General features: G+C 42.8%; 1 protein-coding gene across 1 annotated transcript; it reads right to left on the minus strand.

The window, feature by feature from the left end:
* Window positions 1-1,190: 1,190 nt before the first annotated feature.
* On the minus strand, window positions 1,191-53,399 carry LOC308285918 (solute carrier family 25 member 36-A-like). The gene is made up of 7 exons (XM_080726835.1): window positions 53,040-53,399; window positions 45,688-45,855; window positions 26,576-26,653; window positions 22,346-22,446; window positions 6,068-6,134; window positions 4,156-4,442; window positions 1,191-1,768 (listed from the first exon to the last, which is right to left on the minus strand). The coding sequence occupies exons 1-7, from the start codon at window positions 53,078-53,080 to the stop codon at window positions 1,575-1,577; spliced, it is 936 nt and encodes a 311-aa protein (XP_080582961.1). The 5' UTR covers window positions 53,081-53,399; the 3' UTR covers window positions 1,191-1,574.
* Window positions 53,400-72,089: the final 18,690 nt, after the last annotated feature.

Consider the following 72,089-nt stretch of genomic DNA (forward strand, 5'->3'; position numbering starts at 1 on the left):
CACTGTTCGTCGCATGCAGTAATGACGTAGGCAATGCATTTTGCCTGGTCGGGCCCATTTAAAATGGCGGTGTAAACAAGTTTTAGATGTTGAATTAATCACTTACAGGCACAGCAAAACATCCTACTTGATATGAACAGAACAGAAAAGCACCACACTACTAACTACAGTTAATCTGAGCTTCAAGACAATGTTTTAAATATTGTAAAGAGAACGTTGTTTTGACGTTCCATATTAACCCTATGGGCCCGACCAGGCAAAATGCATTGCCTACGTCATTACTGCATGCGACGAACAGTGCAATGGCTCCCCCCAGGGGTTGAACATGTCACTTTTTTTCTCTCAAAGGAATATATTCCAAGTGTTTTAAAAGGTATATTTCGGTTAAAGAGGGTTATTATAACATATTAAGGCCTACATGGCTTACAAATCAGGGATCACTTTAAATGCTGCGTGTACTCAAATACTGACCGCAAAATAAAAACATGTCGCATCGTGATTGGTGGATCAGCTATTCTCACAACCGTGGCTGTTTATAACTACTGTTGTACTGTGAAGCAGGGCATTATAATAAAAAGAAGAATTTGTGAAATCATTCAAAAGGACTTCCCAGGCTTATTTCTTTAACGAGAAAAAACACTAAAACCCAGAACCTTCTTCCGATGCCAGCACAGCTAGGCATCATGGTCTACGGTATATACGAGCAGCGAATCACAACAGAGCGAGGCGGGCTGTAGTTCTCGGACTCTTTTTTTTTTTAAGGCCACTGCATTGTTCTTTGTTTTAAAGTGGTTCTTCCACACATACAGTACCTCTGTTTAACAGAATCTGTAAAAAGAACAAACTCTTCTCCTTCTGCTCTCTCTCTCCCTGAAGCCTCATCCCAATACTCAAACCTCCTTCCTCGGGCCTCCTCCGCTCGCGTCCTTCCCTCGCACCGCAACACCGCCTCTCAGTAAGGAGTCGAGGAGGAGGAGAGGCGTGGGAGGAGAAATACGATTGGGGTTTGCTTTAAACCAGTGCTTCTCAAACGTTTTCACGTCAAGGACGGAAAGGGTTACATCTCCACACTGGCCTGGGAACGCCTCGGTATACTCCTGGGGGGAGTGGAGTGGAGGAGGTTGCTCAGGATGGGGAACTCTGGAAATCTCAGTTGGAACCGTTACCCCCTGCGACCCGATTCCGGATAAGCGGTTGAAGATGGATGGATGGATGGACACCCAAATTAAAAAAAGTATTTGGCCGCATTTTGAAGACATTCAAAACGTTTCAATTTGTTTCCCCCAATTTGTTTAAAACAACATTTGGGACGCGAAGGATTTCCGGGATTTTCCGGACGTGAGTATTGGGTTTTGGCTAAACGTCCCTCAATGTTTTCTAGTCCTCTACTCCGTCATATTTTCATTCCCTTTGGTCTTCATTTGCATTCATCTTCTTCTTCCCCCACGCCGTCGGTAGCCGTCCGTCAAGTCCTTCAGCCACTTCCCCCGCTTCCCTTCTCCCAACCGGGAAGTGCGGGGGCGGGGGTGGGGGGTTGCGGGTGGAGGTGGGGGTTGGGTGGGGGTCCCTCTCTCTCAGCGGTGCAGCAGGTAGACCACCAGTTCGTAGGTGGACATCATGATGGCGGTGTTGGGTATCTGTCTCACCAGGTGCGTGGTGAGGCCGCGGTACAGCGCCCCGTAGCCCTCCTCCCGCGCCACCGTCAGCAGCGTCCGCCAGAAGGAGCGGTAGCGGCTGCCCTCCTCCCGTAGCCGCGTGCGGATCACCTCTGTTAAAGGGGGGGAGAGAGATGGTTAGTACAAGGTTAAGTGGTTATTACATTTTATGTCTTGTTCACCTCTTTAGACTCCACCTCAGCCCGTAGCACTTCCCCAAGCCTTAACGACCTAGCAGGCTAATGCAAAGACTAAAATGTAATTTAGGAAGTATGTTATGTAGACAAATTTCAATTAGGGCTGGCACTTTTAGTGCCAGGATATAATTTAATTATTTAGATACCGTGTGCCGCCATTGACTGTATTTTGAAGACTTAAAAAACTGACTCATTGATTCACTCATATACCAAAATGTCTTTTAGCCTACTTGGTAAAAAAAAAAGGCTATGGAAGTGGCGGCAGGTCTGTTTACCGTGTGGGTAGGCTATAGAGCAGGGGTTCCCAAACTTTTTTGTCTCAGGGCACCCCATAAATATTTGTTTAATCCGAGGCACCCCTACATTATAATTTTCACTCCCAGCACCTTATATTTATAGCATATCAGCGTTGTCCAAAACCGTTTTGTATTTATCATCTATAAAATGTACTAAAACTAGTGAAAACAGTTGTGTGCTTGTAGATCGGCTGTTTTCACTAGTATTGTGCGACGGTCTTGTATGATGAAGCAAGGCTTTGCTTTACCAAAAGACGTACACATTTGAAACTTGGAGATACAAGGTTTCTGCCCGAGAGTGACGATATTTTGGTGATTATGTTGCGAGGAAAACGTTGAGATAATAGCCATTTTGGTTAGAACTGACTGAAAATAACTTTGTACTTCATGTTGATACTAAATATTTTTTCAAGTGTCCTAATAAATTCCAAAATATTTTGCGGCACCCCTGGACTGCCGTCGCGGCACCCCAGGGTGCCCAGTCACCCACTTTGAAAACCCCTGCTATAGAGGTAGGTATATTTACCAAGTGGGTAGGCTATGGAGGTAGTATTTACCGTGTGGGTAGGCTATGGAGGTATATTTACCGTGTGGGTAGGCTATGGAGGTATATTTACCGTGTGGGTAGGCTATAGAGGTAGTATTTACCGTGTGGGTAGGCTATGGAGGTAGTATTTACCGTGTGGGTAGGCTATAGAGGTAGGTATATTTACCGTGTGGGTAGGCTATGGCGGTAGTATTTACCGTGTGGGTAGGCTATGGAGGTAGGTATGTTTACCGTGTGGGTAGGCTATGGAGGTAGGTCTATTTACTGTGCGGGTAGGCTATGGCAGTGTTTCTCAACCACTGTGCCTGGGGACCTTTGGTGTGCCTGAGAAGGGTCAAGTGTGCCCCTTGAAACTGCTTGAAAGCCAGTATTGTATTTATCATTTTAAAAACGATTTAAACTAGTGAAAACAGCCGATCTACAAGCACACAACGCCTCGCACCTGCTTGTAGATCTGCTGTTTTCACTACTTTTGTGCGACAGCCTTGTATGATGAAGCAGGGCTTTACTTTGCGAAGAAACATACAAATTTGAAACTTGGAGATACAAGGTTTCTTCCCGACAGTGACGATATTTACACCCCCGTATTATGTTGGTGTGCCCATGGATTCTTGGGACATGAAAAGTGTGCCCATGCAGAAAAAAGGTTGAGAAACACTGGGCTATAGTGGTAGGTGTATTTACCGTGTGGGTAGGCTATGGAGGTAGTATTTACATTGTGGGTAGGCTATGGCGGTATATTTACCGTGTGGGTAGGCTATGGAGGTATATTTACCGTGTGGGTAGGCTATGGAGGTAGTATTTACCGTGTGGGTAGGCTATGGAGGTATATTTACCGTGTGGGTAGGCTATGGAGGTATATTTACCGTGTGGGTAGGCTATGGAGGTATATTTACCGTGTGGGTAGGCTATGGAGGTATTTACTGTGTGGGTAGGCTATAGAGGTAGTGGTACATGTATTTACCGTGTGGGTAGGCTATGGAGGTATATTTACCGTGTGGGTAGGCTATGGAGGTAGGTGTGTTTACCGTGTGGGTAGGCTATGGAGGTATTTACCGTGTGGGTAGGCTATAGAGGTAGTGGTACATGTATTTACCGTGTGGGTAGGCTATAGAGGTAGCGGTACATGTATTTACTGTGTGGGTAGGCTATGGAGGTAGGTGTGTTTACCGTGTGGGTAGGCTATGGAGGTATTTACCGTGTGGGTAGGCTATAGAGGTAGTGGTACATGTATTTACCGTGTGGGTAGGCTATAGAGGTAGCGGTACATGTATTTACTGTGTGGGTAGGCTATGGAGGTAGGTGTGTTTACCGTGTGGGTAGGCTATGGAGGTATTTACCGTGTGGGTAGGCTATAGAGGTAGTGGTACATGTATTTACCGTGTGGGTAGGCTATAGAGGTAGTGGTACATGTATTTACCGTGTGGGTAGGCTATAGAGGTAGCGGTACATGTATTTACCGTGTGGGTAGGCTATAGAGGTGGCACAGGTCTTGGAGGTGGCGGCGGCCAGCATCATGCCCACGAAGTCCGTGGCGTCCTTGACCGCCTCGTCCTCCTGCTCCACCATGGGCGCCTTGGCCTCCCGCAGCCGCCGCTTGATGCCCTCGTAGATGACGAAGTGGATGACCGTCTCCGAGATGCCGGCGTACGACGCCGACATGCCGCGGTAGAAGCCGCGCACGCCGTCCGCCCGGTACACCCGCTGCACGCACTCCAGCGCGTTCATGCGCCGCTCGCCACGGTTCCTGCGCAGAGGAGCGAAGGGGGGAAGACAGTGGTTAGCGGTTAGCGGCGTTTTAGCGGTTTGGTTTTGCCGGCTAGTTCTCATGGTGGGGGTCCCGGGGACCACCAGTGTTAGTGTTAGCTGAAAATGTCCCGCCTGAAAATGCTTTTTCTGTTTACTAAAGCTCAATCACTGAACAATATCACAATGTAGAGCTATTTAAATTTCAAGATAACTTTTAAAGATAATACAGTAAATAAATATAAAACTTATAAACCATAACATATTATTTCTAGTATGTGTGAAACGTAATTTCTTTATATTATATTAGTATTTATTTTGAGTTTGTCTTTTGTATTGTTTGTTTTTACATATCGATGTTATTGTTTCTCATTTAATTAAGACAAAAAGGTAGGCACTATAAGCTACAGCTTTAGCCCACACCTTTTTCGGTCCAAGTACAGTTTTGTTTTTATTTTTAAATTGTTTTGTTGCAATGTGTTAACTGTAGATGGCTTAAGACCCAAATAAAAACTATTCATTCATTCCAGGCTGCAGGACCATATTTCACCAGCAGGTGTCAGGCTCTTGCATGTTATATCAAGCCCTGCTGCACAGCACCAAGATGTGTTTGTGTTTCTGACATGAAGCACAATGGATGTCCTGCTGGCTTCCTGTCCATGCAGGAAGTTGAATGTCAGGGTAGCCGTGTGACCGCGGTCAACTCGTTCTTAAGATAAACACTCCCACGTATCTCTGACAGGATGAAATGATGCTCTAATGGTATCCGAGGACAGGACAACCTTTTCAGGCCACGACCCCCAAATAATCATATTTTAGTAGTTCTCATGATGCTAGGGTTCAAGTGCTTAATATAAAAAAAGGAGAAAAAAGGGTTTCTATCACCCCCTCTAGAAACTCTGAGGACACCCTAGGGGTCCCGGACCCCCTGTTGAAGACCCCTGGCCTACACCTTTTCCTTTCAAGTATTGTTTTTGTAATGTCTATTGTGGCTAACTCTATACTTGCCTTAAAACCGAAACAAACTATTCATCCATTGATACAACTCAAACGGAGTTGTGGCAAAGCTGCCCTGCATAATATGGGGGCGGGGCAGACGTGCCCCCCCCCCCCCACCGGGCCAATGAGGCACCAGTGGCGTCAGCAAAAGCTAAGGTATGGCATGACTGGTGTCTTAAAAACAGGCATGGAATTTATTGTACCCATGCCATACCCAATTCACCCTTTGTTAGCCTCCTGATTGGTCCCTGACTGACCAACCATCAGGCTCTATCTGCCTTGTCCCGCCCTGGTTCCGTTTTTTTTTATGTTGAATTTGCTAAAACATAATTTTTGGAGAAATAAAAACATTTAAAAACATGCTGAGTCACTATACTGCCACTGAGCAGCTCCATTTCACTGAAACCAAGAATGAGAATTGAATACACAGAATAACAATACGAAGCAACTGAATTACAATGGTAGTGGATGGAGTATCCCACCAAATGTCCCACCAAGACACATCAACCAATGGGTGTGAAGAGGGGCGGGAAAACGGGCGGGACTTGACAAAGGGTGAATTGATGCTTCTGGCGTCAACCTATTTGTCTCAGGGTTTGCAGCCAACATGGCCGACATGCTCCTCACCTGGCGTCCAGTTGGAGGCGGGTCTTGATCAGCCAGATGGGATTGGTGGCGGTGATGGCAGTGAACCCTGGGAAATGGAGTTCAGAGGGTCAGAGACAAGCCAGTAGGATACAGTCATAGCCAGCTTACACTCTATCATCTACAGTGGTGTAAAGTAACATGTGGTGTAAAGTAACTTGAGTACATGTACTCAAGTGCTACACTTTAAGTTCAATTGTTCAGGTACTTTTACTATAATTGAGTATTTCTGATTTCCGATTACTTCTACTCCACTACATCTGCAGAGACAAATATTGTACTTTTACTCCACTACAATTATTTGAAAACTGTAGTTACAGTATTAGTTACTTTGTAGATTTGTATTATTATTACAAAATCCACTTCACCCTATTTAAACTTTGGCTATTTGAAAATAGCCGATCTACAAGCTCACAACACGCCACGATGCGACACGTTGTGAGCTTGTAGATTTGACTTTTTTTAAAGACTTGTATACGTTTTAAAAGTATGGTAACTTTTGAACTTGAACTTTTGGTACTCTAGGTATATTTTGAGGCCCATATTTGTATATACCTGTACTTTTGCATAAGTCATTTTGATTCTACATTAAGTACAACATTTGAGTACTTTTTCCACCACTGTGTAAAACAAAACAAATAGGAGGGCAGCATCAAACCAGTGACATTCACATGAATACTTGATTACATGATTACAAGTTTACAACCAGTGCTGAATGATAGTGGAAGACAACACTGCAGTATTGTAAATAGATTCTATTCTAAACAGCAGTCATGCCACCTCGCTCCATTCTATTCTTCACCAGCAGGGGTCTCCCTAGAGTTAGTGAAAGCAGCTAAGCTGATGGCAGTGTGGAATGTGCTGGTGTCTTTAACTTCAGTGTATTGTGTGATAGTTGGACAGTAGGCTGTCTCTTTATTGCTTTATGACATTTTTTAAAATCATGTCCAGTGATAGATTATGCAAACATGTCAAACCTGAAGAAACTACATTATGGCAGACAAACGTAGTCTAATACATAACCAACATTCAATTATTTAAAACAATATATAAGAGTGCATTGTTCATAAGCTTGTAGATCTTTTCTGCAATTTCTACAATTAAATATCTTGGTAATTTCTTTGTTTAACGTTGTCATATCTGACCTGTGCGTACACAGTATCTATGCTGATGACAAGTCATGTCATCGACATGGATCAGTCCCATTTCCCATATTCCCTCCTGATTCGCTACGATTACCTTCTAAAGTTTGTGTATGCGACCTGACGGTCGCTTATCTCCCAATTAGGGAGTCTTACTGGTTCATGTTCAATGCCAAAGAATATTAGTAAACAGTTATGTATATGACAATTAGTCATCAAACTAAATGCAATGGTGACAGCCCTAGCTAAATAACCCCATTGATTTCCCAACGAGGACAGCTCAAATCTAGTTACTGTAATTGTGCCACCTCCTCTGTGGGCCTAACAGATTACTATACGGTAAAAACATGGCGAGTGTTAATTGAATTGTGAGAGTGTACACATGGAGCCTTCCTGGTGCGGTTGTATGTTGGACATTCAGCCTTCCCAAGTGTACACGTAATATTGTATTAACACATGTGTAGACAATGTTAGAGAGGCAGGGCCTGACACTTCTAAAAGGGCCTTTTGGTAGAAATACCCAAAATAGCCGACCTCCAAGCTCACAACTCGTCGCAGCGTGAGCATTTTGAGCTTAGAGGTCGGCTATATCGGTGCTTGATACCACACTGACATAAGCATAATCAAGTCAATACTAGAGATGTGGCGTAACGGCATGGATTTCTACACAAAGAGGGCAATTCTTTCAGCATAAGATGCTGCATTCAAGTTCAGGAGAGTTTGGACAGGTATGGCATGGAAAGAGGGCATTTGCATTTCTTTCACCATAGTAAAAACTGCATTCATGGTCTGGAGAGGGCACTATTTACATAAAATGTCAGGGGCTCAAGCCCCCTTTGATGTCTATGTGTGCATGTGCCAGGTATTAACATACTCTACCATAGGGCATTAACCAAAACATCAACAAATCGACTCAATGGACTTGATTACATAAGTCGACTCTCATCAGGGAAAGTCGAAAGTTGAAGGAAAAAAGAGAGGAAAAAGAGACATTTTACACTGCATGGTGCATGCCTAGGTGCCTGTTTCATGTAATCAATACCCCAACTGTGTTATTCTGGGGACCGCTCAGTCTCAGCGCATGTTTCAGTTCATTCCTACCTCTTCTTTGTTGGCTGGTGACGTGTGAGAGGTGTGGTACGCTCCTAGCGTTCCACACGTCGTGGGACGGAGAATACATTACTTAGGCTTGATCATGGGCTGCAGCTGCTGTGATCATAGATGCGTTGCAGCGCGACACGCTGTAAGCTATAGGGCTAAAGGTAGGCCTACTATGTTTTATAATATAATAATTTACTATCAACACCTCCACCGGCTGTCAGTCCCTCCGTCACGTCACACGTCACACTTTTCCCCAACTCATATCTCCGCCACCGTTGCCCCGATCCATGCCAAACTTTGCACACACACTCCTTGGCCACCAAACCATTTCATGCAAGACACATTTTTGGACACTGCTTCTACAGATGTTGCCCTAAAATCACGCAAAGCGGTACACAGTATCTCTAAAGTCATGTCATCAACATGGATCTGTCCCATTTCCCATATTCCCTCCTGATTGGCTACCATTTCCTCCCAAAGTTTGTGTATGCGACCTGACGGTTGCTTATCTCCCGATTTAGGGAGTCTTACTGGTTTATATTGAATGTCAGTTGTTAAGACAGTAAAGACACATATCTTTAATACAAGTTGCTCAAGCTGAACAGCAGTGTGTCAGTGTGGTTTCTCCGCCCGACCCGTCCGACCCGTCCGACAATATGATGACGTCATAAAATTACGTATTGATTCAACTTCCACTTTACTGTAAGTCAAGTCGACTTGAAAAAAAAGCTTGAGTCATTAATGCCCTACTCAACCTGTGGGTTGGGACCGCCAGGGGGGTCCCCAGATGATTAACTTAATGTGCAAAGTTGTTTCCTCACTCAACAGTAGACAAACCAACATGAAGTTTAAGTGTATAGTGGGTAACTGCACACTTTTAAAGTGACAATTTAAGGACTTTTTAATATCTCTAAAATGACAAATTAAACATTGGCCAAATTGTCAAATATTAGAGGCAGAAATTGTGAAAATAGCCGATCTACATACTCAGGCGTTGTGAGCATGTAGATCTGCTATTTTCACAACAGAACCGTGTTATACAATATGTAATCCCTCCTCAACTCTTAGCGCTCGTCAGGGTGGGGGGGTCCCCAGTTGGAATATGATTGTTTTGGGGGTCGCGGCCTGAAAAGGTTGAGAGCCACTACTCTACCATACATATTGGACAAAATTACATTTTATTCATGAAAATAAGTTGGCATAGTGCCGCTTTAAGTTCCTAACCCCGACCCATTATCCACTCCGTGATCGTAAATGTCATTCCCATCTCACGTATTCTTCTCCATTTGTGTCCCCAATCCCCCTCTCCATCAGTCCACAGTTAACATCTGGGTCACACAGACGACCCAAACCCAAACACAGCTGCAGTGGTGTAAAGTAACTAAGTAGAAGTACTTAAGTACTGTACTTAAGTACAATTTGGAGGAGTTTGTACTTTACTTGAGTATTTCCAATTTCCAATACTTTTACTCCACTACATCTCAGATCCAAATATTGTACTTTTACTAATTTTATTTGAAAACTTTAGTTATTATAGTTATATGTTACTTTGCAGATGTAAATTATAATATTATAAAGCATACATAAAACACTTTAGCCCTATTTTATATTTTTATACCTTGGCCATTAGAAAATAGCAGATCTACAAGTTCACAACGTGTCGCATTGTGACACATTGTGAGCTTGTAGATCTGCGATTTAAAAAAAAAAATGTACTTTTACTTTTGTTACTTTAAGTACATCTTGATGCAAAGACTTTCATACTTTTACTCAAGTACATTTTGAATTCCGGACGTTTACTTGTAAGGGTGCCCTCAGACCAAAATATGGTCGGCAGTGGATAAACTCTTCTGGTGCGCGGCTGGCAAAAAACGCAGAGAGCATATTCCGTCCCAAAGCCAGTGACGCCCCTGTCACTCACTTCCCGCACCGCCCTCCCTCCCTGTAGCCTGTTAGACTAGCGTAGCGATCCTCATCATATTTTACGTGTCAACTCTATAATGGACAGGCGAAGGGTACTCGCCCTTGCTTTATTGGAAGGGGAGATGCAACAAGCTAAAAAGAGAAGAGTTTGGGTGCATGAGACTCTTCATGCATCAGTCCCTTCCTGATTCTCGGAATGTTACGCCTTCGACTCACCCGATTGGACAGAGGGGGGAAACCAGAATCTGCGTGGAGAATTTCTTTGCTCCAGCATAAACACAAGGTCTGCGCAGAGCGCAGATATCCTCCACTGACATGAAACCGCCCCCTTCTCATTGAAATGCATTGGCGGAACGTGGATTCCACTCTCATAGGTATTTTGGTCTGAGGGCAGCCTAACAGAGTATTTCCACATTGCAGTATTGATACTTTTACTTGAGTACAAAATGTGATTACTTTTCCACCACTGCACAGCTGCTAAAACCTGGCAACCGTCTCACAAGTGAAAATTCAAAACGCGGGCCAAAATAAACGTGTAGATTCTAAATGTAGCCCAGAGTAAATGTCTACGTTCAACATGTAGGTCAAAAGTACGTCTGACCAGATTTCAGATGTAGGGCAGAACAAAACACGGACAATTCTGAATCTAGGCTAAAAATGGACAAAAAGACAAGAGAGGTGATGATTGCAGCGTTCATAATAAAAAGAGGATATGTCACGTCGATGTATCATTTTGCAAAACGACAAAAGAGGCAAATTAAATGGAAGAGGATATACGTAGTCACAGGGGGCCAAGAGGGATAGCGTAATTATGTGAACGAAGCCTGAAGGGAAATGTTAACCGTGACCTTCTGCACTGCAGCTATCAAAGTAACGGGCACATGGGATGAAATACGGATACAGAAGACACTGGATGAAGTAAAGCAAATAATCCTACATAATCCTACATCAGGGGTCTTCAACGTTTTCAGGCCAAGGACCCCCTTAGTTGAGGGAGAGATGAAGCAGGGACCCCCACAAGCTGTTCATAGATTCCATATAGTTTAATCGTTTGACAGCACAATCATCAGTGTATTTTGGATTCATGTCAATGTGTGTTTTCAGATATTTAACAACTTGAACTGTCAATACTTAATAAACTTGACCTTTTACTCTGTACTTAGTCTACTCTTTTTCCCCTTTACACCAAATCTCTGCCAAAAATAGCCGATCTACAAGATCTACAAGCTTATACTGTATAACTGCTATTTTTGGCTAAAGTTCTCTGAATAAAGACACTAGGGCAGGGGTCTTCAACGTTTTCAGGCCATGGACCCCTTAGGTGAGAGAGAGATGAAGCAGGGACCCCCACAACCTGTTCATAGATTCCATATAGTTTCATCATTTGACAGCACAATCATGTGGATATATGGATATGTTATATGATATAAAAAAGGAGGAAAAATGAATATCTATAGGCACAGTTATGCAATACAAGTGCTCACATTTTAATACATACAATAACAACCTTTAACTGCCAAGTGGATCAAAGCAGCAACCCATTAACCTACTTCAGAAGTGCGTCGCAGGCCACAGCTCTGTTCAGCGTAGCAAGCTGTGGTTGCCATGTCTGATTATTATAAGCCAGTTTGGGCGGGAACCCTTTTTGGGGCTCTTGTTGCTACAGGGTTCCCACACATTTTTACCAATGAATTTACAAAACCTTTCCAGAATATTTAACTCAACTTCCAGGACTATACAACAATCATTCAGCACAATAACAAGTCTCTTACTCCTATGTGCAATGCAAAATGTGTGCACGCTGCGAACGGACCGTGGCGTGCACGTGGATCGTGCACGATGGACGCGCACGTGCCCACGCCAAAAGGTAAGAAAACTGTGGCAGGGAACTCTCAAAGTCCATTTATGGTGGCAGTTAACAAAATCAATAACCCAAAACAATCCCTAGACCCTTTTTCCAGGAATTTCCTTGACCCTTGATGAATTCCAAAACTTTTCCAGTACTGGAAATTTCAAAATATTTCCAGGAATTTCATGGCCGTGCTATGTACAGTATATTAGCAGCATAATGTTTTTTAATTAATTGTTTGAATAAATATTTGAAGTTTTTCAGAAATTTTGGGTCATGATTTAGAAGGCGTTTTTTTTCTTTTTTTTTTTTAGAAAGGGCCTCAGTCCTAAATGAGATAAGCGAATTTGGGCTTGTTTTTCAGGTAAATAAATATTGTAAATACATATTGTTTAGTAGTTGCTTATTTAGGCTTCCTTCCCTAAATAAGCAACGTGAGCTTGTAGAACTGCTATGTTCAACTAGGGTTAGGAGGGTACAAACACGTTGCTTCTTTTTTTGGGTTCTTTTTTTTTTTTACATAGACCCGGCCCGCTTGTTCTCTCTCTCTCTCTCCAAGACCTGGCAACCACGGTAGCGAGCGTCCGCTGCACGCTGAAAACGTGAGTGAGGGCCGATCCTCATGCAGAACATAAAGATAAGTCCCCATGCAGGAGTTAAAAGCAGAGCCTGGCCTACTTTAAGACCGGCTGCTGTTCTCCTAAACATGACCTCTGAATGCAAACAGGCCTGTATGTCTGGCTGGCTGAATGAATGGGACTGGGATCATTTTGGGGGTCCTTCACATGAAAAGGTTTGAGCACCACTGACATAGAAACAGGTTTTTCAAAAAACCTTAGGAGTGGAAATATTCAAAGACTTGCACAAATGTTCCAATATTTTTCAAAAATAGCAGATCTACAAGCTCGCATCGCAGCACTCGGTGCCACGCTGTGAGCTTGTACATCTGCTATTTTTCAGTAGTTAAAGGAGTAGTTCACCCCCAAAATGACTTTTTTTCTATTGATTAGTCACGCCATGGAGACTTGAGTTCAATAATATTTTTAGTTTTTTGTCACATTCCTAAGACAAAAATGTGATAACAATAAATTTACCCCCATTCGTTCGAATCAATGGGGGTAAATTTACTCGAATAACATTTTTGTCTTTTTGACTCTCCATGGCATCAGTAATCAATAGAAAAAAAGTCCTTTTGGGGGTGAACTACTCCTTTAAAGCACATAATAATGCGTAGTCATGCGCTCCCAGTCTATGAAGAACATTCATGGGGTGAACGCACATCCGCGTCACGTTAGATTTTAAACGCTTTAACCATTAATGTGTTGCTTCATCTATTGAAAAATAGCAGATCTACAAGCTCACAGCGCAGCACCGAGACCGAGTGCCGTGCTGCAAGCTTGTAGATATGCTATTCTTGAAAGATTGTGATTTTATAAATGTCTTCTTCTCTATCAGTGGTTCTCAAACGTTTTCATGTCAAGGACCCCCCCCATGTATTTGGCCCGCGGACCCCCATCTCAAAATATCATTGTTCAAGGGACCCCCCAGAAGCAAAATATTTGAGTTACAAATGTTTGATATATTCAAAGATTTGCACACATCAAAAATAGCAGATCTACACGCTCATATAGCGGGGCACTCGGTGCCGCGCTGTGAGCTTGTATATCTGCTATTTTTCAATAGAATAATTCCAGGTCTAACTGAGTTAAGTACAGTACTTGGGTAAATGTACTTAAGTTACTTTCCACCACTGCCTAGCTGGGGTGGGCAACTTTGATGATGGAGAGGGCCACTATATTTTCACACTCCCTCCAGAGGGCCACAATGCATATACAGTCACAAATAGCCAAAATAGCCGATCTACAAGCTCAAAACGTGTCACAGTGCGACAAGTTTTGAGCTTGTAGATCTGCTATTTTTGCTATTTAAAAAAAATATATATATATTCTTGAATTGGAATCCTGAAAAGTAACATTTTTTTATTACTGTAAATTCAACAGCATGTATACGTTCTTATGTTAACTTTATGAACTTAAATACAAATACATTGGACATAAAAAAAGACTAGCACTAAGTCATTAAGCTACTAGTATAGACTTTACGTAATTAAAGTGGGTCATGTTTGCATGTTTGGAATTGTAACAGCTGAAATCAATAATATATTATTACAGTATTCCGATATTAACCTGAGGGCCCCGTTAAGTGAAGGTGGGGGCCGCATGTGGCCCTCGGGCCACCAGTTGCCCATGCATGGCCTATATGTATGCATGTGTGCCTGCCTGCATGCGGGGCAGCTGCTCTGAGGGCATAAGGCAGACAGCTATAGGAGTCATACGGTCCATTATGTACAGTACTTGGGTGTACCTGCCTGCATGTGGGGCAGCTGCTCTGAGGGCATAAGGCCTCTAGCTATAGGAGTCATACGGTCCATTATTTGAGTGGGCTTGAAGCCAGGAGTTTTCCACAGGAGCAGTCAGTGGAGGCAGAATGCTGCCACCCAGGGAAGTAGGCCATGTCAATCTGAGGTTTGACCCAAAATACATTTTACTATACTATTACACACCTGCAAGGGGGGAGGGGGGCTTTTGGAACAACCTCGTGGAACCATGAGGGTCCCTGGACCACACTTTGAGACCCACTGGGGTAGCAGAGTGTTACCAGTGAGCAAACATGCAACAATATCAGCACCCTGACTCTGTTTGAGCAGAATGGAACAGAGCCTTCATTAGTATCACTGGTAACACTGACTCTGTTTGAGCAGAATGGAACAGAGCCTTCATTAGTATCACTGGTAACAGCACCCTGACTCTGTTTGAGCAGAATGGAACAGAGCCTTCATTAGTATCACTGGTAACACTGACTCTCTGTTTGAGCAGAATGGAACAGAGCCTTCATTAGTATCACTGGTAACACTGACTCTGTTTGAGCAGAATGGAACAGAGCCTTCATTAGTGTCACTGGTAACACTGACTCTGTTTGAGCAGAATGGAACAGAGCCTTCATTAGTATCACTGGTAACACTGACTCTGTTTGAGCAGAATGGAACAGAGCCTTCATCAGTATCATTGGTGAAGACCACATTTCTTTCAATTTACAATTTAGTCAATTAGCAGACACTCTTAATCCAAAGCGATTTACAATAATAAGTGACTTTTCGATATGGATGGTGTGCATATAAAGACCATCATATGAAAGGTTGAACATGAGTGAGGAGGTTGAACATGAGTGAGGAGTTTGTCCTTTAAGTACACTTAGTAACAAAGTATTTTTATATCGTGGTGTCGCTATTCTTACTGAAGTCCAAAATACTTCTTCCACCACAGATATATATAGTTATACATTGGGTTTTCTGGGCTTGGAGCCAAGCTTCTTGACAGAGCAGTTGTTGCATGTACGTGATGACAGACAGAGCTGTGTGTGCACACACTCACACACACACACACACACACTCACACACACTCACACACACACTCACACTCACACACACACTCACACACACACACTCACATGAATACCTAAGCCTACATTCTATTTCGCGTTTTTTTCTTTCCACTGCAGTTTGACCTACATTTCTACAGCCAGGGAAATGTGTGTTTGATTAGCCTTCTTTTCTTCTTTTTTTTGGAAGGGGAGCCGGTTAGAGTCAGCTGGTGGGATTCCCCCCCCCCCCCCCCACCTCTCCAGAACAAGGAGTTTATGCATTAACAGATTGAAGGGCAAACTGCAGGCTGACTCGGCAAAAAGAAAAGACGAATGAGCTGGCAATGCATTCAGAGCTCATTCAGGCCAGTGGCGTCAGTTCAGAAAAAAATAAGGTATGGCAGCAAGACACCAGTCATGTTGCCATACCTTAGCAACAGGCACGATACATTTATTTTAAGAAGTACGTTCTATTTTTTTCCCCACAAAATATCTATGGTTTCTTGGGCTGGATATGGCAGTCTGGAACAGTTGTTCAAGTGCGGCTATAAACTTGGCATAATATAGTAAACGTGCCACAATTAACGATAATGAATTGCACCTGTGCAGCTGACCAGCGGAACCAGGGAATATAGCCTACTATTCTGTCAAGATGGGGAGATTAAAAGTGTGGAGAATATAATTATAATACCTTCTTGTTAAATTTTGCATTTGTAGTTATTTTACTGTAATTTAACAGCATAATAACCAGCACAGATAGACAAAGAGACATTCATGGATTTATATTTTAAAGTAACTTGTATTCTCCCCCCTGGACCCAGGGTATGGCAGCTGCATACCCCTGCCATACCCAATTGACGCCCCTGATTCAGGCTTTTAATTTCCAGTGGTGTGAGAGTTTTTTTTATATTTTGGGGGAAAAATGTAAAAGAAATCCATAATAGAAATAAAAACAAATCAATTAAAAAAAAGTTATAGAAACGATACGCCCCCTCGCATATTAGGAGTGCAGTATGAGTCACCAGAAGCAAGTCGTTGGGTGGTTTTGAGGAATCTATCTGGTTAAAATAAAATGGAGTTTGAAGTTACAATGGGTTTGTATGGAAAAAATAGCAGATCTACAAGCTTGTAAATCTGCTATTTTTCAATAGTTAAAGCATAAAATGATGATACACAAAAATGTGTACCCGTTCTAGTGAAATATCCCTTTAACTCTTTGCGTGCCAGCGCCCTCTAGGGGCCAAAGAATGCCAGCGCATCTCTCATAGGCGAGCGCTTTAGCTTCCAGGACTTCAGCTTCCAGGACCTGACGTGCTCACGTTGATGCACGGCATGGAAATGTCCCGGATGAAGATGCTAACAGAATGGCTATTCCCATTTTGTCATCTAAAAGATCATTTTTGGGCGATTTCACCGTAAATAAACCTCGCGCCGCTTTCCTAAAACACAAAAAAGAGATATAAGCCTTTAAAGATGCGGTCTTTCATTGGATTAGGCGGAGATTGGCGATTGCGTTCGCAAATTACGGCCGGCCGGGACGTTGTTAGCTTTCGGCTAGTAGCTACAAAAATCAAGCCAGGCTTCAGAAGGCCTCTTATCATTTTATTCATTTAATTAAATAAAGCCGAACTACCTCGGGATCGGCACACTCGTGTACTCATCGGAAGCAGCGCCGAACATCGGGTGAACATTGGGGAGCTCAAAAATGTATTTTAAACCATTTTTAATGGAATATATCGTCGGACAGAGTAGAACGGCTAGCTGGCTAGCGGCTAGCGAGCCAGGACCACCCACGACTCTACAAGCAGCTCGGGGTAAGTGAATTAATAAAAAAAAGATTGTATTGGATTGAAATAAAGCCGAACTAGTTCGGGATCGGCACCAGATGAGTTAATGCAGCATTATGTAACCTTCCTTTTCTAACCAATGGCTGAAGAGACTCTATCAGCTCCTGTGTCTAGGTGAGACCTGACCTTTGACCCCATCTGAATGTCTCAACAGACGAGCAGGGAGACCCAATACAACCACCCTGATGGTATCAGTCATACTGCTGCTTGGAGTAGATTAGTTCATTTAGTTTTTAGAAATATAGAAATATCGTACTTTTGGTTCTGGGAAAAGTTACTCTTTGGGGCCCAAACGTACAAGAAATATATTTGTGAATGAAACATTTCAAATATAGTATAGTTGAATCTCACCCCAGACTATGACATACTACAATAATTAAAAAACTGAAAACAGTAACTAATAAAAAACTATCCCAGCACTAACCCTAAAGGGTCATTCACAGTGGGCACTAGAACTATATAAAATATCGTTTTTAAATCGTTCTAATCCAAGAGGATGGTAGTGTTCACACCAAGTAGGACAAAAGAAAAAATACAATATTGAAAGATAAAGTTATAGTTATCTTATTAATAGTTATTGTGCCCACCCAGTAGGAATGGCGCTTTATCAACTAAACTAGCAAAACCCGCTTTAAACATGAATCAAAACCAAAACTGAAAAAAAAAAAGTGTAATCTAAACTATAGAATAACTGTGGGTTTCCAGTATGTGTGTGTGTGTGTGTGTGTGTGTGTGTGTGTGTGTGTGTGTGTGTGTGTGTGTGTGTGTGGGGGTGAAAGGTAGCGCTAGACTGGGTCAGGGATATAAATAGTCCCACACGTGCGCGTCGTTGCATGAGCGCAGGCATGCAGGGGCCCTATGGGGCCCAGGTCACTGTGTCAGGATCCATAACTCTCTCACCTATCTGCACTGAGAGCATTCTGAGAATACCATGTCATGAACCGCTAACATATACATAAATATAACTTCATGTTCATGAACCACGGCAACCCCGGTGGCCCTGTCTTTGGGGGCGAGTCGTTATAGGCCCCTATAAAGATGGACTTTGGATCACGTTTTCTTTTTCTTGGGATCATCAAAATCTGTTATTAGAGGTCCTAATGGCAAAAAAATAAAATAATGGAGGAGCACGTTGACCGGTACTATAGGAATGTTGAACATAAGGGTACTAAAGACGACAGATTCTATGATTTGGGGTTCATTTTAATAATATTTTGTGTGGAATTACTAAGATTGCTGAAAATGAAGGAGAGATTGGCTGATGTTATAAAATGGCAAAATTGATTTCTATTGAAGTAAAAATGGGAGAAAAAAAATGTCTATAAATCATTTGGAAAGGTTTTGTGAGAGTATATGTTAACTTGTGTTGTTCACACATGTGTTCTGTGCATCAGGGAAGCATTTAATGACAGCCTACATGACCAGCTGTGGACTGCGTCAGTATGCTTGAGGCAGCGAGATCAGTTCTCAAACAGTGCAATGCGACTAGTCACGATTACAACATTTAAGTTGGCGATCAATTGTCATACACATAATTGTGACATTGAATAAAATACCTGTGTGCCTTTCTCAGACATGACAAATAAACCTACGGCAGCAACCTAACATATCCACACTGGGAGCCGGGTGGGGCCCCGATTGGCCTTTAGGGGCCTCTCTCTCTCTCTCTCTCCCACACACACACACACACACACACACACACACACACACACACAATAGAGCAAGCCCCGGGGGGCCGAAACAGCTGGGATGTTGGACCATTTACAAGATGTCGTGAAGAGAAGAGGCCTCGATGGGATGATTAGCAGTGGAGGGACAAAGGTGAGAGGCGACACATACCGCTACTAGCTAACATGGTGCAGGAGAAGGGGCATACAGTGGGAGCCACGGCCCAAAGTATCTTTAAGTACCCCTGTCCTTGACTTGTCTTATGGGCTAGAACTGAAACCCTGTCCTTGACTTGTCTTATGGGCTAGAACTGAAACCCTGTCCTTGACTTGTCTTATGGGCTAGAACTGAAACCCCTGTCCTTGACTTGTTCTTATGGGCTAGAACTGAAACCCTGTCCTTGACTTGTCTTATGGGCTAGAACTGAAACAAACTCAAGACAAAGAAAGCCTCACGGAACATGGCCACCTGCTCACAAGATGTTTACACTGAGATGCTATCAGTAGAGGCACACGTGGCTTCACGGCTGCCTGCAAGCAAGAGTAGGCTCTTTTCTGTATGTTTACATTAGATGCTACACAATACTGTACTGTTTACATTCTCAGACGTCGTCAGCCAAGGAGATAAAACTCTTTGTTTCCCTCTCTCTCTCTCTCTCTTGCTCTCTCTCTCTCTCTCTCTCTCTCTCTGTCCTCTCTCTCTCTCGCTCTCTCTCTCTCTCTCTCTCTCTGTCTCTCTGTCTCTCTGTCTCTCTCTCTCTCTCTCTCTCTTCTCTCTCTCTCTCTCTCTCTCTCTCTCTCTCCTCTCTCTCTCTCTCTCTCTCTCTCTCTTTGTGCAACGGTGCACAATGCCGTTGCCTGATGAAGGTTGAATGAACAGAAACCAGCGCTCCCCAAAACAACCCCAGACAGCACAGTGACATAACACCGATGCCTGCTCTCCCTCTGTAACAATGTAGGCGCTATGTCGCGTCGGGAGCGTGCGCTCATTGGGAAGATGCATTTGCGACGTCACTGCGCAAGCGAGGAGCTAAATTGGCAAGCGACGTCGCAAATGCATCTTCCCAACGAGCAAACGCTCCCGACGCTACATAGCGCCTACATTGTTACAGAGGTCGCAAATGCATCGCTGTGCTGTTAGGGACAGGTTTGGGGATCTGTTGGGAATTGATCACATGAAACAGTCACCTGTGCATTTAGTCTCAATGTTTGTTAACTAATAATTGGTCAATACGGCAATGAGAAATACTCTAAAAAGTCGTTAAAGTCTGGGAATTACAAATTTACTTGAGTAAAAGTACAAAGGTATTGTTGTCAAAATGTACTTAAAGCACCCATATGTAGAAAGTACTTTGTTATGTCCCATTTCACAAGTTTTCGCATTGTGAGCTTGTAGATCGGCTATTTTCAAATTGCCGAAATGTATCTAGGGTTGGAGTGGTTCATGTATATGTCTTTGTAATCTAAATCTAAATCTACAAAGTAACTAAAGTTTTCAAATCATTCAAGTGGAGCAAAAGTACAACATTTGCCTCTGAGATGTAGTGGAGTAGAAGTAAAAGTACTGGACATTGGAAATGCAGTACTTTAGTAATTGTACTCAGTAGGGATGGGACGATAAGTGATATTATCCTTTATCGTGATAAAAAAACACTCACGATAATCGTATCGTGGAGATTTAATTTATCGTGAAATCGTCCTCTGTCATGCACTGGGATCAATTCACCTTTTATTTGCTGGGCTGCATCCGGAACACACACCGGACACGGAGGCGGCGCGGAGGCGGCGCGGAAGCGGCGTGTCAAAACATACAGCCCCATTATTTTCAATGAACTAACCCACACCGGCGGCGTCAGACGTGCGCAGCTGATACGCCGCTGTTCTATTTTTCCAGCGTTGCCGCGCGGTGAAAATGTTCTCCCATGGTTCTCCCCACCGGGGGAAATGGATGTGCTGTGTGGCAGCACGCCGCATCCAGTTGGGGTTACCGCGTTACCGGGTTACCATCCCTACCACTCAGTTACTTAACACCAGCGCAGGACACTTAACTGGGTCATGGGGGTGTGTTCTCAGAGTAGCAGGTGAGCAGCATGTTGTGCTGCTTTTTGTTTAACCACAAAGAGAAGACAAGTGGCGGCTCTTCAGTAGTGGAACGTCGTAAGGCACGGTCACGTTGACACCGGGGACTTGAGTGACAAGTGAATTGCGGCTTGCAATATTACCCGGGAGAGTAATATGTTACTTGTTACATATTACTCCTTATTCTGAGTAGTTATGACTTGGAATCAAGAGTAATTGATTATAGTTAAGTTAACTATGAAAACCGGCACATCTTTCCGTATCACTGTCTGTCTGTCTGTCTGTCTGTCTGTCTGTCTGTCTGTCTGTCTGTCTGTCTATAACGCTTGACACTATGGTTCCCCTGACACATCACTGTGACATCACCTATGTAAAAGTCCATATATGGGTATTCCCCAGAATCCCTTTTATGCCCATATATGAAGAATGAAGATCCCTGATGTCATCGATATACATCACTGGCCAGATGGCCAAGACATGGCCCATATCTGATATAATAGGGATCTCCATGTATGGGCATAAAAGGGATTGTATGTTGTGATGTCATGGGAACCACTCTAACAGAATCTCATTTATGCCCATATATGGAGATCCCTGATGTCATCGATATTAAGCCCATATCTAACAGGACTTAATATGGGAATTCCCATATATGGAGGAAAACAGCCCATATCGGTGTGGCTGGTTCAGCCACACAGATCCATATATGGGTAACTGGTCCGATATACATCACTGGCCAGATGGCCAAGAATTGGCACGACCTCGCCCTAAAAGGTCGCCCTGAGGTGTCTTACTAGTATATTATATAAAAAATACTATATTGAAAAGTCGTGAAAATGTGTGCAAATCTCATTGATTCCCATTGCTGCACATTCCTCCAAACACAGCTGATTTTAATCATAGAGCTACTCTGTTTTGAATGTCATTCAAGATGACTTCCAAACTATGTATTAGTCATTGTAAACTTAATGAGCACAGTTGAATATGTATCTGTAAACATTATAGGTTAGAATAATAAGCAACTTGGTAACACACATTCTGTACAAGAGGCAGCCTGGTCGTGTCTCTTTGCCTTGCTACTGAGGGCTACAAACAAAACAATAGCCTGAAGGGCTGGTCCCTTCTGATTGGTTCAGAAACACACAGGCTTGCGTTTCAGAACTGAAACATCAAAATAAAATGTCCAAAATAGCCATTTCACTGGGTCTTTAAGGGTTAGGGTAGTTAGTTACCTGCCAGTCCAGCAGACAGCATGTGCACCTGTGTAGACTCAGGCTCCAGCACTCCATTCAGCTTCTCCTTGGCCATGGAGTAGGCTGCGAAGTAGATGGCCCTGTCACGACAGAACAACAATACAATACACCACATGTTATTAACAAAGTAGATGGCCCTGTACACAGCACAACAATACAATACAACACATGTTATTAACAAAGTAGATGCCCCTGTAGACAGCACAACAATACAATACACCACATGTTATTAACAAAGTAGATGCCCTGTCACGACAGAACAACAATACAATACAACACATGTTATTAACAAAGTAGATGGCCCTGCCACGACACAACAATACACCACATGTTATTAACAAAGTAGATGGCCCTGCCACGACACAACAATACACCACATGTTATTAACAAAGTAGATGCCCTGTCACGACAGAACAACAATACAATACAACACATGTTATTAACAAAGTAGATGGCCCTGCCACGACACAACAATACAATACACCACATGTTATTAACAAAGTAGATGGCCCTGCCACGACACAACAATACACCACATGTTATTAACAAAGTAGATGGCCCTGCCACGACACAACAATACACCACATGTTATTAACAAAGTAGATGGCCCTGCCACGACACAACAATACAATACACCACATGTTATTAACAAAGTAGATGGCCCTGCCACGACACAACAATACACCACATGTTATTAACAAAGTAGATGGCCCTGCCACGACACAACAATACAATACACCACATGTTATTAACAAAGTAGATGGCCCTGCCACGACACAACAATACACCACATGTTATTAACAAAGTAAATGGCCCTGCCACGACACAACAATACAATACACCACATGTTATTAACAAAGTAGATGGCCCTGCCACGACACAACAATACACCACATGTTATTAACAAAGTAAATGGCCCTGCCACGACACAACAATACACCACATGTTATTAACAAAGTAAATGGCCCTGCCACGACACAACAATACACCACATGTTATTAACAAAGTAAATGGCCCTGCCACGACACAACAATACACCACATGTTATTAACAAAGTAAATGGCCCTGCCACGACACAACAATACACCACATGTTATTAACAAAGTAAATGGCCCTGCCACGAGACAACAATACACCACATGTTATTAACAACAATGTCCCTGCTACAACACAGTACAGCAATACACCACATGTTATTTAACAATCCCACAGTCACACCTTTAGAGTTGGGGTTTTATCGGTTAGGTTTATTTTCCCCCGATACCCGTGGCTAAATCAGTACTTGCGTGCGTGCGAGTGTGCACTCACGCCTATGAGTATGTGTGTGTGTGTGTGTGTGTGTGTGTGTGTGCATGTGTGACTACACCGCACAACCCAAAATGGCCAGATTAAGCGGCAGATTTAGACTTCCGCTGTGAGGAATTAACACCAAGCGGGCAGATGTCCCAGAGAGTGTGTTGCAGCAGAGAGCTAGCAGCATCCAGCACCATATGCACATCTGCACGTAGTCAATGTTAAGTCATTCTCTCTTATGTAATGTCCAGCTCCGAGCGATGGCACCGCCACAAGCTGGTCTCTGTGCGTGTGCACGTACATTTACATGCATGCACGTCATGTACAATGTAGGTTCCGGTCATGCACAATGTAGTGCGGCGGTCTTCAACGTTTTCAGGCCAAGGACCCCTTAGCTGAGAGAGAGATGAAGCAGGGACCCCCACAACCTTTTCATAGATTCCATATAGTTTCATTGTTTGACAGCACAATCATCAGTGTGTTTTAGATTCATGTCAATTTGTGTTTTCAGATATTTAACCACTTGAACCGTCAATACTTAATAAACTTGACCTTTCACTCTGTACTTTTCCCCTCTACAACAAACCTCTTTGCCGAAAATAGCGGATCTACAAGCTCGCAGTGGGGTAAAGCAGCTTCAATTCATTCCCTATGGTTTATGTTTATGGTTATTCAACTTTCAGCATGATCATAGATGTTTAAAGAAAGACGGATGCCATTAAAAACACTGAATTGTTTTGCAGATTACAATATATTCAAGCACTTGCCAATCTAAAAGTCCAAATAACCTAAAGACGCAAACCTAAAATCCACTATCATTTAAGAGTGTGCACTTGTATGGGATTGTTGATTTCTTGTATCTCTATGTTTGCCCTTCTCCCCCTGCTTCTTTCGTCGACTAAAACTATGATGAAAAATGTTTGTCGACTGTGTTTTTTTCACTGACGAAAACTAAATAAAAATGAAATAAAAACTAAGCTGTGATGACTAAAACTAAGACTAAATATATTGACAATTTCGTCAACAAAATAAAAACTAGACTAAAACGTTAGGGAGGGACTAGTGGGGAAGAGTCATTTTATGTTTGGTTGCTCTAAGGTGTTGCATGCTGAAAATAGCAGATCTACAAGCTCACAACGCATCGCGCTGCGACATGTTGTGAGCTTGTAGATCGGCTATTTTGTAAAATTAGCCATTACAATGTCATCAAGGCCTGCCAAAATACATTTTAGTTGACTAAATCAACTGTAGATTTAGTCGCCTAAAATCTTGTGATGTTTAGTCGACTAAAACTAAAACTATTCAGGTGACTAAATTATGACTAAAACAAAATAACATTTTATTCAAAAGACTATGACTAAAACTAAATCTAAATTTGCTGTCAAAAACAACACTGTTCCAAACCATGTGACTTCAGTAGGGACGCTGCTTAAAAACATAAAAATGTGTTCACGTCACGTGAGTGTGACTTTATAGCAGCAGGAAAAAAACTGCAAAGCACAAAGTCGACCCATTCCTGTTTCCAACACGCACGCACGCACGCACGCACGCACGCACGCACGCACGCATTCCTGTTTCCAACACACACGCACGCACGCACGCACGCACGCACGCACGCACGCACGCACGCACGCACGTGCACACACAATGGGAAGCAAAAGAGACCGAGCTGGGCACACAGCTGTAATAATCACCTTACGTAACAATACTCGACCTATGACTGTGCCTGGAGTCGCACTGGACACGCACGCACGCACACACACACACACACACACACACACACACACACACACACACACACACACACACACACACACACACACACACACACACACACACACACACACACACACACACACACACACACACACACACACACACACACACACACTGCTGTTGTTTTAATCCTGAGACCAAAGCCTGGGTCTATATGCTTGGGCGCTCGCCCCGGTAAACAGCAGCGAAGCTTGTAGATCTGCTGTTTACCGGGCCGGACACGTGAAGCTTGTAGATCTGCTGTTTACCGGGCCGGACACGTGAAGCTTGTAGATCTGCTGTTTACCGGGCCGGACACGTGAAGCTTGTAGATCTGCTGTTTACCGGGCCGGACACGTGAAGCTTGTAGATCTGCTGTTTACCGGGCCGGACACGTGAAGCTTGTAGATCTGCGGTTTTCCAGGCCGTGCAGAGCCCACTCATTTCCTGCTGTGTGAAGAAGACCTGCTCAAATCCACTGCTGTGTGAAGAAGACCTGCTCAAATCCACTGCTGTGTGAAGAAGACCTGCTCAAATCCACTGCTGTGTGAAGAAGACCTGCTCAAATCCACTGCTGTGTGAAGACCTGCTCAAATCCACTGCTGTGTGAAGACCTGCTCAAATCCACTGCTGTGTGAAGAAGACCTGCTCAAATCCACTTACAGCCCAGAAATATGAAATAAAAGAAGTTCCATTCCACTGCTGGCTGAAGGGCTATTATTTCCTGGCCTGGCTCGGCGCGCAAAGCCAAGGAATGCGTTACCAACGGCGAAAAGGTAGATTTTTAGAAGAGATTTCATAAAACAAACTGCTGGTTCGAGTGCAAATATTACCTGCTGCCGTGTGTATTATCTGCCTGTTTTTTTATACAATCGCCTACTTGCAAATATTTTACTTTCGACTTTCTCTGGTGCGAGTCGACTTGTGTAATGAAGTCGACTGAGTCGACTTGTCGACTTTTTTCGTCAATGGCCTAGTGTGTGTGCATGTCTGAGTGAGTGCACGTGTGTGTGTGTGTGTGTGTGTGTGTGTGTGTGTGTGTGTGTGTGTGTGTGTGTGTGTGTGTGTGTGTGTGTGCGCGTGTGCGCGCGCGTGCGTGCGCGTGCGTGCGTGTGCGTGTGCGTGCGCGTGCGTGCGCGTGCGTGTGTAACCAGAACATACCTGGACGGGGCGACGCCCACTAGGTTGGGTCCCAGCCCTCTGAACAGTGAGCGAGGTCCTTCTCTCTCAATGATCAACCTGGAGACACAAACACAACACACACCCATCAGTCTTCAGAGAACCTCTTATAACACACAAACACAACACACACCCATCAGTCTTCAGAGAACCTCTTATAACACACAAACACAACACACACCCATCAGTCTTCAGAGAACCTCTTATAACACACAAACACAACACACACCCATCAGTCTTCAGAGAACCTCTTATAACACACAAACACAACACACACCCATCAGTCTTCAGAGAACCTCTTATAACACACAAACACAACACACACCCATCAGTCTTCAGAGAACCTCTTATAACACACAAACACAACACACACCCATCAGTCTTCAGAGAACCTCTTATAACACACAAACACAACACACACCCATCAGTCTTCAGAGAACCTCTTATAACACACAAACACAACACACACCCATCAGTCTTCAGAGAACCTCTTATAACACACAAACACAACACACACCCATCAGTCTTCAGAGAACCTCTTATAACACACAAACACAACACACACCCATCAGTCTTCAGAGAACCTCTTATAACACACAAACACAACACACACCCATCAGTCTTCAGAGAACCTATTAAACACACAAACACAACACACACCCATCAGTCTTCAGAGAACCTCTTATAACACACAAACACAACACACACCCATCAGTCTTCAGAGAACCTCTTATAACACACAAACACAACACACACCCATCAGTCTTCAGAGAACCTCTTATAACACACAAACACAACACACACCCATCAGTCTTCAGAGAACCTCTTATAACACACAAACACAACACACACCCATCAGTCTTCAGAGAACCTCTTATAACACACAAACACAACACACACCCATCAGTCTTCAGAGAACCTCTTATAACACACAAACACAACACACACCCATCAGTCTTCAGAGAACCTCTTAAACACACAAACACAACACACACCCATCAGTCTTCAGAGAACCTCTTAAACACACAAACACAACACACACCCATCAGTCTTCAGAGAACCTCTTATAACACACAAACACAACACACACCCATCAGTCTTCAGAGAACCTCTTATAACACACAAACACAACACACACCCATCAGTCTTCAGAGAACCTCTTATAACACACAAACACAACACACACCCATCAGTCTTCAGAGAACCTCTTATAACACACAAACACAACACACACCCATCAGTCTTCAGAGAACCTCTTATAACACACAAACACAACACACACCCATCAGTCTTCAGAGAACCTCTTATAACACACAAACACAACACACACCCATCAGTCTTCAGAGAACCTCTTATAACACACAAACACAACACACACCCATCAGTCTTCAGAGAACCTCTTATAACACACAAACACAACACACACCCATCAGTCTTCAGAGAACCTCTTATAACACACAAACACAACACACACCCATCAGTCTTCAGAGAACCTCTTATAACACACACACACAACACACACCCATCAGTCTTCAGAGAACCTCTTAAACACACAAACACAACACACACCCATCAGTCTTCAGAGAACCTCTTATAACACACACACATAACACACACCCATCAGTCTTCAGAGAACCTCTTAAACACACAAACAACTCATCAGAATCTATACCAGTAAGACTCCCAAATCGAGAGAAACTTTAGAAGGCAATCGTAGCCAATCAGGAGGGAATATGGGAAAAGGGACAGATCCATGTTGATATGACTGTAGAGATACTGTGTACTGCTTTTAATTATTATTAGTTTTTAATTTTACATTGTAGTTATAGAGGACAATTATAATGTATTAAGGCATATTTGTCATATTAGCCAGGGATCCCTTTAAGTACATTTTGTTACAAATATTAGTATTTCTACATTGCAGAATTGATATTTTTACTTAAGTAAGAAAAGTGATGAGTACTTTTCCCACCACTTATCACAACACTGACTGTGACTGACAGTGACACACACACACACACACACACACACACACACACACACACACACACACACACACACACACACACACACACACACACACACACACACACACACACACACACACACACACACACACACACACACACACACACGGAAAGATCAACTGAGATGCACTGAAACCTAAGATGTGTTTACACGGTTTATAACTCTCTGCTACTACTCCTGTATAAGTAACACAAACAAGTACAAGCCCTTGTTTTCTTCAGCAGTGGTTCTCAAACTTGGGGTCGGGACACCAAGTGAGGTCCCCAAATTATTTTGTGGGGTCCCCAGGTGATTAGCTTAAAGGGGTATTTCACTTTCAAAAAAACTTTTGGTAATTTTATCATCTAATCAGGCTTTTATGAACACCCTGAACAGTTTTTAATTTGCTTGATTGAATATTTAGATATTTGATGTAAATGTCACCAGGGCCTCAAGGCTCAGGGCCTCCCCCCACACACACCCATTGTAACTTCAAACTTCATTTAAACCATGATAGATTCATTAAAAACACCCATTATTTTTTCTGGTGACTCATAATACCCTCCTAATACGTGAGCAGGCCGTGTCGATAACTTTTTTCATTTATTTTTAATAATAATTTTTTTGTATTTCATTTTTTCCATTTTCCTAAATAATTATTAAAAATAAATGAAAAAAGTTACCGAAAAAACACGGCCTGCTCACATTTCAGGAGGGTATTATGAGTTACCAGAAAAAATAACGGGTGTTTTTAATGAATCTATCATAGTTAAAATGAAGTTTGAAGTTACAATGGGTGTGTATGTGGAGAGGGGCCCTTCCACTGCTCCCTGTTGAAAGTGGAATATCCCTTTAATGTAAAAAAAAAAATGTCTCACTCAACGGTAAACAAAACAACATAAGTCCATACAGGGTATCTGCACATTTATAAAGTGTCAATTTAAGGATTTTCAAGACCGTTTTAATTCCAAACTGGCCAAACTGTCAAATATTAAGTCTGTTTGAATCTTTTTGTAATCACCTCTTGGAAACAAAATAACACTGAGATGAACCAGACTAATATCCATGCAGTGATATTGTCTGGCTATGCCAGGCTACAAATGTGTATAGTCTATTATAGTTATTTTTCACGCAAACACGTAAACACATACACACGCACACACACACTCCCAAACACGCGCGCAAACGCAAATGCACGCACGCACGTATGCACGCACACACACACACACACACACACACACACACGCAAGATCGCCAATACCTGTTAACAGCACAGGATTTGTTATTACTATATATTGGCCCAGGCTCCCAGAGATGTAATAAAACGGTATTAAACGTAGGGTGACCTTGACCTATCACACACATAATCAGGGTTGGTGGGTGACCGGATTTAAGAAAGCCCAGAATAAACTGTTATATAATAATAATAAACAGTGGCTATGTTTAGAACGCTGCCCGCTGCCAATGTGTTGCCTCCCAGAAGATTCCTCCACCGTGTCATGGTTCTAATCTGGTCCAGGTTGTCAGCAGCATCAATACTGCAAAGCACAAATACAAGTACAAGTACAAAAGTATTGGTATGGAAATGTACTTAAAGGGCCATTTCACCTCTGGGACAACCCAATGTTATTGTATTGTTGTTTGGGACACGATCAACACAATCCTGAGTTATTTTTTGAGTTCAATCTGTGTTTTGAGATATTTTAGTACTGTAGTTCAGCATGTACTAGTGATGCGTTTTCCATCATATGATGCAAAACACATCACTCGTGTCCCAAACAACAATAAAATAAGATCGGGTTGTCCCAGAGGTGAAATGGCCCTTTAAGAAGTACCAAATGTAGAAAGTATACTCATTGTGCAGAATGGTCCCATTTCGCAAGTTTTCAAACGCATGAAGTTATTTTGAAAATAGACGGAAATAAGACAAGCTCACAATGCGTCGCATCGTGAGCATGTAGATCGGCTATTTTCAATTGGCTGATTTGTATATAGGGCTGAAGTTGGTAATGTATGTTTTGTAAGAACAATCTGTTCTAATAATCTAAACAATTTTAATAATTGTAGTGGAGTAAAATTTGCAATATTTACATCTGAGTCTGATGTAGTAGATTTGAGGCAGAAGTATTGAAAATTTGCAACGCTCCGCTAAACTAACATTGTGAGCTCGTAGATCGGCTATTTTCAATCGGCCGATATGTATAACAAGCTGACGTTGATAAAGAGTTCGAATAATCTAAAAATGTCAAATTATTGTAGTGGAGTAAAATTCACAATATTTGCCTCTGAGATGTAGTCGAGTCGAAGCAGAAGTATTGAAAATGTGCGCAAAATCTTGTCCCAAACAACAATAAAATAAGATCTGGTTGTCCCAGAGGAGAACTGGGCCTTTAAGTGCAGTACTTGAGAGTAAATGTACTTAGTTACTTTACACGGCTGGTAGTAGTCAGTGTAACCGGAGCGCTCGGGGCTTTCCGTGCGACCTACCGTTCGACATGGATCATGTAGTCTTCCATTGACCTGTCAGAGGAGTCTTTGTGCTGCAATGCACTTACACAATAATATTTTGGCTGCATTTCAACGCGGTATCACTCCGATCTAAAAGCTTGAGCTTGTAGATCTGCTATTGTAGTTGATGATCGTAATTCTTAAGTGATAGTAGTTAAAGCTGCACAATGAAAGCTTTTCTCTTTTTTATAAATAAAATGTTATCCAATCTTTATGGTAGAGCATGTTAACACAGTATACGTTGCACCCGTAAGACGCCCTATGGGCGAGCAGCGAGGTGCACATGGGCACGTGCACATGGGCACGTGCACATGGGCACGTGCACATGGGCACGTGCACGCATCCGCCTGGGTGACAGCAGACTGCTGGGCGAGCACTGGCGCTTTGGCATGGGATCAACTTTGACCAAAAAAAATGCACAGACCTGGTTGGTTGTTTAATTTTGACAAAATATGGCTAAAATGTGGCCATATTATATTTATGTGGTGGTGGTGGTTGGGGGGGGGGGTGTACTGTACTGTATGGCAGTGGTTCTCAACCTTTTCAGGCCGTGACCCGCAAAATAATCATATTTTAACTGGAGACCCCCCCCCCCCCACCCTGACAAGCACAAAGAGTTGAGGAATTACGTGTTGTAACATGGTTCTATTGTGAAAATAGCAGATCTACATGCTCACAACGCCTCGCAACGCGAGGCGTTGTGAGCATGTAGATCTGCTATTTTCACAATTTCTGTCTCTAATATCTGACAATTTGACCAATGTTTAATTTGTCATTTTAGAGGCATTAAAAAGTCCTTAAATTGTCACTTTAGAAATGTGCAAATACCCTCTATACACTTAAACTTTATGTTGGCTTGTTTACTGGTGAGAGAGAAAACAATGTTGCACGTTAAGTTAATCATCTGGGGACCCCCCAAAATAATTTGGGGACCCCCGTGGTCCTGACCCACAGGTTGAGAACCACTGCTGTATGGTACTGTACTGTACTGTACTGTATGGTACTTTACTGAACGGGAGTGGCGCGACTCTCTCTCTAATACAAGGCTCTGGGCCACTCCGTCAAAGTGGGTCAAAGTGGGTCAAACAGGGACAAACATACAGCAGTTCATCCTAACAGGGAAGCAATGTGTTGGGAGGGAGCTGTGTTCCACTTCTCCAAAAAACACTTTCTTTATCTGTGGTGCTCAAAGTTTTTAATGTCAAGGACCTCAAATAAGTATACCGTCAGGTCGCACAGTTACTATCAAAACCTCAACCGGCTGTCTGTCCGTCCGTCACGTCACATCACACTTTTTCCCCCACTCTTATCTCCGGCACCGTTGCCCCTATGCATGTCAAACTTTGCACACACACTCCTTGGATGGCAAATCACAACCTCCACCCCTCATTTCTCACATGGCCCTCTTCTAGCGCCACCATGAGGCCATTCTTTTTGCAAAACACATTTTTGGACACTGCTCCTACAGATTTTGCCCTGAAAACACGCAAAGCGGTACACAGTATCTCTAAAGTCATGTCATCAACATGGATCTGTCCTATTTCCAATAATCCCTCCTGATTGGCTACCATTGCCTTCTAAAGGTTGTGTATGTGACGTGACAGGCGCTTATCTCCCGATTAGGGAGTCTTACTGGTGGTTAAAGCGGTCATGTGACACAGATGGGTTCCTAGTCTCAATGGGTTTATACGTTGGTATCGGATGGGTAATCGATATCAACTCATACGCAAGTTGGGTATCGGTATCAGGAAGGATGAAATAAATAGCACTGTTACATCTCTGGCGTTGGACATACAAGGTTTCCACATGACAGTGACGGTATCGTCTTCATCATACAAGTGCGTCGCACGAAAGTAGCTGATCTAACAAGACCACAGCGTGTTGTGAGTAGGGCTGTCGCAATGATTACATAATCGTCTGATCGCAATTATTTGACATAATCGCAATTATTTTGTAATAATCGTCATAATCGTTTCCATGTTGAAAAATGTTCATATTTTCAAACCTTTTCAAAAATAGTGGAAATAGCACAACTACAAGCTCACAACGCGTCGCATCGCGTTGTGAGCTTGTAGATCAGCTATTTCCACTATCAATGTTCTTTTAAGTGTAAGGTTGTCAAAATATGTCAGTCATTTCTTTGTATATTTAGGTTATGTGTCATATCTGCCATGTGCAACTTCAAAGCCTAACAAGCCAAACAGAAATGTAATTGTCAACGACAGAAACACAATTAAATCGTTAATCGCAATTATTTGAGTGACAATTAATTGTCATGTAAAATGTCATAATCGTGACAGCCCTAGCTGCTTGCAGATCGGCTATTTTGGCTATTTTAAATAGTTTTTCCATGCGAGGTTTCCAGCTGACATAGTAAAGTGATAGTTGATGGTAGCAGTAATGTTTTACATGCGAGGTTTCCAGCTGACATAGTGATGTGATAGTTGATAGTAGCAGTAATGTGATCTTCTCTAAACAGCGTCCTGCATATAATGTCACATGGTGAGAGCACACTGTGTTTAATGCAGGCTGCCTGTTGTTCAGCTCAACTCTCCAATGTCTCCATTGATTGTTCTCAAGCAGAGAGAGTATCTTGTTACAGATACATGGTATACACACCATTGTATATACAGTAAGATCTCCTGTCAATCGCTGCGTTAGCAACGATTCATGTTCCAGGAGATCTCCGGACTACCCGTTTTCTTTCCATAAATGATAGTCACCCCCCCAATTACTTTTTTTTTCCTATCGATTGCTCACCCCATGAAATTACAAATTTCAATTTAAGCATTTAGCAGACACTCTTAATCCAGAGCGACTTACGATAGCAGTACATCAACATCAATACATCAGATGGAAATAGTAGGCTAATCTAAGAAAATAGGTAGACCAAAACGTCACACTTTTTTTTTTAACATAAACATTTATAAAAAGTATCTAAATGACATGTATGGTCATTGAGGGTAGGCAAGTGCTATGGTAAGTGCTATGGGCTAAGGTGGAGTCTGAAGAGGTGAGTCTTCAGACCACGGTGGAAGCTAGGAAGTGAGTCTGCCGTTTATTCCACAGCTTGGGGGCCAGGAGGGCGAAGAGTTTAGGCCAAGTGGATCGTTGTCCTGGGTTTTTTTAGCGAAGGTTCAGTCAGCGTCCCTGTGTTGGCTGATCTGAGTGAACGGGTGGAGTTGTAGGGGTTGATCAGGCACCAGCGTGATGTTCCATTAAATGAAATAAAACCAATATCTCTGGAATCTAGGGCGTGGTGGCGAAAGACATCGGGCATATCTCGGTTTGGGGCAGTGAATGAGTTCAAGTTAGAAAATGGGTAGTCCGGAATTCTCCTATGACGACATACTACATGCTCTATATACTGTATCTTGATTTACTGTAAACAGACTTGTACAGCACACAGGTTATTATGAAGGTACGGCAGAGTGCTCGGGTGGCGCAGTGGTAAAAACAGCTGATTTTCATTGTTCATTGTCCATACATAACAACCTTTACTTTAGTTTTTCTTCTTCTTTAGAAATATTGTCTTTCACATCAGGAAGTAATGATCATTAGAGAAATAACCCATCTACTGTATCTCCCAGACTCTCTCCCCAGCAGGGATGGGACGATAATAGTTTATCGTGATAAAAAAAAACAAAAAAAAAAAACACCCACAATAATCATATCGTGGAGATTAAATGTATTGTGAAATTATCCTCCATCATGCACTGGGACCGATTCACCTTTTATTTGCTGAGCTGCATATCTGGTACCACTTAAACCCTCTATAATTGGTCAAACAGACCTAGAAATAACATACTTGATACAGTCTCTTTTCTTTGTAGATCTGCTATATTTTAGCAAATGTTCCAGCCCAGAATAATGGATATTTTGACTATCGCAATAATATCATGAATTGTTATTTCTCTGGTCAATAATAATGGTGACATTCTACTCCCCAGTCAGGAGGTTGAATGTATGTAGAATGTTGTGCCCCTGCATGCTGACAAGCAGTTTGGACAGATACCAAGTGCAGCAATAATGGTTGAGTCATATGATGGCTTTTATATCTACCCTGAGTGGTGGAACTAGAATGCTGGTCGGGTCAGCTTGACACCAACATGTTTTATTATGGGATGTGGAGCACATTCACATGTAGCCATGCTGCGTCATTGTAGCAGGCCTGGTCTCTTATAATAGCACAACCACACAATCAGTGGAAGGAATCACATTTCTGAGAGTACATGATGACCTAAGCCAGGGGTCTTCAACGTTTTCAGGCCAAGGACCCCTTAGTTGAGAGAGAGATGAAGCAGGGACCTGTTTCTATATAGTTTTATCTTTTGAGAGCACAATCATCAGTGTATTTTGGATTCATGTCAATTTGTGTTTTCAATACTTAATACACTTGACCGTTCACTCTGTACTTAGTCTGCTCTTTTTCCCCTTTACCCCAAAGCTCTTTGCCAAAAATAGCCGATCTACAAGCTCACAACGCCTCAAATACTTAGTTTCCATATAATCGATTATTTGCATTGCAAAACTATTCGTTACCGATTATCTGCATTTTAAAACCATACGATACAAAGCCAAAACGGTACGATATTTTGCTGACGATATAGTAGATCATTGCAATTCGATTTCTCGATTCAGTTTCTATATCGTTACACCCCTATGATCAAGTGGGGCGTTGACTTACGGGAAGAACAGTGAAATATGAGTTTTTCTCAGAGTAGAAGCAGGTCAATAGAAGGGTGCAGTGACAACAACATGACAACATGATGTATGCACGAGACCACAATGAGCTCCACAACCGCCTAACGTACTCCAGGTCAGTCTTACTGTGTACTGTCCTCACGTGCAGTGGTGGAAAGTAACCGAGTACTTTTACTTGAGTACTGTTACTCCAGGGCTTCTCGAAAAGTGGGTGCCGTGTGTGGCACCCCAGGGTGCTGTGACACAAGTACAGGGGTGCCACAGAACGCTTTTGACGATACAGTATGTGGAATATATCCATAGATCTGCTAAAACTGACCTATACTTCGCTTGCGGCACATTATTTTTCAATCTACAGCAAATCTCTTCGTTGGAAATAGCAGTTACAATAACATGAATGGAAGGTGATGTATCAATGTAATTCAGGGGTGCCGGGGATGAAATAGTTATTTACAGGGGTGCCCTGAGACAAAAAAGATTGAGAACCACTCTCTGCTGTACTCAAAACTAACTTTCCTCGTATATATTTGACCTAGCCAGGGATCCCTTGACTTTTCAGGGTTTGATCCGTGTTAGGGTTTTAACCCAAATGAATTCCCCTGCATTCAAGGACATACCCTTGATGCTGCGTAGTTTTGCTTTTGGAAATGTGTTTGCTATATTCATCTTTTAGTCCAACTGGTAGCGACTGGCAAGACTACACCAGGCTACTGGAGCATTTTAATAGGGATTGGGGAAACAAGACTACACTGGGCTACTGGAGCATTTTAATAGGGATTGGGGAAACAAACGGGAGGAACCAAAACAAAGCGACGCCTCTTCTTCTGCGTGTGGTTTCCACCTAGACCGGATCAAACGGCCCGTTGTAAACAAATACCAGGCTTTCCCCCAGAAAGCCTGGTGACGTGAGGTTATATTTGACCCAAGTAGGCTACTGGGGTTGAGTGGGGTCAATGCACAGCAGCAGTATTGGAAAGAAACTGGGCCTCTTCCTTGCTTCCCTTACAGGTGTTACCACTTATACTAATGCTGGGTTCCATTCTGGCCAAACAGAGTCCAGGGAGCTGATATACATATACAGTAGTATACAGTTTTAAAAAGGTCTGAGAACCACTGTGCTACTGTAAATGGACCAGAGCCTTAATTAGTATCATTGATAACACCTGTGAAGGAACAAAGGACGAGCCCCAAGTTCTTTCCAATATGGCCGCTGCGTACAGAGCCTATGTGTGGTCACGCAAATGTGGCATGACTGTGAGAAAAACGTGTCTCCGCCGCACATGTGCACAGAAAAATGACACAGCAGCGTTTATAAGGTCTGTGCAAAAAGAGGCCTCACGTGCGGTGCAGCCCCTGACCCTGTTAACCCATTCAGAACGATTTTATGCTTTAACTATTGAAAAATAGCAGATCTACAAGCTCACACGCTGCGAGCTTGTAGATCTGCTATTTTTGAAAAATCGTGAAAATTAGAATTTTGACCCGATTCTATAAGTGTCTTTTGAATCCTTCTAAGGTTTTTGGAGCGGTGAAAGCGCTCCCAATAGACAGGTATGTCCGTGGGTATGTCCCTGGGTGGGTGGCTGGGTGGCTGGGTGGCTGGCTGGCTGGCTGGCCGTGTCCGTAGCCTGGCAATACCTTGAGTGGCCACACACAACACACTAGTTAAAGGAGGGGCGCTGTTTTGTGCAGGCCAGGCACACTCACCACTCACTCACAGGCACAGTTTACAGTTTACAGTTTAGGCATTTAGCAACACACACAGGGTATAGCTGCTCAGATTCACCGCTCCACTTCGAACCGAGGTTTGATTTTTGAAAAGAAACTATGTTTCTATATGTCAGCAATCTGGCCAGCCATCGTCAAAGAAAAGGTCCTTTTCACTTAACTGGAGCTCAGTTTTTTCTTTTCATGTCAAGGACCCCCAAAATGATATTTATTTGGCGACGGACCCCCATCTCAAAATATCTAGTTCCAGGGACCACCCCAGAAGCAAAATTTGAGTTACAAACGTTCGTTTTGAAAATATATATATTCAAAGATTTGTATATATATATTCAAAAATAGCAGATCTACAAGCTTGCAGCACGGCAATCTGTGCCGCGCTGCGAGCTTGTATATCTGCTATTTTTCAATAGCTAAAGTTTCAATAGTTATAAGGTCAGACATGGATCTGTGCAGAAAGAGGCCTCACGTGCGGCGCAGCCCCTGACCCTGTTAATGTTTGTCTCTCAGAGTTATAAAGACCAAAGTCACTCCAAACTCCAGGTAAACCAGTTTACTGGTGACGGCAGGCCTGACCCAAATGTCACCGTTTATCAACTCGCTACTCGTTGAGACCAGACAATAATCTTTGCTCTTTGTCTTAACACGTCATATCTACATATATCTACAGTTCTTTGAACTGTAGACGGTTACGATGGTCTTAAAAGGCTAATTTATGCCTCCGTCGTGCGATCGTGGCACGTGCCGGGAACCTGCAAGCTCAGGATGTTGACCATCTACGCTGGCACCCATAACCCCAGACAGTTCAATATTTAGATAAACACGCCCCCTTCCTATACAAACCTGCTTGTAACTTCAAACTCCATTTCAACCATGTTATACTAATTGAAAAATGCTTCTGGTGACTGATATTGTACTTCTAATGTAGGAGACACCTTTCATTTTGTTTTATTTTACATTTTAAATTATCAAAAACATTAAATAAATGAAAAACTAATAACGACAAAATGAAGGGAGCATCGTACATTAGGACAGATATCAGTTGCCGGAAGTAGGAATGTGTGTTTTCTGTCCGTCCATCCGTCTGATCAATCTATAATGGTAACTTTACAGAGTGTGTTGTGTTGTGTCATACGCTGTGCTATCCATGCGCCGCACAGGGACGTGCAGAGAATGTCAGAGAGGCAGGGGGTGACATTTCTAAAAGGGCCTTTTGGTGGAAATATTGAAAATAGGAGACCTCCAAGCTCACAACGTGTCGCGCTGTGGCGCGTTGTGAGCTTGGAGGTCGGCTATTTTCGGTACTTGATACCACACTAAACTAAGCATAATGTGAAGATGTGGCGTAACGGAGAGGGAAATTCTTTCAACATAAGATGCTGCAGGGAAGTTCAGGAGAATTTGGACAAGGCAATTCACATGAATGCTGCCTTCAGGTATGGCATGGAAAGAGGGGCATTTCCATTTCTTTCACCATAGTAAAAACTGCTTTCATGGTCTGGAGAGGGCACTTTTTACAGACGGATAAATGGGCAGGGGCTCAAGCCCCCTTTGATGTCTAGTGTGCATTTGCCTGGTGACACACAACATCTGCGCGCTCAGACTGAAATGTAATCTGGAGACGATCGGGAGCTCCAGATGTCTGATGAGCATCGATGTCGACTATCAAGCAGAGGGCATTCTTAATGTTAGAATGTTAAACTTGAATGTATGCAACATGTTATTGTGTCCCAGCATCCAAATCAGTTTAACCCATTCAGAACGGGTACACATTATAGTGTATTATTATTTTATGCTTTAACTATTGAAACGTAGCAGATACACAAGTTCACAGCACGGCACCGAGTGCCGCGCTGCGAGCTTGTAGATCTGCTATTTGTGAGCTTGTATATCTGCTATTTTTCCACTATTGAATGCTTTAACTATAGTTAAAGCATTCAATAATTCTAAATGGGTTTTAACCCACTTCAACCCTACATTGGCTCTTTGAAAACCGGGTAGTTGGAAATAGCCAATCTACAAGCTTACAGCGAGACACGTTGTGAGCTTGTAGACGTGCCATTTTCAAACATATATATTTTTCGAAACAACACTAGTCTTGTATGGAGTCTTGTCCCACTGCCAGGCACAATACATATTCAGATGTGGTCCGTGTTCAAACACATTACTAACTTAGGGGTGTTTGAAAACCACTGTGCGTAGGTCAATAAGTGTCCTACTTAATGTCTACTGCATGTGATGACAGATACACATGGCGAGCCAGCCAGGTGAGTATGGGTGTTGTCTATACTGATAATGTGCCATATCTGCTGCTAAATGATGTCTGGACCGCGCACGTGACGCCATACGCACAATATCTGCTGCTAAATGATGCCTCCACCGTGCACGTGACGCCATACGCACAAGGAAAGTGGACGGTGTTCTATGTTCTATATCTGCTGCTAAACGATGTCTCCACCGTGCACGTGACGCCATACGCACGAGGAAAAGGGACAATGTTCTATGTTCTATATCTGTCACTAGTTTATTGCTATTGTTCTTTAAACCACCGTTTCCCCAACAGTGGGTCGTCACGACCCATTTGTGGGTCACGGAAGAGCAGTGGTGGAAAAAGTACTCACATTTTCTCCAGTGTGGATCCTGAAACAGTCTGAAACTGTCTCAGTGTAATCTGCCCAACAACAGCTGACCAGTACAGTAAGTAGTCATACAGTCAGGCTATACAGACAATTAATTTGATTGGCTTAAAATTGTGCATCACCACAATGACATCATAAAAATATTAACTTGTTTTATAAGATGATTCTTAAAGTGACCCTTTAGGTGACGGTACCCCTTTAAGTAAAAGTATTAATAGTACTCTGTTACAAGTAGAAGTCCAGAATTCAAAATTGACTTGAGTAAAAGTACAAAAGTATTGGCATCAAAATGTAATTAAAGTACTAAAAGTAAAAAAAAAAGTAAAAGTACAAAATGTTTGAAAATAGCAGATTTACAAGCTTGGAGATCGCCTATTTTCAAACAGCCACGGTATAAAATAGGGCTAAAGCGGTTTGTGTATGTTTTGACATATTATAATTTACATCAGCAAAGTAACTAGTAACTATAGTTTTCAAATGAACGTAGTGGAGTATAAGTAAAAGTACTGGAAATTGGACATACTCAAGTAGAGTACAGATAACCTCAAAACTGTACTTAAGTAAATGTACTTAGTTACTTTACACCACTGCGGAAGAGCAATTTTTATGGGTCAGGACTGGAGTAAAAATCCCATTCCCCCTGTTTAGATCTTTTGAGTTTGACCTTTGACTGGCAAGCATGCGTGTCAAACGTGACACAATTGGGCTCCCCCGTGCCCTGACCCACTTACTATGGATACTATGGGTACTAATAATAGGCCCAGTGGTTGTCAAAGTGGGGCCCGGGGACCACCCCAGCGGTCACTGAAGGGGGTCCAGGTGGTCCCCAGAAAGGTCAGTCAGTTTAACCACTTTAACCCCAATAGGCTCAAAAGCACCATTTATTTCCACATTCCTTCACATGTTGCACCAATGATACTAATGAAGGCTCCGTTCCATTCTGCTCAAACAGAGTCAGTGTTATCAATGATACTAATGAAGGCTCCGTTCCATTCTGCTCAAACAGAGTCAGTGTTATCAATGATACTAATGAAGGCTCCGTTCCATTCTGCTCAAACAGAGTCAGTGTTATCAATGATACTAATGATTAATGAAGGCTCTGTTCCATTCTGCTCAAACAGAGTCAGTGTTATCAATGATACTAATGATTAATGAAGGCTCTGTTCCATTCTGCTCAAACAGAGTCAGGGTGATGATGGTGTGTGCACTTGGGCTCACAGGAAAAACTTGAGGTACCCAACCTTCATGGTTCCTCGAGGGGGTTCTAAATAGTCCCTTACGGGTGTTCAAATGGAACCAAAACACCCGTAATGTACACTCTCAGAGTTGTGGGTCTCCTTGAAATTAAAACGTTTGATAACCACCGTGCTACAGTAAATGGAACAGAGCCCTCATTACAGTCATTGGTAACACCTGTGAATGAAGTTAGGCCCACTTTCTTTACCAAATGTCAGCTGTGCACAGAGCCCCCCCCCCCCATTGTCCTGTTTATCTATTTTTATAAATGTGAGTCAAGAGGCAGGATTAACCTTGATAACACATAATTATGCACTTTTCTCAGCGACAATGGATGACGGTCACATTGTGAAATTAAACACCCGTCAAGACCTGTGGCCCATTCTACATCTTTCCTTTCTAATCAGAAGTTCTCAAACTCCTTTGTGTCGAGGACCCCCAAAATGAATATGTAAAGTTGCCGGTGGACCCCCCTTCCCCCCCCCCCCCCATCTGAAATGTTCTGTATCAGGGAAGTCCAGAACAAAAGATTTGTGTTAAAGAATTAAAACATGAAATTTCATTCAGAATGTCATGCCTTCTCTAGCCCCGATTGACTTTCCCTCGACAAATCTATATAGTAAACTAGAGCATCTATCGTTTGGTCAAATCTATATAGTAAACTAGAGCATCTATCGTTTGGTCAAATCTATATAGTAAACTAGAGCATCTATCGTTTGGTCAAATCTATATAGTAAACTAGAGCATCTATCGTTTGGTCAAATCTATATAGTAAACTAGAGCATCTATCGTTTGGTCAATACCCGGTATATCAGTAATCTGTATAGTAAACTAGAGCATCTATCGTTTGGTCAATACCCGGTATATCAGTAATCTGCAATTATGCAGCTGATGAGCCGAGATTCTTTTTTTCTCTCTGCATTCGACGTACAGTATGTGTTTACCTTGCTCACTGTTACTAGCTCTGCATAAAGAGAGGTCTAATAAATGCATAAATTGTAAATTATATACTCGGTGTTCTACGACTCAAAAACCTCCTGATGCCAAAAACCTGGCGTCAGTTGGGCTCTGCAGTAAACAAGTACAACGAGATAAATGGAAACGTTGCAATAGTATGTTGCAACGACAATAATATTAATACGTCACATTGTCTACTTCCTGAAGGGAAGTGAGTGTTCAGACACCTCATCATGTTCATCAGAAATGTAGAGGCAACTATTACTATTACTATCTATATTACCGTAGCAGATCATTAAACCCATTTAGGCCTAAAAAAAAAAAAGTCGTGAAAATGTGTGCAAATATTTGAATATATGTATTTTCAAAGCGAACATTTGTAACTCAAATTTGGCTTCTGGGGGGTCCCTGGAACTAGATATTTTGAGATGCGGGTCCGTGGCCAAATAAATATCATTTTAGGGGTCTTCACATGGAAAGGTTTGAGAACCACTGACATAGTAGTCTCTCAAGAACAGCTTAACTGAGCTCCAGTTAAGTGAAAAGGACCTTTTCTTTGACGATGGCTATAGCCAGATTGCTGACATAGAAACATTGGTTTTTCAAAAAATCTCAGAAGGATTCAAAAGACACTTATAGAATCGGGTCACAATTCGAATTTTCACGATTTTTCAAAAATAGCAGATCTACAAGCTCGCAGCGCGACACTCGGTGCCGTGCTGTGAGCTTGTATATCTGCAGTTTTTCAATAGTTAAAGCATAAAATAATGATACACTATAATGTGTACCCTTTCTAAATGGGTTTTAAATAATGATAATAAAAAACACACACTGTGTCATAAGGCTCCATCTCACACCTTCATCAGTGGCAGGGGGCAAAGGTCCAGACTGAGTAGATTTCCTAACGCACCGACCCGGACCCGGACCCGGAGCCTTCCTAGACTATGACTCATGTGTCATCAATAATGACATCATTATCACTTCCTGTGCTGATCAATGAAGCAGTTAGGGCTGGGTCATCTTAATCGCATGTTTAATCAAAACGTGATGATGAAAAATCATACACACACACACGCTGGAACTGAATAGCTTAAGATTATTTCAAAATAGCGGGCACCGAGTGTGTGAAGTGGGCGGACGCCTTTTTAATGGGCCCGGAAACAAAAATCCACTCGTCCTAGACAATATGCCCTCCTGGCCCCCAAACTAAACTCCCTGTCGCACTTTGAACTACAAACTCGCTCCCTAGCTTCCGCCGTGGACTAAAGACTCACCTCTTCAGACTCCACCTAAACCCATAGCACTACTGTAACACTCCCCTTCCCTCGATGACCACACATGAAGCTAGATAGCATTTTTAGGTTTTAGATTTTTACCGATTAGGTGCGTGGTCTAGCTATGTTATTGTTTTTCTTTTTTTTAGATTGATATTCCTATGCATTTGTTGTATCGTTGTTGATGTACTGACATATTATCTTGCTTATTATAGTGATGTATTACCTGCTTATTGTAAGTCGCTTTGGATTAAAAGCGTCTGCTAAATGCCTAAATTGTCCGGCGCCAACTTAGGAGACCATCTGTCGGACTGTACCATGTCACCGCTAGTGGCTCCCATTGGAGACGGTGTATCTTCCTAAATGAAGGGTCTTTGACAGTACTAACCTGAGGCAGTGCATGGGCCCCAGGGTGGACAGTGACACTACTAACCTGAGGCAGTGCATGGCCCCAGGGTGGACAGTGACACTACTAACCTGAGGCAGTGCATGGGCCCCAGGGTGGACAGTGACACTACTAACCTGAGGCAGTGCATGGGCCCCGGCGTGGACAGTGACACTACTAACCTAAGGCAGTGCATGGGCCCAGGGTGGACAGTGACAGTACTAACCTGAGGCAGTGCATGGGCCCCAGGGTGGACAGTGACACTACTAACCTGAGGCAGTGCATGGCCCCAGGGTGGACAGTGACACTACTAACCTGAGACAGTGCATGGGCCCCAGGGTGGACAGTGACACTACTAACCTAAGGCAGTGCATGGGCCCCAGGGTGGACAGTGACACTACTAACCTGAGGCAGTGCATGGCCCCAGGGTGGACAGTGACACTACTAACCTGAGGCAGTGCATGGGCCCCAGGGTGGACAGTGACACTACTAACCTGAGGCAGTGCATGGGCCCCAGGGTGGACAGTGACACTACTAACCTGAGGCAGTGCATGGGCCCCAGGGTGGACAGTGACACTACTAACCTGAGGCAGTGCATGGCCCCAGGGTGGACAGTGACACTACTAACCTGAGGCAGTGCATGGCCCCAGGGTGGACAGTGACACTACTAACCTGAGGCAGTGCATGGGCCCCAGGGTGGACAGTGACACTACTAACCTGAGGCAGTGCATGGCCCCAGGGTGGACAGTGACACTACTAACCTGAGGCAGTGCATGGGCCCCAGGGTGGACAGTGACACTACTAACCTGAGGCAGTGCATGGGCCCCAGGGTGGACAGTGACACTACTAACCTAAGGCAGTGCATGGGCCCCGGGGTGGACAGTGACACTACTAACCTGAGGCAGTGCATGGCCCCAGGGTGGACAGTGACACTACTAACCTGAGGCAGTGCATGGGCCCCAGGGTGGACAGTGACACTACTAACCTGAGGCAGTGCATGGGCCCCAGGGTGGACAGTGACACTACTAACCTGAGGCAGTGCATGGCCCCAGGGTGGACAGTGACAGTGCTACTAACCTGAGGCAGTGCATGGCCCCAGGGTGGACAGTGACACTACTAACCTGAGGCAGTGCATGGCCCCAGGGTGGACAGTGACACTACTAACCTGAGGCAGTGCATGGGCCCCAGGGTGGACAGTGACACTACTAACCTAAGGCAGTGCATGGGCCCCAGGGTGGACAGTGACACTACTAACCTGAGGCAGTGCATGGGCCCCAGGGTGGACAGTGACACTACTAACCTAAGGCAGTGCATGGGCCCCAGGGTGGACAGTGACACTACTAACCTAAGGCAGTGCATGGGCCCCAGGGTGGACAGTGACACTACTAACCTAAGGCAGTGCATGGGCCCCAGGGTGGACAGTGACACTACTAACCTGAGGCAGTGCATGGCCCCAGGGTGGACAGTGACACTACTAACCTGAGGCAGTGCATGGGCCCCAGGGTGGACAGTGACACTACTAACCTAAGGCAGTGCATGGGCCCCAGGGTGGACAGTGACACTACTAACCTGAGGCAGTGCATGGGCCCCAGGGTGGACAGTGACACTACTAACCTAAGGCAGTGCATGGGCCCCAGGGTGGACAGTGACACTACTAACCTAAGGCAGTGCATGGGCCCCGGCGTGGCCACGCGGGCCACCCCGGCCCCGCTGACGGTGCTGAGGTGAACCTCAGAGATGTAGAGCATGTTGATGGAGGAGGACTGCAGCCGTGTCTTCACCACCTCCAGAGGACAGGTCAGGATGGCTCCCACCGTACCTCCACATCTGGAGACACAGCAGAGGAGGAGGTTTTCATTGATTCAGGGTTCCCACACATCTTTACCAATTCATTTCCAAAACTTTTCCAGAATATTTAACCCAATTTCCAGGACTATAAAACAGTAATTCAGCTCAATGACAGGTCGCTTACTCCTATGCGCAATGCCCAAAGACAGGAAGTGTATGCCAGTGGTTCTCAACCTTTTCAGGCCGTGACCCCCCAAATAATCATGTTTTAACTGGGGACCCCCACCCTGACGAGCACTAAGAGTTGAGGAATTTTGTATAACATGGTTCTATTGTGAAAATAGCCGATCTACATGCTCACAACGCCTCGCGTTGTGAGGCGTTGTGAGCATGTAGATCGGCTAATTTCACAATTTCTGCCTCTAATATTTGACAATTTGGCCCATGTTTAATTTGTCATTTCAGAGGTATTAACAAAATCAATAACCAAAGACAATGCATAGATATTTTTTCCAGGACCTTCCAGGACCCGTGATCAATTCCAAAACTTTTCCAGTACTGGAAAAATATTTCTAATTTCAAAATATTTCCAGGAATTTCATGACCCTGTTGATTGATTGAAGAATTTATTTGAAGTTTGCAATAGGGAAAAAGTACAGTTTCATTACAGCACAAATCACTGGTACAAGGTCAACTAAAAAGGAGATCAAACAATCAAAACACCGCGTTGACGCACCACACGGTCAAACCCCAACTTCTGAGTAGAGTTGTTCAGTGCGTGCACTCAGCACACCCGGTGCACTGTATTTTGGAACGACACCGCACTGAGTGCACCGAATACACGAACGACAACATGGCACTAGGGCTGTCTTCGACTCAGGATTTATCAAGTCGATTCGAGTCGCGGGGGTTAATCCGACGCGTCGACGAATCGTTTGTGTAAAAAAATAAAAAAAATAAAAAAAAGTTGTGCTTTAATGACTGGAGAGGAGGCGCGACCGCGACGCATTGATAGAGTACTGGTACAACAGCTGTTGTAAACCACTATGATTGGTGGATTCTCTGCTTTGAAAACTGCCTGGTTGTAATGATTGTATGCCTCTCCAAGGCTAAAGGAACAGGGCTAAAGCGCTAGCATGCTAACGATTTAGCCCTGTTCCTTCAGGAGGAAAAACAACACCAAAGTAGGCTAAAGGTAACAATAATGTAACATCACTGCGTCGATGCAGAGCGGCACACGGCTGCATCACAATGCAAGCAAATTGTCATAATCTAAAACTTTTTAAGAAGTCCTCTACTCCACCGCAGTCCTCTGCCTTAGACCACCACCACAGAGCCACACTCAGCGACAGTGAGTGAAAGTGAAAGCGCATCGCGCTGCTGCTTCTTGGTCAGCTTTAACAAGTAGAATAACAACAAGTCGACGCATTTCCTTTCAAAGCGGTTAACTTCAAAATAAGAGCACCTTGTTATATGATCAAGGCAACTTTCAAGTCACGTGAACTGGTTTTATTTTTAAGTCTAGTTGCAAGCAGTAGGAAGTATGGACTAAATAGGAAGAACATGACAGTCCAGTCCATGACATACCGCACCGGTGTGATAAAAAATAATATATTTTTGACGGCTCGACTCAAACAATTGGCGTCGATTCCGGGGGCTTAAAACGACGCGTTGATTCGTCGAATTTTTGAAGACACCCCTACATGGCACACCATGCATTAAGTGAGCATTTCCGAACGCACCCTTAATGAACAGGTGGGGGTGACCACATAAAAACATTATTTATGTACGCTTTTTCTTTAAGATTTGTTTGGGGCTTTGATGCCTTTATTGATAGGACAGTATACTGACAGGAACTGGGGGGAGAGATGAGGAGTGACAAGTGGCAAAGGTCGTCCGGATCTGGAATCAAACCGGCCCCGCCGCCAGGCATCAATGTCTACGTGGTATGTGCCTGGACCAGTAGGCCAGCGGGTTCCCTCTGTACACTTTTTCAGCACGGCACCATGTCTTTAATTATTTTTGAGTAGTCTTTTTTGTTTGTTTGTTTTTTGCTTTGTTCAGTATTAAAAAGGTCTTAAAAGTCCTTAAATTGTCACTCTCCAAACTTGCAGTATACACTAATACTGTATGTGGGTTTGTTTACCTGTGAGTGAGAAAATAATGTTGTTGTTACAACGGCTATTATTTCCCAAATCCCACTACACTTGCCCTCACAAGGTAAACACACACACACACACACACACACACACACACACACACACACACACACACACACACACACACACACACACACACACACACACACACACACACACACACACACACACACACACACACACACACACACACACACACACACACACACACACACACACACACACACACACGTGTATGGAGGGCCGAACCAGGTGAACTGGATTAGCCACTGACCTCAGCAATTAACCTGTTGTGTGCCGGCCGTTTAGTTTAATGTACAAACACACTGCCAGCTTTACAGAGATCACAGTTGTTTACGTTAACACACGCACAAGTGCACGCAAGCACACCCACACACATACACACACGCACACACACAAACTGCAGACGGCTAGCTAGGGACACACTCTTATCTTAAGTCTAATCATTTGATTCTATTGTTTTGTGTTTAATCTCATTACACTCGCCTGTAGGTAACCTGAGGTTTCTAGGTTTGCCTACAACCCAGTGATAGATACTTATTACAAACAAAGGCCAAGATGCGATATGTATCACCATACTATAGACCGCCAATGTTGTAAACAATATATTGTCTGAAAATGCAAAGTTTCCAAATCAATTTGAAAAACCTAGTTGATAACATTGATAACAAAAAGCAGGGATAAAATAAAATACTTTTCTGAAGTATTTCCAATTTTCAGTACTTTTACTTCTACTCCGCTACATCTCAAAGGTGTACTTTTAAGCTACTCCACTACAATCAGTTACTAGTTACTTTGTAGATTTAGTTTTTATTACAAAATGTACATTAACCAGTTAAACCCTATATACGTACATTTCCGCCATTTGAAAATAGCCAATCTAAAGAGCTTGTAGATTAGGGTGACCAGACGTCCCGTTTTACCCGGGACAGTCCCGTTTTCAAGCTGCGTGTCCCGGTGTCCCGACAAATATCTCTAAAACACTAATATGTCCCGCTTTTCAACATTCACTGCAAAATTGTCCCGGTTTTAGCCAGAATTAAAATAACAGTAGCTGTTTTCAGTGGCTGCATAGACATTTATCATGTTCTTTTCATGAAAACATGCTCACCTAACCAATCAGAAAACAGGAACAAATTCATTGCGTGTCTGAATTCAACGCTGAGGCTGTTTGTCAATCACTCACTGCCTGTTTGCAACCCTGCGGTGCGTGTGTGCGCGTGCACGAACGTTATAGAATGGGCACGTGCGTGCGCGGTAACGTGCGCATTGCTTTTAGGGTCCCAGTTTTAGGCAACAGTGTTTTGCGTCCCGGTTTGAGTGGCTGGAAATATGGTCACCCTACTGTAGATAGACTATTTTTAAAGAGATTTATACAGTTTATCCATTTTGATACCAATACTTTTGTACTTTTACTAAGTAAGATTAGTAAGTACTTTTACATTGCAATGTTGATACTTTTCCTCAAGTAAATAATGTCTAATGTGACACTTTTTTCCACCACTGGTATAGATAGAGTCTCTCAGACAGAGTAGAAGTGATACTACTTTGTAAAAATGATGACTATACCGCTATATTATAAGGACTATAACAATAACTATATATTCTGATAGTACTCATTCTATACAGTGTTTGTTCAGCAACAGGAGTCTCCATGTCTCTGAACGGTGTTGAGCGTTGTGAGCTTGTAGATATACAGTATTTTCGCAGAACTCTCATCCTCCCAGAATAAGTTCACGTGGTTTTAGCCAACTAACCATGTTGTGTCAAGTTGGGTGGATATGTAAATGAGGTGTGCATGTGTGTGTGACCATGACTGCGTGTGTGCGCGTGTGTGTGTGACCGTGACTGTGTGTGTGAGTGTGAGTGAGTGTGTGCACGCTCACACTCTTGCAGTTGATCTCTGCATATTTCAGCTGCCTTTCTACAGGCAGGCGTGACCTTTGGCCTACTTTCAGCTAACTATATGCCGCCTGCCACCCGTGTGTGTGTGTGTGTGTGTGTGTGTGTGTGTGTGTGTGTGTGTGTGTGTGTGTGTGTGTGTGACTGTGTACACATGGCTTCTACAGCCCGCTGAGGTCTTGGTTTTAAATAAGAGTTGTTGCGATAGGAATAAACCAGTATTAGAAAACCTGCCCACACTGCCTAAAAATACTGGTATTCGCGAGCGTATTAACCCTAACTTGTGGCTGAGCGTATTAACCCTAACTTGTGGCTGAGCGTATTAACCCTAACTTGTGGCTGAGCGTATTAACCCTAACTTGTGGCTGAGCGTATTAACCCTAACTTGTGGCTGTGTTTGAACAAGTATTAAAGGAGCGTATTAACCCTAACTAAGCGTATTAACCCTAACTTGTGGCTGTGTTTGAACAAGTATTAAAGGAATTGCATTTGATTCCAAGATAATTGCACAACGGTGTCCAACGTCTGACCACTAATCATCATGATAGGTTAATTAAGTAAGTAATGGATTAATTAGGTTGAAGCTTGCTTATTATGTGTTACAGCCTGGTGATTGTTTGTTTTCTTCCACTTGTTGCGTCTATTGTTGATGTACCTGTCAGTTATGTCCGATATAAAAATCTATATTAAAAAATCCTACATTTAATTGGATACACAACGATACACACACGAGGTTGGGTATCGGAGTCAGTATCGCGGAGGAAACAAATGGAAGGACTTTCTAACTTCCATTCCAACTTCTTTACAGAACCGTGGCCTGTTGTACCTGCTTGTATTCTATACAGAGAGCTGTACCGGTGCTCGCTCTATATTCTAGATCTATATCTAGATTCTATAAGGAGAGCTGTACCGGTACTCACTCTATATTCTAGATCTATATCTAGATTCTATAAGGAGAGCTGTACCGGTACTCACTCTATATTCTAGATCTATATCTAGATTCTATAAGGAGAGCTGTACCGGTACTCACTCTATATTCTAGATCTATATCTAGATTCTATAAGGAGAGCTGTACTGGTGCTCACTCTATATTCTAGATCTACTGTATATCTAGATTATTCTATACAGAGAGCTGTACCAGTACTCGCTCAGATAAGTGTGTTTGAAAACAGAAGGCTCGGTGGAGGAAGGCAAGGCTGGCTCGTGGCAGATAAGACTGGAGAGAAACCAGAGAAACAAAAGCTGTCTCTGTCAAACAAATCCATTTGCAGTCTAACTGGTTCCTACCATAACTTTCACTTCAAAAGGTAAGCGCTGCAATCTGTTATAAGCTATTCTACACTAGTAAGACGCCTCAGGATCCTCCTTACAACGGGGGTCCGCCAAATCCTTTTGTGATAGAAACAGTTTTTTCTCCTTTCTTATATTAACCCTCTTGAACCCTAGTGTCCATATTCTGAGAACTTTAGCCAAAAATAGCAGATCTACAAGCTCACAACGCCTCGCACTACGAGGCGTTGTGAGCTTGTAAGATCAGCTATTTTCAGCAAAGAAGTTTGGTGTAGAGGGGACAAAGAGCAGACTAAGTACAAAGTGAAATGTCAATTTAGGTATTGACGGTTCAAGTGGTTAAATATTTGAAAACACAAATTGACATGAACCCAGAATACACAGATGATTGTGCTGTCAAACAATGAAACTATATGGAATCTATGAACAGGTTGTGGGGGTCCCTGAAGCAGTGCTTCATCTCTTTCTCAGCTAAGGGGTCCTTGGCCTGAAAACGTTGAAGACCCCTGCAATAGAGCGTGTAAACTCTGTCCACTGTTTTAGCTCAGCCCCAGCAGACGTCCAAGCACACAACTATGACTCGTGCGTCACCAATGCTGTTTTCCAGTTCATTCATGGATGTGTGAGGTGAGTGTGTTGATAAAGGATAGGGCACAGTAATAGCTGATAGCTGATATATCATGACACACAGGCGTTTCCAGCTAAATGACTGACAGTTAGGAAGCATAACCCAGGGGTCTTCAACGTTTTCAGGCCAAGGACCCCTTAGTTGAGAGAGAGATGAAGCAGGGACCCCCACAACCTGTTCATAGATTCCATATAGTTTCATTGTTTGACAGCTTTGACAGCTTTCTATCACTCAAAGATTTGGAGGACCCCCTGTAGTAACTCTCAGGACCCCTTAGGGGTCCCGGACCCCCTGTTGAAGACCCTTGACCTCTCTACTGTAAATACTATTTATATGTTGCTTTACCAATGTTGTCTTGGATATTGTTGGCATAGTACATAGTTTTATCTGTCTGTCATTCGATGTTATATGAGTCTATCTTTCTTGCTGTGTTTGTCATTTTAGTTGACCTTGTACCAGTGAACTGCACTGTCATGCAACTGTACCTTTTAGTTGACCTTGTACCAGTGAACTGCACTGTCATGCAACTGTACCTTTTAGTTGACCTTGTACCAGTGAACTGCACTGTCATGAAACTGTACCTTTTAGTTGACCTTGTACCAGTGAACTGCACTGTCATGAAACTGTACCTTTTAGTTGACCTTGTACCAGTGAACTGCACTGTCATGAAACTGTACCTTTTAGTTGACCTTGTACCAGTGAACTGCACTGTCATGAAACTGTACCTTTTCCTATACAAACTTCTAATAAAGTCCTCATTCATTCAATCAATCAAACCAAATGGACCCTTTGCTTACTGGGTCTGTAACTCTGAGAGTGTAGCCTACAGACAGATGCAACCAAATGGACCCTTACAGGTTTGTAACTGACAGTGTGCAAATGGAACCAAATGGACCCTTAGCCTATGGTAACTCTGAAGAGTTAACAATTAACAGTAAGGATTGTAGCCTACAAAGCAGATAGGAGGGAGTCCCAAGCCAGGGATAAAAATACATTTAAACACTGTGGACACAAAATGTGTCCATGATGTCATTGACATAACACAGACAGACAGACAGACAGACAGACAGACAGACAGACAGACAGACAGACAGACAGACAGACAGACAGACAGACAGACAGACAGACCTCGAAAGTAGGCTAACAATAACAACAACACAACAGCTTAAATAACAGATCTATATAAAGTGCGTAACAACAGGTCCTGGCTATATTGTACTCACCCTCCTGCAAACAGATGAACCAGTGTTTCCCTCTGGCTCATTCTGCACTAGCATGTCCCTCCACACAGACAGGACAGGACAGGACAGCTAATAGGAGCGACCCCTCCGACCTGGCGAGGATAGATCGATCCGATCAATCGATATGAAGACAGTCAATAAAAATCGGTTGATCGTATGAACCTGATAGGAGGGAGGGCCCGACGATCCCTTCTCTGTCTCTGTCTCTCTCTCTCTCTGTCTCTCTGCTGCGATCCGTGCTTTAATTCCTAACGCTTCCCTTTCAGCAGTGAAATATGAAGAGTCAACGTCTTGATCCGTGCGTGTCTATCTAGTGTGTCTCGCCGACACGACAGCCGTGTATTCCAGTGTCACTCAGAGTGGGTATGCAGCGGTGATCGCCTTGGCAGCCAGTGTGAGACAGACAGACAGAAAGAAAGAGGGGGAAGCAGCGCTTCATAGTATATTTACTGTACAAGCTTATGGGGGGCGGGGCGGGGGCTGACGTCACGCCGGCCCGCCCCGCCCCCTCCCCATGCACTGTTCACATGATAGTGTGAATGAATGAATGGACCAGGGGCGTCAATTGGGTATGGCAGGGGTATGCAGCTGCCATACCCCTGGGGGGTCCAGGGGCGAAAATAAAAGTTAGTTCTAAATATGAATCCGTTGTCTCTTTGTCTATCTGTGCTGGTTAATATGTTGTTAAATTACAGTAAAATAACTACAAATGCAAAATTTTACAAAATGGTCACTTTAACAAAGTATTATAATTATATTCTCCAGACTTGTTGTATTTTTCCCATCTTTGACAAAATGGTATATTCCCAGGTTCCGCAGGTCAGCTGCACAGGTGCAATGCATTATTGTTAATTCTGGCACGTTTAATAACATGTCAAGTTTAGCTGCACTTGAACAACCGTTCCAGGCTGCCATATCCAGTCCAAGAAACCGTAGAAACGTGGGAAAAAATAAAATGTGCTTCTTAAAATGTCTGTTGCTAAGGTATGGCAACATGACTGGTGCTTTGCGCGCGTGCAAGACACCAGTCATGTTGCCATACCGTAGCTTTTTCTGAACTGACGCCACTGGACTGTCTGTGAATGGACTGACTCATTATTAACATACAGCTGTGTAACTGTATGTGTCATCATTCAACTTATCATATATAGGCCAGTGTGGTTCTCAACCTGTGGTGGGTCAGGAGGGACCCCCAGGGGGGTCCCCACATTATTTTGGGGGGTCCCCAGATGATTAACTTAATGTGAAACATTGTTTCTCACTCAACAGTAAACAAAAAGTGACAATTTCAGGACTTTTAATAGCTCTAAAATGACAAATTAAACATTGGTCAAATTGTGAAATATTTAATAGAAGCAGAAATTGTGAAAATAGCAGATCTACATGCTCACAATGAGCTTTTGTAGATCCGCTACTTTCACAATAGAACCATGTTATACAAAATGTAATTTTTTAATCTTTCTTTTTTTTCACCAGCAGAGCACCACTCCTGCACCCCCTAGAGGCAGTTCCTGGAGGTGCACACACCACTGCCTGGGCAGGGGACAAATGTAACACTCTGACTTATTGCATTAACATTTTGGTCTTGTCTAATGAAAGCTTTTAAAGTGTAATATTAATTAGGGTACATACCTATAGGCTATATGTTTCGTAGATGATTAGTTACTCGTCAGGGTTAGGGTTATAGGGTTAATATTCACCACGTATTGTAAGCACAAGCGTAATTTGTATAGGGTTGATGGGTTTAATAAACCCAAGGGCCGCCCTACTGGTGACAGTATTATAAATTCACTCCCCCAGGACATTTTGAACATACATGTAATTTCCTGTGTTCTGGTGAATCTTTGGAGTTTGATACCAAATCCAGGAGAAATGACAACGCAAAAAGTGTACAGATTGATTTGATAACTGAAGATACAAGACCCATCTGTAGGCCTACTAAATATTCACTATACTTACCGTAGGCCTAAGTGAAAATATCTGTATATGTAGGCCTAAGTGAATATGTATGATTACATGCACATCCAACACCCCCTAAGCCTTTGTGCGTGTGCGTGTGTGTGTGTGTATGTATGTGTGTGTGTGTGTGTGTGTGTGTGTGTGTGTGTGTGTGTGTGTGTGTGTGTGTGTGTGTGTGTGTGTGTGTGTGTGTGTGTGTATATAATTGAATTGAGCAGAAGAGCTGAATGGACGCTCACATGCGTGCAATTGAGAGGCAGTTGGGAGTCACATGCATGTCTAGGAACATTCCTTATAAGTGTCTCCAAGTAGGCCTTGTGCGCAAGCAGAGCGCACCTCATGGCTGCTTGCGCACACTTCTTGCGCTCAACACTTCTTGTCCACCAGGACCCCAGATACAAACATCTTTGTTCCAATGAGAGTGACTTGCTGAACCAATTGGTAGAGTGCCTCTAGTTAGTTAGTTAATCCTCTTCTTCCCGGATGGGAAATAAGGCTTCGACGACTCGACGCCATTCATCTCGCTGCTGTGCTAGTCTCTGTGCCTCGCCCCATGTAAGCTTCATCTCTTTCAGCTCCCCTTCAACTGTTCTCCGCCAGGTGTTCTTTGGCCGCCCAGGCTTACGTTTTCCCGGTGGTGTCCATCTTAGCGCTGCCTTTGGTATCCTCTCGTTGTCCATTCTTAGAACATGGCCTAGCCATCTGAGTCACCTGAGTTTTATTTCAAGGACCACATCTCTGCATCCTGTTTTGGCGTACAGCTCCTTGTTTGTTATTTTGTTGGGCCAGAAGAATCAACACCAGAGTGCCTCTGGTGTTGATTAAAGACCAGACCATTGTGCTGGTGTCCAACTTGTACATGTCTTTAGTCCATCCAGTCAGCTGGGTGTATCCTCCATACACACACATGACCTTCTCCAGGACACAGGCTGAGTGGAAGCTCCTTGGAATAGTCCCAGAAATATTGGGTTTGAACCAGCTGTGGGTGTCGACATTAAAGGCATAAAGCACATTGCAGTAGGGATACCCTCCCAAGATGTAGACAATGTCTTCTATCAGCACAGCTTTGTGGCCAGGGGCGTCACAAGGGGTAGGAAAGTGGGACTGAGTTACCAGGGCCCAAGGTGGAGGGGCCCTACTGGGCCCTAGTAACTTTAGCTATTGAAAAGTCATGAAAATGTGCGCGAATCTTTCAATATTAATTTAAGTGAACATTTGTAACTAAAATGTTGCTTCTGGGGGTTCCCTGGAACTACATATTTTGAGATGGGGGGGTCCTTCACATGAAAAAGTTTGAGCATCACTGACATGGAAACATAGGTTTCTTGGCACACATTTTCACGATTTAAAAAAAATAGCAGATCTACAAGCTCGCAGCGCGGCACTCGGTGCCGCGCTGCGAGCTTGTATATCTGCTATTTTTCAATAGTTAACATTCATGGGGGGCCCGCAGTGAATCCTTGTACCCAGGGCCCAGAATCTGGTGTAACGCCCCTGTGTGTGGCCATAGTGCCAAGAGGGAACCTCAATGGAACGCTGTCCTCTTCCATTCGTCATTGGGGGCAACGTCCTCCAACGCAAGGACAAGGTGTTAAAGATGTGGACCTCAAAGCGATCACCGTTGTTGTACCTGTCGCCGTATCCTCCAAATGAGTACAGCTTGTGTCCCACTGCTGCTACAGCAGCGTGGTGGGAATGCTCATAGTCAAGGACCCACAAGCCCAAAAGCTCAAGGAATAGGGTTTAACCTGTGATGTCATGCCGTACTTTTTATTTCTGTTTTATCTATTAGTTTGGTCATTAAGGTCCACAGTATGAGAGGCCTGCTCTGCCGGAAACATCGCGAAAAAGAGTTATGGCCATTTCACTGTCCCATAGACTTCACTATACAGGAAAAGAATACAAAAATAAATGTGCTTTAAGTAGCATGTAAGGGGTCAAACTAGGGGTTCTTCATGATTCTGAATCCATTGCAAGCATTTGTTTTGCATGAAAAACATTCCTTGGGCTAAGTCTCTGCCACCCAAAATTGTAAAAAGTGACGAGTCATCAAGAAATCATCACTTTTCACAGTTTTGGGGGGGCAATATTTTGCCCTAGGAATGTTTTTCATGCAAAACAAATGCTTGCAATGGATTCAGAATCATGAAGAACGCCTAGTTTGACCGCTCACATGCTACTTAAAGCACATTTATTTTCTTTTTTTAATATGTTTCTGTTTCTGTGTAGTGGAGTCAATGGGACAGTGAATATACAAATGGCCATAACTTTTTTTCGCGATGTTTCCAGCAGAGCAGACCTCTCATTCTGTGGACCTTAATGACCAAACTAATAGATAAAACTGAAATAAAAAGTACGGCATGACATCACAGGTCATCTCCCATTCTGGGCTTGTGGGTCCCTGGCTATCAGGACCTCCTTTCAGATGTATCGTCCAGCCAAACATCTCACACAACAGCAGCACCGTGAATCACTGCAACTAGTAGCCAAACATCTCACACAGCAGCAGCACCGTGAATCACTGCAACTAGTAGCGAAACATCTCACACAACAGCAGCACCGTGAATCACTGCAACTAGTAGCCAAACATCTCACACAACAGCAGCACCGTGAATCACTGCAACTAGTAGCCAAACATCTCACACAACAGCAGCACCGTGAATCACTGCAACTAGTTTACGGGATAAGTCATCAAAATATAGCATAACTAGTTTGGAACAAGTTGGTGAATGACATTCTGTTTAATGGACGTTTACTTTTAAAAGACAGTTACATTGTTTGTGATGACAATGCTGTGATCATGTGTCATTCCATCCACCTATCCATCCATCCATCCACCCATCCACCCATCCACCCACCCATCCATCCATCCATCCATCCATCCATCCACTACCAAGGATCAATTCCAGTTTCTATTCATATGCATTCCTTGGCTGAAACCTTTGAAATCACAACATCCACGTTCACTGTTTCACTTTCATCGTTTGTTAGTCAAGTATGTTATGAGTAATATATACATTCTTACTAAAATGTAAATGTTATTATTATGTACAGCCAATTGTTGTATTTCTCCCAGTAGGCTATATGGGATTTATTTATTTATTTATTTTTTCGCTGGTTGTCATTGTGATCCCATGGCCTGGAAGAACGGACCGTAACCCTGACAACGGCCGTAGAGTTGAACAGAAGTGGTGAAGAAAACGTTAATAACAGCTTGAATTTAGGGGGGGGGGGAATGAAAATCGGGCTCCCTCACTGTCTGTATAATGCTAATAATGGTCATCAATGCCATGTGAACGTTGGGAGCAGTTGCTGAAGCGAATGAATAGATAAACATGGAAATGCATTGATGTGAGAGCGTGAGTGACTGAGTGACGTTGTCCCTTTAATACTTTAATAGTTAGATATATATATTTTTGTAGTACTCAATATCTCAAGTGACACAGTTACTCATTATTTTTCATCAACTAACCAAGGCATCTAGTTCATGATAATGCAATAGCCAGCTATCTTTTGTTTAGTGGACTTTAGATGTGACAACTCTAAAGAGATTAGCTCCTCAGATATATCACAAGCACATTCTTGCAAATATAGATTTTTAGCACAGGAGCAAAAGATAAACCCTGGTTCCTCTGTGTTACATCTAGCAGCAGATTGTAAAGGATACTTTTTTTTTCCAGTGAGAATTAGCTTGTAGATCTGCTATTTTTGAATATCTTTCAAAGCAAACTGACTGTCTTCTATTCCAGGCTGTAGAAACAACATGTGCCGTCTTATCTTAAAGACTTCATAATTAAACAACCACTCCATTACTGACATTCAGTAAATTCAAGATTCATTTATTTTGTCCCGAAGGAAATTTGTCTTGGACATGCAGGCTGCTACATAACATACAACAGGACAAGACAGACAGAAAGTAAATTGGGTAATTCAGTAATTGGGTCTTATGATCAAAACACAATACATGTCTGTGTACGGCTGTATCGATGACCCCTGATGTTCATAAGCACATTTGTGTTGGAAAGAGAAGAAGTTTCTTTTTCTTTCTGTGTCTTATCTGCTTTTCTACAGCAGTGGTTCTCAACCTTTTCAGGCCGCGACCCCATCGTATGACCCCACCCTGAAGAGCACGAAGAGTTGAGACATTACATTTTGTATAACACGGTGGTTCTATTGTGAAATAGCAGATCTACATGCTAACAACGCCTCGCCTGAGCATGTAGATCAGCTATTTTACAATTTCTGCCTCTGATATTTTACAATTTGGCCAATGTTTAATTTGTCATTTGAGAATTATTAAAAGTCCTTAAATTGCAACTTTAGAAATGTGCAGATACCCTCTATATACTTAAACGTTATGTTGGTTTGTCTACTGTTGAGAGAGAAAACAATGTTGCACATTAAGTTAATCATCTGAGGACCCTCCAAAATCATTTGGGGACCCCCCTGGGAGTCCCTACCCACAGGTTGAGAACCACTTTTCTACAGCTCTATATCCGACATGGATGGATCAATATACTGGATCAATATCACCGGGTTTAAGTCATGGATGGATCAATATACTGGATCAATATCACCGGGTTTAAGTCATGGATGGATCAATATACTGGATCACTATCAGTGGGTTCAAGTCCAAACCTGGATTTAAATAGCTCATGTCTCATGTGTAGTGAAAGCAGGCTTATCCTCCTTATCCTCATTGAACTAGTTCACTCCTCTCTGTTCAAACTCATCCCTCATTGTACAACCAAGCACGTCTCCCTTTGACACAGTGCTTCACAAACTTTATTCATGTCAGGGACCCCCAGCATTGACACATATACGTCCACAGACCCCCTTTTGAAAGAACTATATGGCAGGGACCCCCATAAGAGAAGATTTATACAGTAGCCAGCCATGCAATCTGTATGATAGAATGTGTTCATGCAATATGACTTATACAATCTGTATGGTAGGGTAGATTATGTTACTGCAATATAACTTATATAATTTGTGTGGTAGAGTATGTTAATACAATATAACTTATATAATCTGTATGGTAGCGTAATATAACACCCACAATACAATTGTGGGTGGTTGTATTTTATTTCCGTTGAAAATAGCCGATCAACAAGCTCTGGACACGGTAGTTCACCCCCAAAATGGCTTTTTTTCTATTGATTACTCATGCCATGGAGAGTAGAGTTCAATAATATTTTTTGTTTTGTTTTTTCCGGATGGGGGACCCATTTCGAAACGGGTCCCAATCCGGAATCAATGGGGGTAAATTAATTGTTATCACATTTTTGTCTAAGGAATGCGACAAAAAACTAAAAATATTATTGAACTCTACTCTCCATGGCATGAGTAATCAATAGAAAAAAAAGTCATTTTGGGGTGAACTACTCCTTTAAGGGCTGGTAGATTGTAGAGAGGCTATTCTTGGTGGGATAATAATTGGTGTACAGGGGGAAAAAGAGTGAACCAAGTACAGACGAAAGGTCCTTGCTCCATCTCTCTCTCTCTCTCTCTCTTTGCAATAAGGGGTCCCAGGACCTACTGTAAGACCAAGGACCCCTTAGTTGAGAGATTCACATATAGATTGCATGTGGTTACATTGTTTGACAGATTGATCATCAGTGTATACTGTATATAGTAAGTTAAGAATACAGTGTACATATAACTAACACACACGTGTATAGCTTACACACAGGCCGCCCGAAATGGGACAGCTAATGGGTCAACGTCCAATGGATGTCATGAGACTTCAGCCATGCACGTGTGTGTGTGTGTGTGTGTGTGTGTGTGTGTGTGTGTGTGTGTGTGTGTGTGTGTGTGTGTGTGTGTGTCATGAGATATGTGTTAGTGGACTCTTAACACGTACGCAGACACACAGACATGCCAACGCGGAGCGGTGTGGAAACTAAGGACTGCTCAGGATAACGACACACAAAGCCCTGCAGAAAGTGTGCCACGCTGAGAAAGAAAAATGATAAGATAATAAAATGTAGAGAAAAGTGGATCCGCTGACTCACTCACGTTTCTCCCGACACACTTTGCTAGCCTCGGGTGGCTCAATGTAGACCACAGGGTTAAACAACTAAAAATGGGATTGACATTTAGTCGGGGGGGCGTTAGGGAGATAACATGGCCATTTCGCACATGGACGGATTAACCCCCGCGAGGGCCCCTGGCCGATAATTCTTTAGGCCCCCCCCCACCCTCCACCATAACCTCCCCTCCCTCCCGACGCGCACTACCCAGCTCGGATTTTAAGCCATGATGATCATCTGTTGGTCAAGAACAGAGGATGGGCCCACACATTTGGTATTTAATTAACGTATACATATCATTTTTGTAAATTGTCAATGACCACGAGGCCAAGTTCCCCCAAGGGCCCCTGAGAGCCAAGGGCCCCTGGCAACGGCCCCACCGGCCCAATGGTTAATACAGTCCTGATTTTGCGCTATATTAGTCTAAAAGCGCCAACTTTTGCACAGATGTAGCCCAGGGTATGCTCTAATGATGATTTAGCTAGGGTGCCCGAGTCGGCGACCTTCGGGGTCGCCACAGCGGCCAAATCAAGAAATCGAGATTGTGAGGGGTCTAACTAGGGGTTTGTCATGATGCTGAATCCATTGCAAGCATTTGTTTTGCACAAAAAAACATTCCTTGGGCTATAAATGTCCCCAGAAAACGATGGTTTAGTGATCACTTTTCACCGCTTTGTGTGTGTTTTCTAGGGCCATTTATAGCCCAAGGAATGTTTTTTGTGCAAAACAAATGCTTGCAATGGATTCAGTATAATGACAAACCCCTAGTTAGACCCCTCACATCCTATTTAAAGCAGATTTTTTTTTCTGGGTATTTTCCTCCTGTATAGAAAGTCGATGGGAGCCCAACTTGATTTGGCCGCTGTGGCGACCCCGAAGGTCACCGACTCGGGTGCCCTAGCTAAATCATTAGAGCATGCCCTGGGCTACATCTGTGCAAAATTTGGCGCTTTTAGACTAATATAGCGCGAAATATCCCTAACGCCCCTGACTAATTGAAAATAGTCAATGTAAATCGGCCCTGAACCTCCACTGTACCTGCTTATATGACCAAACACCTCCAAAAGGTTAGTGACACCCACAGCCACAACACCAGAGGGAGCGCACACAACGATTTGATACTACAAACACATAGCACAAACATGGCTAAATTCTCCCTCTCAGGGGCGAAATTAGATCTTATTCTGCATGGGTTTTCAGATCAAAAGCACCCTATACTGCTGTGAGGGGGGCCCATAGATTAGGAGATTAGAGACCCTTAATATATTGGAAATGACAAAATACATATTGTCGTTGTTGGGTGTAAACCTCGTATCTCCAAGTTTCAAATGTGTATATTCTTTCGCAAAACAAAGCCCTGCTTCATCATACAAGGCCGTCGCACAAAAGTAGTGAAAACAGCAGATCTACAAGCACACAACGCCTCGCGGTGCGAGGCGTAGTGTGCTTGTAGATCGGCTTGTCTAAGGAAGTTTAAATCATTTTTAAACTTAGACAAGTTTAAACTTAGACAAGTTTAAATCATTTTTTAAAATGAAAAATGCAAAACGAACAGTTTCGAACATACAAGGTTTTCACCCGACAACGACGATATAATAGCCTATGAATGTATAATACTGTCACCAGTAGGGGTTTATTAAACCCATCAACCCTATACAAATTACGCTTGTGCTCCCTCTACATCACTGCCACCTAAGTGTGGAATTCCTTGACTACCTCCCTTAAGACATGTAGCTCGCTGGCATCCTTCAAGGCTACTCTGAAAATCCACCTTTCAGGAGGCCAGAGGCGAAGGTAGTCATCACCCACCCCCCGTTTATTTTATTTATATTTTTATCATTGCATTGAATGTAGTTCTTTACTCTGTGCATATAATGGTCTTTTATAATTGCATTAAATGTTGTTCTTGTTACTATATTCGCGATGAATCGAATGCCAAGGACCTCCAACGTAAACAAAGCCGTAAAAGGTCTTATTTGGGATGTTCCTTTTTGGGCAGGATGTTTTAACCGGCCTGGGCTGCACTGCATATGTGTCTGTGTTCATGTTACTCATGTTTGTCTAAATGAATGATTCAATCAATCAATCAATCAATCAATCAACCAATCAACCAATCCCTTCTTCTGGTCAATCTGAAATAAATACATGCACTTCCTTTTGATATGTTTAGGTTTGACTTGGTTTGACTTGTTTTTTATATCATTTGAAACAGTTAATACAGTTCATGAACTGCATTACCTGTAATGACAGACAGACAGACAGACAGACAGACAGACAGACAGACAGACAGACAGACTGACTGACTGACTGACTGACTGACTGACTGACTGACTGACTGACTGACTGACTGACTGACTGACTGACAGACAGACAGACAGGTTACATAAGTGATTCACGTAGATTGGTGGCTCTACTCCTCTCAGCTGAGCAGACAGTTAATAGGAATTCAAAGGACTCTGCTCCAGTCAGCTATTAAAGCCCCTGCCTTACATAAAACACCACATTATGCAATAGCTGCTCTCACGCTGTGTATACTAACCCAGGGGTCTTCAATAGGGGGTCCCAGACCCCCAGGGAGTCCTCAGAGTTATACCACAGGGGTCCGCCAACTGTAGGCTAAGGGTAAATAAAAAGCCATTGTGAGCTTGTAGAGCCATTGTACACTCCTTTCCCATTGAAAAGCATTGTCAGATAGTAGTCTAGGACCTGGCTAAGATATGTAGGCCTATGCACTTCATTTAGGAGAGAAGATCTCTACTGCTCTTGACTAATATGACCCCAAGGAACAACGTAAGAACTCCTCACTGGCCTCCCAGCGTGTGAACAACATAAGAACTCCTCACTGGCCTCCCAGCGTGTGGACAACGTAAGAACTCCTCACTGGCCTCCCAGCGTGTGAACAACGTAAGAACTCCTCACTGGCCTTAAGGAACAACGTAAGAACTCCTCACTGGCCTCCCAGCATGTGGACAACGTAAGAACTCCTCACTGGCCTCCCAGCATGTGGACAACGTAATAACTCCTCACTGGCCTCCCAGCATGTGCACTTAAGCCTCTCCAACTGATCCAAAATGCCGCGGCACGACTGGTCTTCAACCAGCCAAAATGTATCCCCCCCTTTCCAACTCCCTGTTGCAGTTAGAACTACAGACCCGTTTCTTGTTTACAAACATTGAGACTAAATGCACAGGTGACTGTATCATGTAATCAATTCCCACCAATCCCCAAACCTGTTGTTTTGGGGAGCGCTGGTTTCATTGGCTAATTTTGGTACCGACCTGCGCACGCATCTAGTTCTTATCAGTGTAACGTGGACCAGAAATGTGTCTACAGACTCACTTCCTAACTCCAACTAAGCACTACTGTAACACTCCTCTTCCTTCAGTGACCACACATGAATCTAGGGAGCATTTTTAGATTTTAGAAAAGTTTTTTTTTTTTACTGATTGGGTGCATGGTCTACCTATGTTATTTTATTCTAGACTGATATTCCTATGCATTTGTTATATTGTTGTTAATGAACTGACATATTATCTTGCTTATTATAGTGATGCATTACCTGCTTGTTGTAAGTCGCTTTGTTGAAGACCCCTGGGTTAAAAGGAAAATACGGGCCTTTTTCAATAAGAGCTCCACACAGTGGTGGAACAAGTAGGCTGCTTACACCTCGTATCAATACCACAACATAGAGTGTAACAGACTGTCATTGATGCACAAACACACATGCTTTAACCAGTGAAAAATAGCAGATCTGCTATTTAGCAACATTTATCAACATTTAGTTTAATTATGATAGTCAGTGTGTCATATTATCAACATTTAGTTTGATTTAATTCTAAACTTGACACTTTTGTTACATCAGCCTCTGGTTCTGTTCATTCTGAACACATACCTAATAGACCAGGGGCCGGCAACCTTTTTGACATGAAGTGCCATGTTTGTATCTTCTTGATAGTCAGTGTGCCATGTCATAATTTAGTTTAATTATGATAGTCAGTGTGTCATATTATCATTTAGTTTAATTATGATAGTCATTGTGTCATATTATCAACATTTAGTTTAATTATGATAGTCAGTGTGTCATATTATCAACATTTAGTTTAATTATGGTAGTCATTGTGTCATATTATCAACATTTAGTTTAATTATGATAGTCAGTGTGTCATATTATCATTTAGTTTAATTATGATAGTCATTGTGTCATATTATCATTTAGTTTAATTATGATAGTCATTGTGTCATATTATCAACATTTAGTTTAATTATGATAGTCAGTGTGTCATATTATCAACATTTAGTTTAATTATGGTAGTCATTGTGTCATATTATCAACATTTAGTTTAATTATGATAGTCAGTGTGTCATATTATCAACATTTAGTTTAATTATGATAGTGTACCATGTCAACATTTAGTTTAATTATGATAGTCAGTGTGTCATAGTATCATCATTTAGTTTAATTATGATAGTCATTGTGTCATATTATCAACATTTAGTTTAATTATGATAGTCATTGTGTCATATTATCAACATTTAGTTTAATTATGATAGTCATTGTGTCATAGTATCATCATTTAGTTTAATTATGATAGTCAGTGTGTCATATTATCAACATTTAGTTTAATTATGATAGTCAGTGTGTCATATTATCAACATTTAGTTTAATTATGATAGTCATTGTGTCATATTATCAACATTTAGTTTAATTATTTATGACACCAACATGACAGGCTATAAATAACAACCTTTATTGTTGTTGTTCTTTAGAAATATATTCTTTTACATTAGGATGTAGGCCTAATGATCATTAGAATCAATAAGCAATAGCCCACTTCTCTCCCAGACTTTCTCCCCAGTCAAAGTTATCAGTTTGAATGAATGCAGAATTCTATGCAGGTTGTAAATTGCATATAGATAGGAGTGTACTCTCTCATACTTCTGCCAGTGTGCCAGTGATCACCTTCCCCTGTGCTAATGTTGGCACCGTGCCTAAGGTTGCCTACACCTGTAATAGACTAACAGTTAGCCGCAGATTGCAATACCTCCCATAGGCAGCCAATGCATCAAAACAGTTTTTTGCTATCTGATTGTATTAAACAAGCAACGTCAAACTCATCAATATTGGGGCTGTATGGAGAGCTTGGAGTATCCTCTTTCTATCTGCAAAGTGTTTGTTTCATAAAAATCCACCGTAGACATGTTATGAGCTACTTTCTATCAAGCAATTCAGTTCAGGTGATTATTTTTCCTAAGTGCTTGAAAGGCGAGAACACTATGTTATCCTCATTATTTAATATTTATATATTGTGAGTTCCGTCACAGACAGTATAATGTTTTCAGTCATTGCTTTAAAGGCCGTCTGCTGTAGCCTGTGATTGGCTACGCACGGGCATAAACGCATGCACGCACGCACGCACACACACACACACACACACACACACACACACACACACACACACACACACACACACACACACACACACACACACACACACACACACACAGACATAGATTTGTATGGCCTACTGTACTTATGCTCCAACAGAGCGCCTTGTAATTTATATCAGGCCACACTTGTTGATGGTGATGTCACCAAGAACAGCAATGCTGGTCCCTCATTGGTTGGTTTCAGGGGTTTTCCCATTGAATGACGTCACTCTGTTTTTTTTTTGTTTTTTTTTTTCAGTTTTTTTTTTTTCATTGGATGGATGCTGATTGATTGATTGATTGATTGAATACTTTATTATAAGTTTGCATAGAAAAAGGTACAGCTTCATGATGGTACAGTTCACTGGTACAAGGTCAACTGAAAGGAGATCCTAGGAAAGCACTTGGCTTATTTACACAGGAAACCATTGAAGTATCTCATATAACATTGAATGAAAGACGGATAGAACACAGTACTATGCAGTAGAAATAGTTACAAAAAAAGTAAATAAAAATAAAATAAACAGTGCAAAAAATATATACAGTAGGTAAATACAAAGAGGGGTCAGGGGAGGGTAGGGCTGGGCTAGGTTTGTTATTGCCAGTTGCGAATGGCTGCTGCCTGTAAGTGTTTTTTCAGGGCGATTTTAAAGGATGATAGGGGACCACACTCCTTTAAGGCCTTCGGTAGGGCGTTCCACATTTTGGTTGTATAGCAGAAGAATGAGTTTGAGTTGACTTTGGGTTGAGTGTGATCTGTGGCGCTGCCTCTGGTGTTGTAATTGTGGACGTCCTTAACTTTTATAAAGTATTTTGCTAGGTACATGGGTATCTTATTGGTGTGGTGTATCTTGTACACCAGGCCCATTGCAAGTTGCTGTACTCTGAGTCTGATAGGGAAGGTTAAGCAGGACCCTGATTAGTTTGTTTTGGAGCTAGTGGGGCTTGTGGGGCTAATTGTGGGCTTGCCTGAAAGGCGAGACCAGTGTGTTATCCTTAATATTTATTTATTCGTGTATCTATCAAGTTCTCCCCAACAGTACAAAGGCAGGGCCCTTAGCCAATGAGGTGCAATTGGAAATTGGTGGAAAAACATTTGGGAGTGGTGTTAGCTGGAGTATTGGTTGAGCTTCACATGACAGTTAGTTAGCACGCTGCAGAATATAGTCACGTCAGCAACCACACTTGCAATTGAGGTGCCAATGAGGTGCAGCCAAAGGGCAGATCTTTGTGCCCATACATGGTGTTACAGGCGAGCCCACACTGTTTCTTAGGAACAGTATTTTTTGAGCGGTGGTAGACCGCTCCTATATGTGGCTGTGCGTGTGTCTGTAGCCTTTTTCCTCAGCGTTTTGCCATAGTAAAATGTGTGTACGTAGCACCATGTTTGTCTAGTGATGTCATATGTCGTATGTACAGTATGTAGCCTTTTTCCTCAGCGTCTTGCCATAGCAAAACGTGTTTGTGTAGCATAGCCTGTACATCCTAGACTCAAATCCTAGTCTGAAGACATTATGCAAGCACGACCACCGCTCACTTCACATTGGGAGTGATTTTTTTTAGTTTATAGTTAGTGTGGTTGCTATGGGCAACACACTATTGTATTCAGTCCAAGAATGTTTTGCCAGCAAAGTGAAAACCTGTTTTTTGTAAACTTTTTGAGTGATGTTATCCGGGTTGTAATGTTGGTGAGGCAACCACACTTGCAATTTCCCAGATTTGTAACTTTCTTTTTTATAATAATTTATAATTTTTATTTCATTTTCCAGTACAAACACGCAAACATAGACAGGCACATCAGTAGCCAAGTATTTTGTGTGTGGATCAAGTCCCCATAAAACAAACAAGTACAAAACAAAAAACTCAACACGTACAAAACACTCAAGACTAACAATAAGACTAAGACAAACCTAACCCTGTCAACAAAACAGGGCAGAGCAAGACAAAACAAAACAATACCGACTCAACAACAAAACATACACCCATATGCATTGCACCTCTAGCGTATTACAGCCTCGTACACTCTGTCAGATTTGTAACTTTCTAACTAGAAATACTGTTCCTACGAAACAGTGTGGGCTTGCATGTACAGTAACACCATGTATGGGCACAAAGATCTACCCTTTGGCTGCACCTCATTGGCTAAGGGCCCTGCCTTTGTACCGACAGTACAAAGGCAGGGCCCTTACACCGTTTTGAGGAGAAGACTGATAGATTGTCATTTTTGAGGAGAACTTGATAGATAAATAATGAAGATAGAAATAATCTACGAACATTGTGGGCTCGCATGTAACACCATGTATGGGCACAAAGATCTGCGTGTTTCCTAAACCCACCAGGCTTGAGTTAAGACCCGCCTCGCGGAAACGCCCCTCTCAATAATAAGTATATGAAAGTGCATATTATGAATGTTTATAGTGCTCTTAGTGCAAAGCAATACTGTACCTACTACCTACCGATCCATTACAATAATACACGCAGCATAATACGCCCAAAGCCATATCCAAACTATAACAATCAATGTAACTGATTATCAGTAAGAGTTTTTATTTTGAGCACAGTAGTGACAAATTAATAGCTTTCTCAGTATGTTTTTCTCTTTTGCAAAGTTACAAAGTTTCCCTTTTTTTAAGCACAGTACAAAGTAAGTTTCAGGTTTTTAGTTTAGCACAGTTTATGAGCACTGACTGTAGTGACAAATTAATAGCTGTGCGTTGTGCAAATGCAGGCTTTTCACAGTACAAGTTTTAAGATTGTCTTCATGCCTTTACTGACTTTATCCACCCTCCATGTGTCCGGCAAGGATTTCAGCCACTCCTTGAAGTTCTCGCGTTTCCGCGAGGCGGGTCTTAACTCAAGCCTGGTGGGTTTGGGAAACACGCCAAAGATCTACCCTTTGGCTGCACCTCATTGGCTAAGGGCCCTGCCTTTGTACTGTCGAGGAGAACTTGACTGATAGATAAATAATGAAGATAACATACGTGTGCTCGCCTTTCATGCGATTTGGGCCAATTCGGCCTCTGCTTCAATTAGCAGTCAGGAAGTAGTTTCCGCCCGGTTCGCCCGTTTCATAGTGAAGCGAAACCTGACCAATCATGGATATTGGCCCTCTTATAGTCTCGTCAAAGTGTCATGTGAAGCTCATCATGCCCATCTATGCCCATCTGGCATATAGTATGCTGCTACTGGCATAGACGGCCCCTCTCATGGCCCTTATATACTGTGTGCCTCAATATTATGACATCACCCTTTACGTTTATAGAGTAGTACATTGGCTATTTGAGAATATCCCTTCTGCAAGCTCACTAAGTCAGTGGCGTCAGTTCAGAAAAAGCTAAGGTATGGCAACATGACTGGTGTCTTGCACGTGCGCAAGACACCAATCATGTTGCCATACCTTAGCAACAAGGCATGATACATTTATTTTAAGAAGCACATTCTATTTTTCCCCCCAGTTTCTACGGTTTCTTGGGCTGGATATGGCAGCCTGGAACGGTTGTTCAAGTGCAGCTAAACTTGGCACACTTGCCACAATTAACAATAATGCATTGCACCTGTGAAGAATATAATTCTGTCATTCAAGTGACCATTTTGTAAAATTTTGCATTTGTAGTTATTTTACTGTAATTTATCAACATAATAACCAGCACAGATAGACAAAGAGATATTCATGGATTTATATTTAAAAGTAACTTTTATTTTCCCCCCTGGACCCAGGGTATGGCAGCTGCATACCCCGGCCATACCCAATTGACACCCCTGCACGAAGTGCCGCAATGTGAGCTTGTAGATCTGCCAATTTTACAAGCTTGAACCTTTTTAGAAAGTGTTTGAAAGCTTTCTTTCAAACACAAATCTTGCATGTGGATGTGGATCCCTGGCCCACAAGAGTTTCAGTTTCAGATCAGAGTTTAGTTAATTCATTAATTAATCCTTAATTGGACAAATGTACTATGAGATGGTTGCAACTGTAGGTCGCTGTTTAGTATGAAAACCTCCAGCTCATGTCTGTCCGTCCGTCCTTCTGTCCGCCTGTCTGTCACACCTCTGAGAAAACACTGATGTTGCAAATGAATGGCCAAGACAGAATTAATTTGCACTGACCTGTTCTGACATCAATGATGCAAATGTTCCATGCCAAACAATTTAAATCGTTGATCAAAATTATCTGTGACAATTAATGGTAAAATGTGATAATGGTGACACAGACCTGTCAGTGACCATCAGGTTATGATGATGATGATGATGATGATGATGATAACAAAATGTCACCCTGTAAGCCGACAGGACTCAAATGCTTATGTCTTCTTTCTTTTTTGTCTTTACAGAACACAAAGTTGACAAGAAGAAGTCATCTGTGCGGTGGAGATAAACCCGGAAGTGGTGTTAAGATGACGACCGGAGCGTCGTCGTGCCATTACGGGGTCCACATACACACGGGTTGAATACAGCACTGCTCAACTGTCACTCAACTGTCACCCAGCAGTGATAGACACTAACCAATGGGACAGACCTAAACTGGCACTTTGTTGAGCCCTCCCATCAGGCGCTCAATAGTCAAAGTTCAAAGGTACGGCAGGAATTGCATCTGTACAAAGCAGAGATCCACTCTTTACAAATCCTACTGTGTGGCCGCAGCCAGAGCAAGTAGGATGTGCCACTACAGAGCGAATAAGATCGTATCCATTACACCCGAGGATGCCCTTAGAGATGGAGATCTGGAGAGGATGCCCTTAGAGATGGAGATCTGGAGATCTCTCTCCAACCGTGGATTGGTCTGCGTGGGAAGGAGGGGAGGATGCAAGTGGACGGGCGGGGATATCTGGTGTCCTCTCTATTCTTCTTATAACTCTATGCATAGGATTGCCGTTTGTTGGCCTTTTTGATCTTGCAGAATTGCATGACGCCGTCTGGAAGAATACATTGTACATACATACATACAGTGTACTTAGAAGACCTCAAGAATCATCCGGCCCTATGAATTCAACCCGTCATGCAATTTTAACAAATGGAAGACGGGTCTTTTTTAAAAGTACATTATATTTAACGGTTAGCCCTCAGCTACCAGCCATTGCGCAAATGTGCAAGAGGCAGTTTAGTCATTTTAGGCTTCCATTGCTTTTGCGTTTGTGCAAATGTATTCTAAATTTGTGTAGCTGAGGGAATTAAAGTGTTAGCCCTCACCTACCAGCCATTGCGCAACTGTGCAAGAGGCATTTTAGTCATTTTAGGCCTCCATTACATTGGCATCATATAAAAATATCAATATATCAATATCAAATAATGCTTTACTGGCATATATTACGCTTTGGTATGGGTGTTATATTGTGCAGTGAAGAAGCTTGGGTGGCTCTTTTGGTTCAAACAACAGCCTCTAGAGGCCCATGGGCTCTGTATCTCTACATTTGATGTTTAGCTGTAACCCCAATCCTTGTGTTCGCAGTTGAAGTTCCCTGCATAGATGGCTGGTGTAGGTACCAGAGGGAGTGGCGTGTTCACATTGTCATGTCTTCAACAGATCGGCTTCCAGCACCTCCTTCTAACACCTCTTTTTAACACCACCTCCTTCTAACCCCTCTTTCTAACACCACCTTCTAACACCACCTCCTAACAC

This window comes from Nannobrachium achirus (assembly GCF_963921795.1).
Source record: "Nannobrachium achirus genome assembly, chromosome: 5".
Taxonomy (NCBI): Eukaryota; Metazoa; Chordata; class Actinopteri; order Myctophiformes; family Myctophidae; genus Nannobrachium; species Nannobrachium achirus.

Coding starts and splice junctions, on each gene's coding strand:
- LOC308285918 (XM_080726835.1), bottom strand. CDS start 53,080: ATGAGCCAGAGGGAAACACTGGTTCATCTGTTTGCAGGAGG. Junction 22,447..26,575: donor GTGGGCGTCGCCCCGTCCAG/GTATGTTCTGGT, acceptor CTGTCGTGACAG/GGCCATCTACTTCGCAGCCT. Junction 4,443..6,067: donor CGCCTCCAACTGGACGCCAG/GTGAGGAGCATG, acceptor TCCTCTGCGCAG/GAACCGTGGCGAGCGGCGCA.